We start from the raw sequence: 72,089 nt of genomic DNA, 5'->3' as shown, positions 1-72,089 counted from the left end.
CTCCCATTAACACTTCCACCATCATTGCCCTTACTGGAACAATAGTCCAGCTGAGAACAACAAACATGTAAATGTGATCCTCCAGGGTAGTCGGGCCATGGAAGGGATCATGGGAAAGGCTTCTACATGTGATTTCAGGCAAGATGTGTCACAGTCAGGGGTGCCCTGCCGTCACCATTTGACCCATTTAGACTCTGAGGTTCAGAGAAATTCAAAGATTTGGACAAAGTTACCTTCCAAAGCACAGGCAGAGGCAAGGCTCTTGATCTGATCCAGCTTTCCTCTCCTCGAATGGCACAGTCTCACACCCATGATGTGGAGGACTCACCGCCCCGTCCAGGAGAGGGTTAACCAGGAACGGCCCCCACCAGCTTCTCTCTACAGGACAGCTGGTGCCCAGCTTCCAAAGCAATCCTGCCCAGGGATTCATGAATAAGCCAACCCCTCTCCTTCCTTGTGGGTCAAGCAATTCAGGACATGTGACCTTCAGCCATATGAAAGTCTAGTCCACAGGGCAGTGTCCACAGCAGTGTCTGTACCCACTGCAGATGCTGAGTGATCCCCTCACCATCTTGACAGCAAGCTGGCAGTGTGGGAGTCGGAAGGCAGACAAGAAAACGGAGCACAGCAGGGAGAGATGAAAAGAGGATATTAACCGTTTCTATTTTTTACTATGAAAAGAGATTTTTTTTGACATATTAAGTAAAAGAATTTTAATACATCTGCACACACTGAAAGCCAGTTTTCCTAAGGCAACTCTTCCCTGCTCTAACACTCTTCCTGGCAAGATAAATGGCCCACGCTTTACCTTGCCTTTCTTTCCCCTGAGCATCTCAAAAGCAGATTTCTTCTTTTTCTTGTTGAAACCACCAGGCCGTGGCTCAGGGGGCTACAAACTACAGGATCAATGTATGTGCACACACACACACACACACCTCTCCAGAACACTCTGCTTTTGCCCACTTGGATTATGCTGAAAACAAACCCATCTTCTTTATGATCATGTAAGTGTACAAATTAAGATGTTTGACAGCCTTAAAAACCAGATCTAAACCCACAAGTCTGTTTTAAGAGCAGCAGAATTTCAATGGGAACAGATTGGATTAAGACAAACAGCTTTAGAAATTCATTAACTATCTAAATTCTTTCTCCCCATCTCATTCCAGCTGTGGATGTTTGTATCCACACACATAAGCCAATTTGACTGAGTAAAGTTAAAACTATCTGAATGTTAGTGGGACAGTGAATGCATTTCCAGCCATGGGTGTCATAGAACTTTAAAATCTATGTTCTCTTTGGTCTAGTAATTACACGTCTATAACTCTTTATCTTTTTTTTCTTTTAATATCTTTTTTATTTGTTCTAATTAGTTATACGTGACAGTATAATGCATTTTGGCACATCATACATAAATGGAGTATGACTTCTCATTCGTCTATGACTCTATCTTTAAGAAATAATCATGTGTGCATGCAAAAGTTATATACTCCACTGGAGAATTTATAACAGAAAAATAAAACAAACAAAAATCCTTAAATATCCAACACTAGATAACAATAGTTTTCTGAACAATGGCACATTTCTATAAAATGGAATAATATAAAGTTATTGAAAATGACCCTGTTTTTATTTTAACATAGAAAAATATTAAGCAAACCAACTGACAAATAGCATATGTAGAGTGTATATGTACATGCACATGTTGACACTGGAAAAATTTGGCAAGATATACATGAAAATATGCACACTGAATTACATTTGATCCATGGAAATTCAAATGATATTATTTTCTGATTTGCTTATCCATATTCTTTAATTGTTTTCATTGAACAAACATTATCATAGTACAAAGATTAATGAAAAATTAAAATAAATTAATAAAAACTAAATGCCACATCCCTAAGATATCTTTGATCACTATAATGCTGTATCTAAATTATTCACCAACATGTCAGCTGCAGCAGCATTAGGGAAAGAGTTGCTGGAATCGGAATACCAAGTTCAAGTGTACTGATACTGACATTCCAGACCCTTAGGCCCAGGACTGGACTTCCAAGGCCCTTGTCATGACATTTCTAGAAAAGTTTACAACATAAATATATTTTTTTAACACTGGACTAGTAATTGAAAGATAATACTATTCTACTCTTCCCTAGATAGACTGAGGACATAATCAGAGCCCTAGACAGAAGGGTCTCTAATTGATTTTGGCTTTTCATTTTGAGGATATTCTTGGGGTTTGTTTGCTTTTTTTTTTTTTTTAAGCAGGAAGAGCAGAGAGAACAAAGAAGAACCTTCAGTCGGCAAGTCACTTGATGGATGCCCTGGCCATTTGAGAGTGGCCTGGAGTGCCTGCCATCCTGGGAAGCCAGCGGGGAACTGGCCAGCTGAGGGGCTCCTGAGCCTAGAGGCTCTGGGCTCTGGGGGCTCCCCCCAGCACAGACTGAGTGGTGGCCTTAGAGAAAGGTTGCAAGATTCACCCGCTTAATCAGTGAGCTCCCGGATGATGCCTGGAGTTTGATATGGATCATTCCAGCCTCTCTCAAATCGATCAACAAGTATTGATTGAGTGCCTACTGTTTGCTGGGCTTGACGCTAGGCATTTTGGGAGATGCAGAATGAGTGTGGAACTGGGTCTCCGTCCTCTTCAATTAGCACTGCAAGCCCTTACGTATCCAAGTGGGAACTGCCTGAGTATGACAATACGAGCTACAGAAATGCAGACAAAGGGGGACCCTGAGGTCAGTGAGGTCAGGAAGACTTCAGGCAGGAAGACGTGAGCCGGAATCAGGGACAGAGAATATTACTGGTTGAGGAAATATGAATGTGTATAAGAGGAATGCTATCTCTGAAAATAAAGCACTCAAATGCCAGGGACTTAACATGGTAGGCTTATTTCTAGTTCATATGGCAGTCGGGCTGGGGGCTGAGCCTCCAACAGAAAGTCTAAGAATTCATGATTAGAGTTATAAGCCTGGGAAGCTAAATCAGGCAGAGGCCAGCTTTAACTAATCAGCACTACTGGGTTTGGGGACTTGAATGACTTCAGTGAGGGCCTGGGATTCCCCTACTACCACAATGACAACCATCACGTGCCTCCAACAGGTCCCAACCTCTCCCGGTTCCAAGCTTGGTCACAGTGGTCAAGGAATTTGCAACCCCTTCTTTCAACATAGAGCATCTTGGAGCATCTTCCCACTGTCCCTGCAAACCCAAGACATTAAGAGGAGCCCAGTTGGAACAAAGGCTCCTAGAGCATCCTTAGCTACCCTGTGGGAATTGGCTGAGCAGGTTTTCAGGAAAGCCCAGAGCTCCCTCCCTGAGGCTGTGGGAGCTGCCTGTGGATATTACCTCTGCAGACTCATCCTCCTATACCCCAAGGCAAGAGCAGTGATGAGGTGCTATCCTATAACTCTATGAATCCTGTAACTCTATGAATTCATGAGTTTGTGTTGTTTTTCAATGATGACTGGACAGTGGCTCTAGACATGTTGTTGGCCCTCCCCAGGGCAGGCCTCTGCCTGGATTGAGTTTCCCATGTTTATAATTCAGAAAATTGTAAGTGTTTTAGCCAGCTTTTTTTTTTTAAATCACTGTGACCAAAATGCCTGAGAAGGAAAACATAAAGGATAAAAAGTTAATTGGGGGCTCATAGTTTCAGAAGTCTCAGTCCATAGATGGTCGACTCCATAGCTCTGGGCCCTAGATGAAACAAAACTTTAAGGCAGAAAATCATTGAGTAGGAAAGCAACTCAGGTTATGGCAAGCAGGAATCAGAGAGAGAGAGAGAGAGAGAGAGAGAGAGAGAGAGAGAGAGAGAGAGAGAGCGCAAGCTGCTCAAAAGAGCCAAAATCTAAACCCCAAAGGCACACCCCCAGTGACCCCTCCTCCAGGCACTCCCCACCTGCCTACAATTATTGCCCAGTTAATCCGTGTCTGTGCTTTAATGCACTCATTAAAGTACTTCAACTAATTATTTCACTTCTAAACTTTCTACACTGTCTTACATATGAGCTTCTGGGGCTACCCCCTCTCTAAACCATAACAACAAGTTTTCTCTCTGCAGCCTTACATCCTGCCATGTGTGAAGGGTCTCACCTTGACTTTCTCCTACTTGGAGATCCTCAGGCCTCAGCTTTCTATAAAGCAAGTGAGTTTGACACCATGATCTCTGAGGCCCTTCCCTGCTATAACATCCCGTGAGGGTGAGTTCTTTCTACACAGGAAGCCCACATAGGCCTTCATAAGAGCCTAGCAATTTTAGAGTTCAAGAATAGGAAGCAAACTAGGGGCAGTGGAAAAGAAAAGGGCCTTAAACATTGTTAGATTGATACTTCCCACTGTGTGTTTCGGGAATATTCGCTCTATAGACTCATAATAGGCTCTGTGTGTGTGTGTGTGTGTGTGTGTATATATATATATATGCATGTTTTATATAGCTTTGTATCTTTATGTAATTTAAAGGTAGTATCTCTTTTTAATACATAAGATAAAGATATTTCTTATTTTTATATTTAATATAATATTATCTCTTTCTCTCCGTGTGCATATTTAAAAGCTGACATCTGTATCGTGGCATTATGTATGGATGCCATCCCTTATTTACTATATGTAGCAAAAGCTGTCATGCATACAAAATGCCAAGCACTACAAAGAGTTTTTCAAGCGTTGTATTTTTTTAAATTCTCCTAGCAACCCTACTATCATCACCCCCATTTTGTAGCTGAGAAAACTGATGTTTAAAGAGGTTGAGCTCCTGCCCAAGATCAGAGTGATTCTAAGTGGAGGGAAGAGAATAAGCCTAGCCATGTCTGCTGAGACTCTGTGTTTTGAGTCATCACACTCTGTTGCTTTCTGAGGGTTCCTGGGTCATCACAGCTTGGGAATTGCTGGGTCAAACAAAATTAGACTGGTTTGTTGGCTGCAAAAATCTCAGAGCCCTGCCTCATTAGCACCATGTACACAGAGTGGGACAGTGAGCAAGTTCAGACTCTGAGCAGCATTGCCTGGCCTTGAATTCTAGCTTTGCTGAGTGACACTGGGCACCTCACTTCATCCCTCCGTTTCTCATCTATAAAACAAGAAAAACAATAGTATGTGCTTCCTAGGACTGCCTGCAAGGCTTAAATAAGCTAACATGTTATGAGATCAAAACCAAGTGCTCTTTAAGTGCTGACTGTTGCTAGAGAGGGCAGTGCTGCCAACTAGATTGATCCTGGAGCCCTGTGTTCACAGTCCTTTTCTCAGGGGGGTGTGGCATGATCTGGACCATCCTTCTCACTTAATAATGAGGACAGAGAGGCGACAGGTCTGCTCAGTGCCACCCAGGCTGCTAGTGTGAAAGCCTGCCCAGCTAGCAGTGCAGTCCCCAGATGCCCAGCCCGTGTCAGCCCCACAAACCCACCTGCCTCCCTCTAGCCGATTTAGTCATTTCTGCAAATCTAGTTACAGAATTATAACTAAATGGAAAATCACACAGCTCTAGCTTTTTTCCCCCTTTAAGATCCAATGCTCCATGCAGGGACTTAGTTTTAATCAGAACAAGAGACCTGTAAAGAAGACCTCTGCAGAGGCCACAGCCTCCCCTGAGGTGTTCTCTCTGTCAGCCCTTTCAGCTGCCTTAGGCAAAATGACACTGTCCACCAGCATGCTGGGCACTTGCAGCCAGCAGCAGCTGACATCCCAGCAGCTGGGGCAGCCACCTCTGTCCTTGCACCAACCAGAGCTCACCCTAGGAGTTGGGGACATGAGGAAAGAGAAAAGCAATCCCTCTTGGGCTCTTGGAGTGAAGCGGTTCAGAAAATAGAAAGGATTAAATGTGACAAGGATGGTAAATTGAAGGTAAAATCAGACAAGGGTTAGGATGAAAATCATCCTAATACAATGATGTTTCTCCAATTTGTGTGATTTCTCTGTGATGCTCTGTGCATCTACAGCTCTGCAATAAGAATGTGTATGTGCGTGCAAGTATGTGTGTGTTTGTGTGTGTGTGTGTGCACGCGCGCACGCACATGTGCAAAGAGAAAGACATAAGAGTGAGGGAGCAGGAAGGAGCCCTCAAGGGACAGGTGGACTGAAACCTTTAAGCTTCAGGCCCCAGCCTGTGGCTCTTTCTCAGGCCAAGGCATCATCTCATCACTCCCAGTGGTCCAGTTATACCTATCTGTTTAAAGCTTCTGATAACAGCACCCTACCTGCTATCCATTTTTTATCCCAAATGTACAAGAAGCCGGATGCCCTGGTGCATGCCTCCCAGCAGCTGAGGAGGCTGAGACAGGAGGATCGTAAGTTTGAAATCAGCCTCAGCAAATTAGTGAAGCCATAAGCAACTCAATGAGACCCTGTCTCAAAATAAAAAGGGTAGTGGATAAGGCTCAGTGGTTAAGCACCCCCTGGGTTCAATCCCCAGTACCAAAAAAAAAAAAAGTACAAGACAGAGAGATCACAATTCCAAGTACAACATCTTCTTTCTTTCACTCAGGATATAATATGCCTTCAATGCTTGGTTATTGGTTACTATTTATTGCTTTTCAAGTGCTGAGCAGCTCCCTGGACCAAATGCTCCTGTGGAGACAATTCCTCTTAAAGCAGGGGATTTCATGGGTTCACCACCTACCCATGCCATGGGAATGGTTTGCAGACATTGGCTTGATGAAAGGGTTAGAGTCAGTGGACTTCACAAATGAAGTCTGCAAGGTCCCCTCAGCTGCTCTTGCCCACCCGGTGAGATACACACATGAGAGGGGTCTTGGAGCTTCTGGGAAAGAAATCCTCTCTCTCAGGTCTACCAAGCAAACAATCTCTGCCCATGTCAATCATTTAAATAGAATGTTCCATATGTACAAACCAAAGCAATTAGCTAAGCATTGACTGGGATCCATCTCTTGAATCCAAATAAGATAATTTTTTATGAAACAAACAAGCTGCTAAATATGTATGTTCTATTCGGTGTTTTTTCAATATACTCCCAGGTTTTGGCCTGAATTAAGCAGTTTTACTAGGATCCCTCTCTTTCTTGTTTTACCCCAGGTGTGGGGTCAGGCCAAGTCTCTACGTGGCACAGGAAGGAGAAAGATAGAAAAATGTCTAACCTTCAAGAACATCAGCTTTCCTAGTGAAACTCTATATGTCTGTTGGTCCCTTTATCACTCATCTCTCCCAAGAGATGGTTTAGGATCAGCAGCCTCTATCATGCAGATGGTCACAGCTGAAACAGCTGTGAATAAATCATTTATTCAACAAGGATTTATCAAGTACTTACTATATGCCAGATATTGTACAAGACACTGGGGACCCAGTTATAAATAAGAGGGTACAGCCCTAGCCTTCCAGAGTTCCCATTGAGGTCTCCAGAGCTGAGACCCTTGACTTAACTCTCTAGTTAGATGGGGATACTGAGATCCAGGGAAAAATAAGACTTCCCAAAGCCAGCTCACCCTGAGTGCCTGAGCTGGAACCGAAACCTGAGTCTGCCAGCTCTGGGCTGGGTCTGCCCCAGCATGTTCCCTTCCAGGTCTAATGGAAGAAAGTGTCCTCAGTCAGCTTCCCTGTGGAACATGCTGGTCACAGGATCCTAACAATAGAGAATGGAGGAAGGTCAGATTGGAAATCTATGCTGGTGAGGTGACTTTTGCTTTTTTGCTTGCTGCAAGCGCACGCAAAGTAGATCACCAGCTTCCAGAGGGCAAGCTTGTTAATTACACACAGATTTCAAAGGCAAATAAGTCCTCCAAATATTTTTAGAGATGACTTAAGGGAAATCTTTTTTATAGACCAAAGGAGACTATCTCTTTTCAGATCCCAAGGTGCGTACAGACACAATAAGGAATGAATTTGACCTGGGGTAGGTCAGCATGAACCCCAACATGCAAATGGCTCCCTTTTTATTCCTAGCTCCCTTGGTATCAATCTCCTGTGACTGAGATCTAGAAAACAGCCACAGACGTGAGCTACATGGAAAAAGTAAACACTAGCAATTACTATATTTACTATTTACCTTCTCTTGGTCTAAAGATTCATTGCATCAACATTAAACCCCAATACAGCCCTGTGAGGTGGTCCTTAGTTCTTCCTATGGTATAACTAGTTTCATACCCAAGTCCATTTGGCACTAATGACTACTCTTTGTCCATTACATAAATGGAGAAGTCATCCTGGGAAGAGGAGATGGAAACAAGGAAGTGGGCAGGATTAAAGCAAGAAGGGAGGGAGGAGGCCAGGTGGGGAATCAGCAATGTTTAATGAGCACAAGCTACCCAGAGGCACTCTGCCAGGCCTCTCTTCAGAGGATATACCCGTCCCTCCTGCACCCCCAACCAGGGCATGGGCTGAGTGTTCACCTGTTACTGGAGTAACACCTGTGTTTGTTTCTTGTCCCTCACCCCCCACCTGCAGTGACTTCTTCCTGAGTTATCCTTTTGCATGCCATCTGTCTATTCTGCTTATTTGTAAAGTGAGGAGAGTCAGATGCCTACTTCATTAATGCAATAATGTATATAAAGCAATTAACAAAGCCCACATGGCAAGTTCTCCATAGATGTTCATAATCTTTATGGTATTTTTGTTTTCAACACATTGAAATAACAGTGTGGAACTAACACCTGAGCCCTCAAAAAAATAAGATCAAATACAGAGAAGCCTAGAGGTGGATTTATGGCCAACTGGTCAACCTTTTTTTTTTTTTTTTTGCTAAAAAAGGTACTTGCATTTTTTCCATGCCAGATCCAATTCTCTTCTTTGTCTGTTCAGAGCTTATAACTGCTTCCAGACCTAAATGAAATACAAGCTTTCTAGGAATGGATCCCCAAACAAGGTATCTTTTAGAGCGCACTGTCCAGTAGAAATACAATGTGAGCCACATATGGCATTTTAAATTTCATGGTAGCCACTTAACTCTTTAAGAATGGTAATTATATTATTTTTTGAAATGTTCTTATTTTGTCCAATATGTCCAAAAGCATTATCATTTCAACATGTAACTAACATAAAAATTAATAATTGGGTATATAATATGTTCTGTTGTACCAAGTGTTCAATGTTTGGTGGTTATTTTATACTCAAAGCACATCTGAATTTGAACTAGCTACATTTTCAGTGCCAAGAGCCACATGTGGCTACTGTTTTAGACATTTCACTAACACTGTTCCTTTAAAGACCAAAAACATCTCCCTCATTAATCGTGGGGTGGGTGAACCATTAGAGTAGCAGGTGGTCCTTTTGGTCTCTCTATCCCCAGGGAATCTGTAAAGAAGGAGCCTGTTTCTGCCCAAAGCAAATCACACAAACCCATCTAAGGCCCTGCTGATAATACATTCATAGAGTTTCACACCCCAGCACACAAACAGGCTCTGGCTAACCGGGCTTTTAAAAATACCTTCAGGTCTTTAACTACCCTTCCCCAAAACCCACTTCATAGAGATGCTACCTCTGCATCCCAATAATACCTTTTAAATGAGCACCAGAAGCACCCACTTTCTTTAGCTCCCTCATGACACAGTTCTGAATGATTTATTCACTTTTTGCAAGTTTCTTAAGAATCCACTGCATCCTGGGCATCCTGCTAGATGAGTAATGTAATATATGGCTCCTGGCCTTAAAACTGTCAAGGGACAACACAAGCAATATTAGGACAAGGCTTTCCCTGGTTGTTTTTGGAATTCAAATGAGAATCAGAATGAATATGTCCTCGAATGAAAACTTGCTTGCCAGGAAGCTGGCATTAGCTCTTGATCTGGGTTGCATTTGATCATTTTCTACACACCACACCTCTAAGGTACCCAAGTTAGTTACCCTGCACTACCTCCACTGTAGGTTTCAGGGCTGCAGCTATATGTAGTTCCCCCATGTCTTGCCAGATAACCAGGGGAAGGGGATGCTCAGCAAGCTCCGCCTTTGGCCCAGGCCCCTTTGCTGTCTCCAGATAGCTATGGACTGGCACCATAAGACACGGAGGATGATCAAGATCTTGGCTTGCCTCGGCTTTCTCCTTCTACCCAGAAGGCCAACTCAGAAGTTTCCATAAATGATCAGTGAAATGAATGGCAGGTAGTAACCTAATGAAGACAGGCATTAGCCATATGCACCACAGTGTATGCTGACGCAAATCACTGACAGGCTCACATCTATAGGCTGATTGCTTAAATTTTTTCTTATCAATCAGTCCTCACAAATACATGTGGATGCAACCATCATGTTAGAGCTAAAATACCCAAGAGAAGGCATTTGGTTCTCATTTACCACTACCACCTTCAACAGTATTAGACCATATGAATATTTATGTTTCATAGTTTCAGAAATCAAGTTATAATCTGTAAAAAAAAAAAAAACTCCTTGAGCCAATCAAATAACTTTTCCTATTCCCCTTATCTGGCATTTAAATCCATTTATCCATATTGAGCAGAGGTAAGGAGCAATTGAGTATCATGCTCCAACAGAGAGGAGAGCAAAGTTAGGGAACACAGCTTGGCTTCTGACAAATCTTATTTCAAATCCCTGCCACCACTGTCATGTATTTATAATTTAAGCATGAGTAATTTTGATTTCACTTCTCATCAAAGTTTTCTTAAGCTTTAATAGATATTTTAGGTCTTGTCATTTCATAACTCCAAGTCCTCTAAATTCCTCTCCAAATGTAATTTTTAGCACTAATGACATAACTAACTTTTAACCTAACTCTTCATAAATGTAAACTTATAATGAGTACAGGGCATGATTACCATTATGGTTGATTTATTCATCTAAGATGGAGATTAATAATAATTACTACTCAATCATCTATCTGTGAGGGATTAATATCCAAATACATAAAGAACAGTCATAATGGTTACTATTTATTAAGTGTATGTGACAGTAACATTATATTACTGAATTAAACAAGTCAAAAACTCAAGAACCTCCATTTTGGAGATTCTTCATTTGTTCAACAGATTATTTTTGAATAACTACTGTATGTCAGGCATTGTTGTAGGTGCTGGAGATCAGCAGTGAACAAATCTGTAAGAATTGCTCTCTTCATGGAGTACACCCTAGTAGGAAAGAGAGAAAATAAAATAGATGAACAAAATATATAGAACATCAAATGATGATAGGTTCTATAGAGGAAAAAAGCAAGTTAGCAATCATAGCTAGAGCCATAATGGAAGTCCTCACTAAAATGGAGGTTTGAAGGCAAGCCCTTTTCTGAGGGAAAAGCATTCCAGGCAAGTAAGCAAGTTCTTTTCAAGTTTGGGCTAGAGAGAAGTGAAGAAGTAGAAAAGTTTTTAAAGAGAGAGAGAGAGAGATTAAGTCAGATGCATAATAGGAAGTGAGTGCAAACCATGGTGAGCCTTGAATATTTTTGAAACATTTTGGCTTTTTACACTTAGAAATCCATTAAAAGGATTTGAGAAGAGAAGTAACACAATCTGATTTGCATTTGGAAAGGGCCACTGTAGCTGCTATGCAGAGTAGAGCCACCAGGATTTGCTGATGAATTGGGCATGGAGTGTGAATCATGGAGAAAATCACAGTTGATCTGAAGGTTTTGACCTTGGTACCTGAACGGATGCAACCTCCAGGGGGATGAGAGGAGCAAGTTGGAAGGTGATGATCAGGAGTTTGGTTGTAAGACGGAGGCAGAGCTATGCAGGTAGCTACTGGCTATACAAATGTGGAGTTCAAGAACAAGAACCAGGCTAGAAATATAAATTTATGAGAAACCAGCATATAGATGATGTTTAAAGCCCAGATAAGATCGTCAAGGGAACTAGAGAAGAATAGAAAAGAGTAGAGGTCCAAGGACTGACTGAACCTTGGGGAATGCCCATGTTTGGAAACTGGGGAGCTGTGGAGAATGGCAAAGGATACTGAGGAAGTATGTATAGTCAGTGAAGTGAGATGGAAGCCAAAAGAGTGTAGCTAGTGCTCAAGATGCCAAGTCAACAAAATGTGTGAGAGGAAAGATGAAGAAGCTGAGTAAAACATAGGTACCGTGGCAAAACAAAATCAAGACTGAGAATTAATCATTGGTTTTCACAACACGAAAGTTATCAGTCACCTCGACAAGAGCAAAGCCTTTGGATTTTGGAGGCAAAAGCCCTATTATAGTGGATTCAAGAAAGAACGGAAGAAAGGCAATTGGGCTGCAAGTGCAGATCACATTGCAGTTTTTGCTGCAAAGGGGAGAAAAAGATGAAGCAATAAATAGAGATGAACAACAAAGTTTTTCATTTTATTAAGGATGTAAGAACTTCTAGCCTCTATATATGGTGATTGGAATGATCCAATAGGGAGGTGAGTTGGAAAGGGGAAGTCAAAGAACAGGTAAGGTGAGAAGGGACCATTTACTAAGAACTGGAAGGAATATTTTGGGAAAGAGTAACAGTGATGGAGAAGTCAAGTCTTCGGGGAACCAGGGGGTGATTCTGGGGTGATTCTGTAGTGAATGACTACAACATGGGAGGGGGAGTGGGTGGCAGTGTAGGAGGACATGAGACTTTAGCGAGGCAGCAAGGCACTAGAGCTGCAAGCACAGACTGCAGCCATCTGCCTGAGTGGCATCCCGGCTCTGACACATAACAGACGTGGAACTTACCATAGTCACGGAACCTACCTAAATTTCAGTTTCCTGGTTTGAAAATTGAGAACTGTAATAGCATTAACACACAGGATGCTGTGGGGGGACAGGACTGCCCCCTTCATGGGGAATGTCACCCAACCTCGGCTGTTGGTGGGGAACACTGAGGATGTGAAAACTGAGGCAACATTCAATAAGCTACACAAGGTTACCCAGCCAGTAAGTGTTTCCGGGACCTCAAACCCAATTCTGTCTAGATGTCAAGTCCATTACTCAGCATGGCCATGAAAGATAGAGTTACGGTTCGTCTGGCATGTCGGGTGTGACGCCTTCCCCTGACTGGGCCACCTGTGGGTGGGTGAGAAAGTCCTTTGCTTCCATCTCTCCTCCTAGTGGTCTGCTACCCTCTCCATTCTGCCCACCTTCCCTCGAGGCCCTGGTGGATGCCCTCCTCTCGGGGGAGCATCAGATGCATATTCACACCGAAATGGAGAAGACTTTGAGTAACATGCCTTATTGCAGCCCTTGGCTGTGAAACAAAATAAATCCAGTACAAATCCCGATGTCCCTGTTGGGGGTTATTATGATTTGGGTATGAAGTGTCCCCCAAAAGCTCATGTGTGACAATGCAAGAAAGTTTAGAGGTGAAATAATTGGGTTATGAGAGTCTTAACCTAATCAACATGTTAATCCCCGATAGAGATTAACTGGGTGGTCACTGAAGGCAGGCAGGGTGTGGCTGGAGGAGGTGGGTCCCTGGGGATTGCCTTTTGGGTTTATATTTTGTCCTGGTGAGTGGAGCTGTCTTTCTTTTCTCCCTCTCTTTCCCTCCATGTCCTGAACTGCTTTCCTCTGACACACTCTTCCTCCATGATATGCTCCTCCCCTTGGGTCCCTATCAACAGATCCGTGGTCTAAAGTCTTCTGATGCCAAGCTCTCCCCTACCTCTCTGAAGGGTGGTCCTGGGTCCTTCACTAGTCCCTCCTCCTGTCCACCTCCTAAACTAGCCTTCCCCAAAAGTCCCAAGAAGGCATCAACACAGACTCTGAAGTCCATACAGCATGTTGAAGTCCCCACTCCACCTCTAGTTATGGTGTGGTCCTGGTTAAAAAGACCAGGACCTTGTTAACCTGATAAACCTCCAGGTCTTTTTTTCTTTTCTCAAAGTAAAAACAGTATCATTTTGTAGGCAGGTTGAGTAGATTCAAGGAATGCAAGTTTGGTTTCAGATCAGAAGAAAAAAAAGTCAAGATAATTCTCCATTTGAACAGAATTTTTAAAAATGGGTATAGAACAGGGGTACAGGACAGCTCTTGTTCACCACGCACATGGGCTGGCCTTTACCTGTTCAATACTCATTTTTCCTCTTCTAAAATTGTTCTTGTCACGTCTTTTGGTTCCCACAGTGTAAAAGCTGACTGCAACAGGATGCAGCTGGTCTTCTGTGATCCCCTAAAAGCCTGCCCTGCCGTTTCTCAGCTGTTCCCTTTCCATGACTGACAGCATCCACCTTGCCCAACAACTGCTTATGGACAGATGCAGGCGGAGGCCCTCCACCCTCACAGGAAGACACCTAGACCCAGAGAGTCAAAGCCTCTTGCCTGAGATCACACAGCAGCTTGCTGGTGGAACAAGGGCGGGCTGTCTGGAACCTAGTGCTGATTTCTCTCAGCCTCACACTCAGGGACAGACACAGGAACCGGCAGCCAGACAAGGGAGGGGTGCTGATGCCTTCAGTCGAAACATAATTTTTTCATGAAAAAAACGTGGAGAGGAGACTTCCCCCGCACTCTGATACACAGAGTTTTGTCATTGCACCATATGCTGTGAGGACCAAGTATAGATTTTTGTGAAAAAAATAATATGGCTATTAGATACTGAGGAGAAATAACCAAAAACCCAAGCCAGAGGGAGAGCAGGGGAGCTGCCTTAACTTCCAACACCCTGCAGCTCTTCCAGACCACCCACCCAGGCTGGGGGGTGGTGCCACACCGAGTCCCCCCCATGATCCCACGCCATGCACCTAGGAGCACGTGGCCTGCTTGTTGGAGGGGGACAGAGATTGTGCCGATAGAAGAATGTGTGTGGTTGGTGATGATGATACCAGCCCTTGTGGCATCTACTACATTCCACAGCCCTCTCCACTGGCCACAGCCCTCGGAAGCAGCGCTTATTATTATCTCCATTTCACAGATACGGAAACTGAGGCACAGAGAAGTCAAAGGATAGAAAACAAGTGGACTCCTGGCCTGGGAAGAATGTGGAAGCCTCATCATTCACTCTGTCTCTCTGTCCTCCACTCTTGTGCTTGACCCCAGCACACCAGCGCTGTCTCCCTTTTCTTTTGCCACCAACTACCTTAAAAAACAGACATGTGTGCCCAACTCCTGATCCCTCCTCCCTTCAGGCAGCTTCCAGCCCCCACTGCACCCTTCAGATGGCTCTAGATGAACTCAGTGGATGAACCCAGCGTTCCCTCCTCCCAACTCTCCTCTCTCCTTGATACATCTCCAACCACCCCCTCCCAGTGTGACCTCCTCATCATCATTCCTAATGCCAAGCTCTCCCCTACCTCTCTGAAGGCTGGTCCTGGGTGCCTTCATTAGTCCCTCCTCCTGTCTACCTCCTAAACTAGTCTTTCCCCAAAGTCCCACGAAGGCACAAACAGGGACTTTGGAGTCTATAGAGTCTGCTTAAGTCCCCACTCTGCCTCCAGTGAGTTGTGTGGTCTGGTTAACCTCCTAACCTTGGACCTCCAGATCTTTCCATTCTTTCTTTTTTATAATGTAAAAACAATATAATTTCATAAGCAAGTTGAGTAGAATCAAGGAATGCAAGCTTGGTTTCAGATTAGGAAAAAAAAAGTCAATCATTCACCACCTTAACAGAAGAAAAGAGAACCATATCTTATAACAGTAGATACTCAGTAGATACAGGGAAAGGAGCTGATCAAATCCAATATCCATTCGTGATTTTTTAAAAAAGAAATTTTTAGCAAACTAAGAACAGAATGAAACTTATTCTGATACAGGGTCTTTGTTATATAGGAAAGGAAGAGGCAGAGGCTGTTTTGAGTAGTCTAAGTGAGATCTGCCCCATCCTCAGCAGCTAAACAAGGTCCTCCATCATCTCAGACCTCCAGGTTTCTTTCTTTCCTTCTTTTTTCTTCCTTCCTTCCCTCCTTCCTTCCTTCCTTCCTTCTTCTTCTTCTCTCTCTCTCTCTCTCTCTCTCTCTCTCTCTCTCTCTCTCTCTTTCTCTCTTTTAAATGTAAAAAGAATATCATTTTATAAGCTGATGTGCTGAGTAGCCACAGTCCAGATGGTGTGTTGTCTAGGTCTGGTTGGAGCCCGTAGAGGTCCACGGCTCTTCCTCAGAGGGGCCACACCAGAAGGGGCTGATGGTGGCTCTTTGGGGAGCCACTTGTGGGGGCATGACTCCCCTAGACACCCCACCTCACAGATGGTGAGGAGTTCCTAATATGTTGCAAGTGAGTCTGGTTGAGGCAAAGACTGGGAGTGGTCCTTCATTCCTTGAAGTTTAGAAGGCAAGGAGCAGGTTGGAATGGACCAAGAGTGCTATAAATATGCAAACACTCACCTACTAAACTATTACAACCTCTAAGGCCTTAGCTTAACCCAGCTTCTCATAGCAACTGACTACTCTCTAGCAAGTCCCCCCCAAAATGGGAGCCAGGACAGAGAGCAATGGCCAGGGCAGTGGTCCTCAGACCTGGTGAGACTGAAATTATCATGCAATGCCAAAGGCTCTGAATTAATTGGTCTTGGATAAGGACCTATCTCTGTATATTTTTTTAAAGTTTCCTCCCTGCAATTCTAACGTGCGGCAGGGTGGCAGTACTCTGATTCAGAGCACTCTGCACATATTGGGGGAGGGCCCCACGCTTAGGAAAGCAGGAAGGGCCTGGAGCCCTAGGGGAAGGGACGCCCCAGGAGGCTGGGAAACTTCCCCCGCCTGAAAGGTTTGCCAGTTTCCAACCTCCTTCTGGGTTTCGTGAGGCACCTCTAAATCTTTTTGCTTAGAATTCTTCTGTGGTTAAACTTATCTCCCTCCCAAGTTCAAAGCAGACTGCTAGAAAGGAAAAAGGAACAGACCAATTTTTCCTCATTAAGAGCACTCCATGAGAATCATTTTATTGCTTTATTTGGAGTTTGATTTTTTTTCCATAGACCAGGCAAAAATGAGCATTAGTATTCTGCACATCCTCAGAGCCCAGTCTTGGTATTCAAGGAAAATAACATCATGCAACAGAGCATGCACATTAGGATCATGCTCAGTGCCAATTTTTCCCTAACAGTGATTTCATAATTCAGATCATTACATAGGAGCATAAGAAGGGCCCTTCAAGGCTATCTGTCCAGCCCATCACCCCCTGAGGAATCAGCAAGGTTTCATTCAAAGAATGTGAATGTACCTTCACACCAACCCCAGCTCCCACCCCAGCAGGGTCACTTTCTAACAGTAAGGTCCCTCAGTTTACTTGTCCATAAAATGGCAATTGGGGTGCCCACCTCCACAATACAACAGAGTTGTGATGAATCAACGAATCCACAATAAATGTTAGTCCTCTTTCTTCATTAGAATCTTAAATCTCGAATGTAATATTGGATCCTCAAACCATGACCACACAAGCAAGTATCTAGACATATTGGTTTATGCCATTTGCACTGAGGTTTTTGGTGGCACTAATCTCACTTGGAGACAGACTTGGGGCCACCTGGGCAGAAGTCTCCAGGTGCCAAAATATCTTCCTCTCGCAGTTTCCCGCAGGGCAAAGAAATGCATCATTATTGATATACCTTAACTACAAAGCAGTATGATAAAATGGAAGGGGGCCCTGCTAGAGGTCAAAAGATTAGGCTCTGATCTCAGTTCTACAAGTTTCTAGCTGTGTGATCTTGGGCAAGCACTTAACCTTTCTGAGCTTCAGTGTTCTCATCTAACCGTGAGGATGATAATATTTGCTGTGCCTACCTAGATATGTCGGGGTCAAGTGGAATTGTGTCTGGCAGCAGTTTTCAATCAGTAGCAATTTTGCCCTGTAAGGGACATTTGACAATATCTGGAGATACTTCTGATTGTTACAACTGGTGGATAGAAGCAAGGTCTGCTAAACATCCTACAATGCACAGGATGCTCTCCCACAACAAAGAATGATCCCACCCACAATGTATGGTGCTCTGGTTGGGAAAGGGCCTTGCAATCATGAAGGGCTCAGGCATCGCTGCTAATCTACAGGTCCCTGAGAGATGGGTCTGTGTGGTGCTTTAGAGTCGCTGCCACCTTCTTTGGCTGGTGGCTCAGATCCCTTCCCCATGGGACAGATAACTATGGGGCTACACATACCTCTCAGAAGCCTCACTTGGGCAGGAGGTCAGGATAGGGAGGGCTGGCCTCTGTGGAAGGTCTCCCATACCCAGCAAGCACCTGGAGGACTCCCCAGAGAGCAAGTGCTGAGGAGCATATGAAAGTTAACCCCAAATCTCCACCCCAATGTGCCCGACACCAAATCCACCCTCATTCTGAATCTGCTGTTTTTCCATGGCTCTTCTCTTCATCAAACGGCACCATGATCCATTCCATGGTTGCTCAAACCAACAGCTGGGAGTCATTCCTAATGCTTTCCCAACATCCACCTTTCTCTTGAACCCATCACCAAACCGATTATTTTCCCTTAAAAATATACATGGGGGCTGGGGATGTGGCTCAAGCGGTAGGTAGTGCGCTCGCCTGGCATGCGTGCGGCCTGGGTTCGAACATCAGCACCACATACAAACAAAGATGTTGTGTCCGCCAAAAACGAAAAAATAAATATTAAATTCTCTCTCTCTCTAAAATATATATATATAGACTCCATCCACTCACTTCTCTCCACCTCAACACTAGTCCAGCCAAGACACACCTCTCTCTCTCTCTCTCTCTCTCTCACACACACACACACACACACACACACACACACACACACACATTAAAGCTGCTAAAAACAAATGCTTTTGAGATAAAGAACAAATTTAATGACAAAGTCTGACTCTCCAATTCTGGTCCTAGCCAACCGTGTGTGGCTTCTTGCATTCCTTGAAACCTCCCTGCCGAGGGGCCTCTGGATCACCTTGATTCTCCCCTATCCATTTGTGCTTTCCCTGCAGACTTCAGCTCCCCAGGCCCGCTCACTCCTTTGCAGGGCAATAATCCCTGACCTCCTTAAACAAGATGGCCTCTGGTTTTCTTGCCCTTGCCCCTTTACGTCTCTTCTCCATGGCACCCAGCACACTGTTGTTTTCCACTTATTTGTCAAAGTCTCGGATCAAAGTCCATCTCCTTCACTTAGGAAGACCTGATTTGCCACCTGATTTGTTGCCGACCGTTATATTCACAGCAGAAAGCACAGAGCCTGGTACATGGTAGGACCTTCATAAGGACTTGTTGAATGAGTGACTACGGTTCCCAAATGCCAATTTGGAGGCAACTCTAGGACAAACAGCAAAGACAAATTAAATGAATCAGTGCTAGAAAGGGAAGGATACCGGGATCCTTTTTATTTTGAACCTCCTCTGTTCCAAGACTAGCTTTGGTCTGGTGGAGCATCTTCCTTGCGGGAATGCTCTCCATTCCTCTGAGTACACTAGGCAAGCCTGTTTGGTACAAGGAGGGATTATCAGAAATCTGTGTCCCCCAGCACCAGACTTCCCTTGGGCACGGCCCAGCGGCTGCTGATAAATCCGCAGATACCACTTCCCTCTGATTTAGGAGTTCCCTCCCTTTTTTCTCAGGCCTTATCAAGTCAGCTTCAAGCTGAGAATAACCTCCACCTCTGCTATCAGACTTGCCCTACACAGGGACTCATTTCAGGGGACTCTTGAAAATTATCAGGCTGACCTCTGCTTCCCAGGTCTGTGAAACCCATAACTGGCAATGTGGTAGGGACCAGGCTCTGCCACTGTGGCCTCGTGGAGCTGCCCTGCAGGTGAGGTGGTGATCTCCCAGCCCCCTGTCTCCTGGACAGTGAGCCCCTGGGAGCCCCCGGGCCAGCCCAGGCCTTCTCAGTACCCTACTCCAGAGGCCTGTTCTCAGATATGGAACTACAAGTAATACATCCTGAGCTTCTGCTGAATGCGATTTAAGCCACTATGAAAGAGGGAATATGTTATTTTTTTCTTTCCTAAAGTCTTCAGTGTCATGGCCAGCAAAAACAGGTTTCTGACCATGTAGTACCTGTTGGGTTAAGTTCTTGTACTGAACAAAGGGAAATAAGTGTATGGGGTGTGTGTGTGTGTGTGTGTGTGTGTGTGTGTGCCTGTGTGCGTGCACGCGTGCGTGCGCCTGTGTGCGTGTGCACAGAGAGAGAGGGAGAGAGACTGGGAGAAGGATGGGAAGTTAGGAAGATAGGAAGGAAGCAGAAAGAAGAGGGAGAGAAAGAGGAGTGATAAAGGAAAAGAAAAGGGAGCTCATTCAGGAGAGATTTTTATTAAATTCCAACACTAGGAAGCTCTGTGTACATGGCTCCCCGTTTTCTCCTGCTGAAGCCCGAAGGCAAACCAAGATGCTGTGTCAATTACAGAAAAAATCAATGAAGATACTGTTCGGGAGTCCTTTTCACCATTCAGTGCGGATGGTATCCTTCACTTTCTAGCACTGATTCATTTACTTTCGGCCTCTCTGGGGGCTGCTGACATATTGCTACTCTGAAGAATGTGAAGCAGAATCACCTTTGTTTCTTCCTGCAACTTGTTCCTCCACACCATGTGTTAGAGGAGCTGCCCATGACCTCGCTGGCCTGTAGGACGGAAGGGCGAGAACTCGTGGGGCCAGCCATGGACCTGGATGCCTTCCTCCACCATCCTGGCCTCTCCCTGCAACCAGATGCCCAAGGCCCCACAAGGCCTCGGCCTGTCAGCTGAGAACCTTGTGAATTTCACACCCTGCTCCCTGCAGTGTGTCCGTTCCAACTCTAAAACTAATACCTGCTCCCATCCTAGTGTCCTCCCAGCCCACTAACGTTGATAAAGGAACCTTCTGGAGAAATAAAGGCTGATCCAAAGCAATGGTGCTGATGAGGGAGGTCCAAACATGTGGCACAGAAACACTCCTGGAGCAGGCCTTGGAGGTGAGGTGGCGGAAACCGCCCTGCTGCAGTCATTCACTTGAGTTAAGTAATGCTCTTCTCCTTTGGCCCCATCTTACCTTTCCAGCATTTCTGGAGAGGTTGAACTTCAGTCCCTGTACTCATTTCTTATTGCTGCTGTAACAAATGAACATAAACTTGTAGCTTAAGGCAATAAGAACTGATTCAGAGTTCTAGAGGTCAGAAGTCTAAATGGATCAAAAGGGCTGAGTTCTTTCTGACGGTTCTGGGAAAGAATTTGTTTCCTTGCTTTTTCTAGCTTCTAAAGGCTGCCTGCATTCCTTGGCCACCTTCGTCCTCCATTTTGCAATTCAGCAGCATAGCAACTTCCAACCCCCACCCCCAGCACGCACGCACACACACACACACACACACACACCACTCCCACTCATACTACATCACCTTTTCTGTTTCCTTTGCCTCGTATCACTTCTCTCCTGTGGACCCTCTTATGAGGACCCTTGTGATTGCAATGGACCCATTGGACCCTCAAGTAACCGAGGATAATCTGTCTCAAAGTCTTTAAATTAATCCTACCTGCAAAGTCATCCTTTTTTTTTGCATATAAGGCCACAAAGTCACAGGTTCTAGGGATTAAGACATGGACATTGGAGGAGGTATTTTTCTGTCCATCAACCCTCCCAGAGTTTGAGTAGGTGTGAATCATGTGTTCAGATTCTTCCCCCACTAAAGGATTGGAGTTAAGTGGGGAGACGCAGGAGAACTGGGTGAGAGGGAACAGTGGGTACTGAAAAGGGGTGAGGAGTGTAGAACTGAGAGAGAGGAGTGACACAGAAGTGGTTTCAGTGACTTATTTCTTGGCTTTATGAGCCACAGAAAGGTTTTTTGCTATGGCGGTGCTGTCAACTCGTGCTTTGCATCCTCCCCTCCACATGCAAACACAGTGATGATAAAAAAAAAGTGCAATATATGGAAGAAAATTTAAAAAGACACAGAAAAGGCAAATATCCTCCAGATCAGGAATAGAAAACGGCAGAAGCAGAGTTGAAGCACTGCACTCCAGAAGGATGTGCTCTGCAGCTGAAAACATGGTCCCTAGGAGGATAAAGGCACCCAAAATCCTGTGGAGCCAGGCTGACCCCTGAAGCCTGTGGGCTCCCTGCTGGTGAAACGTCTCCCCCTGACCACAGGCAAAAACCAGACCTCCACATGTCCAAAGTGATCAGTCACGACTTAAATCCATGCTAGAATTAATCAGAGGAGGATAACAGAATTCAGAGCCTCTATACTATAGTCATCATAGTGTCCAGTATATAGGGGGGGGGAGCAGTCAATAAAAGAGACTCCTTCGCCCCTCCCCAGATGATTCAGAAAAATATGTTGAACAAATTCTGATATTTTTTTTGCTATGAAATATTATTCATTTTTTAAAAAGGGAATGAGCTGCTATTGTACATGCAATAACATGGCTGAATCTCAAAAACAGTTTTGAGTCAAAGATTTCAGACACAAAAGCTGTAATCTACATAATTCCATTTATAGGAAGCATAAGAACAGGAAAATTCATCTGTGATCAAAAAAATCACAACAGCTGTCTCTGAGAAGTGGTAATGAACTGGATGAAGGCAGAAGGGAATGTTCATGATGATGGAAATGTTGGTTGGGATTGTGGATACACAGGTAGGTACATTTATTAAATTTTACATATAAGGTCTATGCATTCCCCTCTATATTCATTTTGTCTCAATTTAAGAAGAAACTTACTGTTAAGAAACAGAATATAGTTGAAAAACCTGACCATAAATCGAATCAGACTTCTAGACGATAGGAGGAACTGATGGCAAGGCAATATTGAAAGAGGAAATGGATAAAAATAAATGAGATATGATGAGTCCTCAGATTTAAAGTGTACACTAAGTACCAAATAGAAAAACAAAGATAAAATCCACACTTAGGCATAGTGTAGTGACACTGCAGAATATTATAGATAAAATCATAATAGCTATGAGAGAGACAGAGAAAAGATTGCCACCAAAAAGACATGTTCACTTGCCTTGCATGCACAAGGCCCTGGGTTCAATCCCCAGCACCAAAAAAAAAAAAGAAAAAAGACATGCATATTGAACTGACCTCAATCTTTTTATTAGCAGCATCAATGCCAGAAGACAATCAAACGATAGCTTCAAAGTGCTGAGGGAAAATAGAACAAAAACTATATATCCTGCTAAATGATCATTCAAAACTAAGAGCAAAAAAGCAGCATTTTAAATACATAAAAAATTATGTGTGTGCCCTTGAAGGGAATATTAGGGCTCCTTTCTGTCTCCCTTTTTGTCATAAGCTGCACAGCTTCCTCCCTTTTTGTGCCCTTGGCCATGATAGTCTGCCTCACTAGCAGCTGTAAGACCACAGAACCAAGCAACCATGAACTCAAAGCTCTGAAACCATGAGCCAAAATAAACCTTTCCTCTTTTTAACTTGATAGTCTCAGGAATTGTACCACAGCAACATAAAACTGACTAACATATATTATTCCAAAGAAGATTTTTAATGATATACATTAAATGATATATTACCTTGGTGATTGGTCCACAACAAATAAATTAATCTGTCTTTTGGTTTGTCCCTGCATTTGTTATTTTCCCTAATGTTGTTTTAAAGATCCTTGTGCATGGCTGGAGATACGTTGGTGCTTGCCTATCATATGCAAGGCCCTAGATTCAATCCCCAGCACGTTAAAAAAAAAAAAAGGAAAGAAAGAAAGAAAGAGATCCCTGTGTATACCTTTTTGTATGAGTTACTAAGGTTACTAAGACATATCCTTAGGAAAAGCTGTCCTAGGAAATTCTGACCATGTGTCAAGGCCTAGCCTTGTTGGAACAGATGGATCATTCAGTTCTTCTCTAATAAAAAGCATCTGGAGGGAACAAACCGCCTTGGATTAAAAAATCAACATGTTATTTTTAATCTGTCTCCGTCACTAACCAGGCCAGCCAATTAATTACTTCCCAGGGTTCCAGGATCCTCACGTGTAACCATTGATTTAGATGAGGCTTTGTGCAGTTCCTCCCTGCTCAGATTTTCAGTAATTTAACACCACATGGGCAGATATCTCTCTTCTCAGACCCCCAATAAGTGGTTTTGATTCAATCCAAAAAGATCCCTGTATCCCCCAAATATGCTTTGGCCCTGAGACTGTGGAAACTTCTCCTAGTCCCAGCTCCTAGGGCAAGTGACACTACAAGGCAAGGACTGGTTGCTCAGAGGGGTGAATCTGACACCACACCCCTAGGTGGGATCGGATTTCCCCAGTGAAGACTGACGGTGACACCCAGGACTTGCTCTGGCCTGGGGTCCTGTGCTGTAGGCCAAGTCAGCTTTTCTTACCTGCTCAGTGGGGCCAGAAATGACCTGTATCTTTGATCTGTGGCCCTTCATGCTTAACAGACCCACACACGGTGTTCTGGTATGAGCTTCCCACAAGCACAGAACACAAATCCCTGGTGTCTGGGAAGAAGGTGATAGTCAAAGATCTAAAATAAAAACAACAACAAAACAGTTTTCCACCTTTAAGATGCATGTGCTTTTTATAGCTAATTCCATAATATTTCTGAATTTATGTTACTGTAAAAATGTTCCCCTATTCTTCAAATAAAACTGATATCCTAGGAAGATGCACCACATTCATCTTATGATTGTAAATACCCCCCACAAGCCGATTGGAGGGTACATGCAGACAGTTAGAGAAACAGGGAGTCCCTCAGGACTCCTCCTCTGCTTCTAGTCCCCAGTCCAGTTGTCACTCCTAGAATTTATACTCATCCACCCAGGGACAGCAGCGTTAGCTACTTCTCCAGTTCAGCCCCCCACCTTTGTTGCAGAGGAGGGCTCCCTGTTGTGGAACTCGGGCCTTTGGGACACCACTTCCTACCACCAGTGAGGAGATGAGTGATGCCACCCTTCCAGGTTCAGTGCCCTGAGGGACAGAATGGGATCAGGCCATCCTGGCTAAACCCCTTTCCACAACATTTATACCTAGGCGTGTTGGCCAAAGAGTACATGGGGGTGACTACAGAGCAGAAGGGCAGTGTGTGGTAAGGAAGAGGGTTGAGCAGAGCAAAAAAAAAAAAAGAATGACATACAGAATAGAGGGCAGCCAGAAGAGCTGGGGGTAAAGGACAGGATTGCCAGGCAACCTGTCCATATGGATTGTCCCCAGAGGACACCAAGGCCTTCAGCTCCAGTGGGGAAAGGTTGGCGCCTCCTATCTACTATTGGTCCTCACCCAACTGAGAGTTCATTCGGCTCTCCAGATAGGAGCAATCCTAGCCATTTGGGCCTGTAGAATAGGCCAACAATTGGCAGATCTTGCAAAAATCAACAAAAACACCTGCTGAAATAATGGGTGCCTTAGAATAACTGTTTCCTTGCCCCTCTGCCTGGGTAATGGCAGCCTGAAATTTTCCATAAGAATCCATTGAGGATGTTGGACAGAAATTTTTAGAAATCAGTGGTCTTCAAAGATTTTTTAAGTTTTATTTTATTTTTAACTGATATGTAATAATTGTGCACACTTATTGGATACAGTGATGTTTTGATATATGCATACATTATGATCACTCACCTCTATTAATAAAAACCTTACATGCATTCCCAACATATATGCATTTAAATTGTATTCAACTGTGTCTATTAGTACAGTATAAAACATACCCCAAAATAAGCATTGTCAAAGGATGAGTTCAAAATTAAAGAGAAATGGAAGGTCTGACATTTTCTTCCCCTGCTCAGCCAGTCATCAGGTACAATCCACTTTGGAGGCCACGGCCCCAAGTAGCCCCCTCATCTGTTATCCTGTTATTTCTTAAATGTGGCTGGAGGTGCCAGCCCCGTTCAACCATTCATCTTAGATGTGCCAACTTCCTACATAGCAGGAGTGTCTTTGTTACCTATATGAATGTGTCTGAGGTGGGAAGAGGAGATGAGAAGATTAACCCTCACCTTCAAATTCAAAGTGCCCAGCCCATGCCTTCTACAACAATTCAGGGCACATGAGTGATGGCTGTGCCCTGGTACTGTGTTGGGCACCATGGGAGGCATGGTATCTGCTTTCCAGAGAACTTGATCTTCTGCTCAGGAGTGTATGCACGCAATTCAGACCCAAGGCAGCTCTGTGGGAAGAGGAACAATGGGCCATGGAAATAAGGCAGGAGAAATGGACAAGGGTGGTGCTTGAGCTGAGCTCTGAGGGTTAGGCAGAACATTGCCACACGGGAGATGGGAAAATTAATCTCCCAGCACAGGGGCTAGGTGTCTTCACATTTAAGGTGATTTAAGCCCTAAGAGACTGCCCTAATAAGTGTCCTGTCCCAAAGTTACCTTGAAACCATAGGAAAAGCATACATTCCCTTGGAATCAGGCAGAACTAGACTCTGTGTTGGTGCTTCCACTGACTGGCTGTAGACCCAGGGCAAGACTCCACCTCCCACAAATCATGGTTACCTTTTCTGAGGGCTGTTGTTAATTGCAAATGACATATTGGGTGCACAGTAAATATGGGTTTCCCATACAGAATGGTGCTTCAGGGATGCTGCAAGAATGAGGCCACCCCCCAGTGGCTTTTCCACCCTCAGGACCTTCACTGGCTTGATCACTCATGATGCACCACTCCTTCTTGGCCAATTTGTATCTTCATCCTGGCCCAGTGAGTGCTCACTTAAGTTATGGTGAAAAACACAAAGTCTGAAAGCAGATGCCCCGGTTCCAACATCTGCCATATGACTGGCAAGCCCTATGGCCCTATGCCTCTGCCTCTTTTTCCTCATCTATACTATGGAGATGCATGAATTCATTCAGGTTTTGTTTTGCACCTACTATGTACCAGGCACTAATCTGACACATAGAACAATGCCAAGAATACAGCAATGAACAAAACAGGTAAAGATTCCAGGTCTTGCCAGAATATGCACTAGATGGGCCTGGAACATCTTGTTGTGAGATATTGTTGGCTCTCAAGAGCCAACGTGAATCTCCCCTGCCCCAGCCAAAGAAGAGAATCAAAAAGATTATTAATAGTAAATTAATTAACCCATCACAGTTTTAAAATTCCATGGTATGTTTTTATATATTTTATGTTATAAATTTCACCAAATTTGTAAAATTCCATGATATATTTTTAATAGTCACATTTTAAGTATGCTAGATGCATTTTTCTGAAAACCCGTCTTTCATGAATGAACTGTATCTCAAAGTAACTTACTAACTCATGCAAGGATGCTTCACTTGATAGGAATGTTTCACATAATAAATGAGAAAGAAATGATACACTGTCACCATCTTGCAACCCTGGGATGAGCCAAGAGATCTGGGTTATGAGCATCAATGGCTGCTCACATCACAGAATGAGGTAGAACCAGATGCCAGAAGATTCCCAACACAGTACCACCTGTGTCATGCTCCTGGAAAACAATAAGAACCAAACCAAACCCAAAGAAGGCTTAAGATCCAACTACTAGTTTTCAGGAAATACAGAGATGTGCTCAATGACATCAAGGAGATGCACCCAGGGAGAAGCAGGACAAACCACCCAATGACTTCAATATTAAGTTACAAAAAGGAAGGGGAAACCTAGGAATACAAAAAAGAAAGCAATCAAATGCAGCCTATGAATCTGTGAATCTCACATGTTCTGATACAAACAGAACATTTTTTAAAAATTCATTTATGTGTTTAAAAGATCACTTATTGAAAAAATAAAAATCATTTGTGCATTTCATGAATACAGAGTTTCAAATTGGAATGGAAAAAGAAAACGTTCTAGAGCTAGATAGTTGTGAAGGGGGCACAACAATGTAAATTATACAGGGGCAATAATGCTCCTGGTCTGCACGCAGAAACATGGGCAAAATGAGAAATTTCATGTTACCTATGTTTTACCAGAATAAAAATGTGTTTATGAAACTATAAGAGAAATATGAATACTGATTACATATTGGATGATTTTAATGAATTACTGTGGTTGTATTTAAAGTATCCATATCTTTTACAGATACATATCAAGGTATTAACAGATTAAATGATAAGATAACTGTAATTTGCCACAAACTAATTCACAGTGGTGGTATCAAAAATACAAGATTAGCAAGGAATTTATTATTATAGTATGATGGTGGACGCAAGGTATTTATTATATGTTTGAAGTGCTCCATGAGACAGGTTTTTTTTTTTAAATGTGACCTCATGAAGTTTTTGTTTGATTGTGAGAAAATTAAAAAGGAAGTAAAATATATTTTGTCAGATGGAGAAAAACCGTTGTGGAGAAAAAAAAAATTTTTAGTCAGGAATACATGCGTTACCAGGTGAAAATAAAAATTTGGAAATATTCAGCATGTATAGATAGTTCCGACCACTGGAACTGGTTAAGTTCTTCTAGGGAATGAGTGTAGATGTAAAATAATACTGTGAATTCTGGGACTCTCTAAGATTGACAGGTGGGAGAGGGATAAGGAGAATCTAGAAAATCATTCTGAGAAGGAAAGGCCCGTGAGAAAGGAGGAAACCCATAGATGTCTGATGTCCCTGAATGCCAGACAAATATGGTACAAGCAGGAAAGGACCGCCGGGGACAAATGATGCTAAAAGCCTAGTAAACTTAGGATTGAAGCTGGACCTCCAATGGACCAACTCACTGAGTCCAATCTTGGCCAACATGGAAGTCACTGCAAATCTTGGCAGGAGTGTGTTCTGTGGAGTAGCATGGACAAGCGCCTCTATAGGGTCATCCAGGGGAGAACTGGAAGCATCAAGAACAGACAACCATCTTGAGGAGTTTTGCTGTACAGGGGACAGAAAGAAGGGTGGTAGCTGAAGGAATATATAAAGTCAAGAGAGGAATTTTTCTTAAGATGGGGAAAATCAAAGAATATCAGTAGGCTGTTGGGAATGTGATGATGAAGGGAAAGAATGGCCTGAGCAACACCCTAGACTGGGCAGGAGCAGGTGGGTCTGCTACACAAGTGCAGGACTGGCTGTCACCCACGGTCAGAGAAGAGCAGGCAAACTGTGTCGAGTTGAGGGACTCTCACTCAAGGTGGTAGAAGGGTGGGCAGCTGCAAAAGTTCCATTCTGGTTTCTTCTGTTTCTCAGTGGAGTTGCCAGGTGAAGGCAAGAACAAGGAAGGAGGTAGAGCAGCCTGAGGAGGGAGCAGGTGTGACAGGGTCATCTGCAGTGAGTGGAGCAGAGGAGCAACTAGACCTGGAAAATAGGTATATTGTCAGAGCAATACCTCCACCTCCCCTATAAACTGCTGCAAGGATTCAATCAGATAATACATAATGCCCTTGGAATAGTGCCTGATGTAATAAACACACAATAAATATTAGCTCATTTTTTATTACTTTTCCTAAATTCTCTTGATCTTCAAGAATTGCCACTATTCTAACATCTCAGGGTTGGCTGGAGTCCCAGGTTCTCTCCACTTTATGGTTCCCGCAATGAACCCCTGGAAAACAGTTCCTTCATCTCACAGCTCTTGGGGCCTTTGCCTGCCAAGAACATCTTGCACATGCCCTGAGAAGAGCCTCCCTGGACGCCAGCCTTTGCTGGCAGCAGACATGGCAACAGAACACTGTGTCCTGCTGAAAGGAGAGACCATTTGGATCAGGTGATTCTTGGTTGTTAGTTACAGTCTCGCCACTCAGAATTTCATCAGGACTGGGTGTGGCTCTTGGGCTCCCATTCCCAGAGGCTTTAGAATGGTGGCGCAGGTGGTACAAATACGAAATAATCACCAGCTGCAGGGTGTGCATGCTCGGGGATTCTGGGCAGGGGTCCTCTGTGGTGAGCTACCCATCATGAAGGTGGGTTAACTTATGAAGATGAAAATGAGTCACCCATATGGCAAGGAACAGGTGTGGCTAGGGAGATGTCAGGGATTGCTGGTGCAAAAATACTGAATCAGAGCCCAAAAGCTTGGGATGTGATCCTGGCTCTGCCAAGATGCATCCAATTATGCTGAACTATGTGGATTCCTTTTGTGTAAATAAGAATGAAGATGAAAATGATGATGATGATGATGATGATGATGGGCACGCTGATGACTTGACTCTGATTCTAATGAAACACAGTCCCTGTAATTCCTGAGTCTAACCTCCAAAAGGAAGAAATATTGGAAGAGGCGAGATTCCTGTGACATCTCTCTTATGTTTGCACTCCAAAGCCACTCTCCGCTCCCATCCACTTTGCTTTGTGCCCCAGGATGTGGGTCTGGGTCTGGACTTCTTTAAGGGAGTTCCTTGCCACCTGATTTTAATTTGGGTCAAGCCAATGCAAAACCCCAGCTGGAGATCAAAGGCTCAGAATAGTGTTTCTTTGCCATCCTCTACTGAAGGCCACACCTTCCACGGTTTGTCATCTTTATGGTATATTCTCTCTAGGTTCTTCTGCTCTTCATGTGACAAGTAATAGCTACCCCTTGTTAGCCCCTCAGTACTTTATCATTCCTTACAGGCTTCATGAACCCCGACATCTTTATTAAACTCTCTTCAAATGCCCAGTTTGGTTGTTTCAACTGTATCATCCCAAGATTCAGACTGAGTTACCTTTTCTTGCTAGAAAAGGAAACTAGACTCTCATCTCTGAGTTGAGTGTAGGAATTAATGATAGATACTGAATAATACCTATTAAGCAGTTAAGGTGTACCAGTGCCACATAGGTTATTAAAAGTAAAAAGCATCACTTTACTGCAAAGGATTAAATATCTCCCTTGATAGTCAAGGCATATGTATATCAAAAGCCAAATGAAGTATGAGGACAATGTAGGTCATGCCAACAAAGTAATATATAGACAAGAAGCATCATGAAAGCTCAGAGAAAGGAGACAAAAGGCGGTCAAGACATGGGGTGTGGGAAGAACCTGGTCTTTAGCAACACAGACCTCAGTTCAAACCTCTACCCCTTCCCTAGCAGGGTGATTATGGTCTTCCAGAGCCACTCTGGGCATCTTGATTGCATTGATGGAAGGTAAATGTCTGCACATGCTCAGTGAAGCAAGGATCTTTCCTTCCCACTAGATGGTTTTCAATGGCTGAGCCCTGGACCACTTGCCAAGTCAATGTCCTTATGAACTGCTCTCCCCACTGCACCAGGAGGTGTAATGGAAACCAGTAATGTACTGGGTTATAAGCTTTCCTATTAGAACACACACTTTCTCAGAATCTCCAGTTTATTCACCTAGCCCCCCAACCAAAAAAATACTTCAAGCCCCATGAGGGCATAGACTTTTTCACCTTGTTCAATCAAAAACTTCTTATCCATTATAGTGGGCTTCTAACCATTCTCCCTGATTCTTTTCTTGCCTTCCTCTCATCAGCCATCAATCTCTCCCGTGCCCAGCCAAAAACAATTCTTCACACAGTGGCTTCCAAAACTGTGACTCTAACCCTGCTGCTCTGCTACTTAAGATCATACAAGGGCTCCCACTGCAACTAGAATAAAGTCCAAATCTAGAATAATGGCCATCCCTCACTATACTCCAACCACCAACCTTTCTGTACCTCCAACGTACCAAGCTAAGACCCACCCCTGGGATCTCGCAATTCTTCCCTCTTCCTGGAAGTACCTGGCTGACCCTGTGCTCTTGTGTCCTCAGAGAGGCTTTCCCTGAATTTTCACTATCACATCTCCTCTGACATTTACTACGTGACAAGTGGCTCCCCATGAAATGACCTTGTTTACTCATCACTGTCACTTGAACAATATTAGCACCAGGAGAGTTGGGCCCTGTCTGTACCATTCATCACTAGATCCCCAGGGCACAGAGCACTACTTGGGCACATAATATGGTCCCATTAAGTATTTATTGGCTGAAGGGATAGGAATCAGGGGAGCTCAAAGATGGTTTGGAGAAATAAACTGGGAAGAGGAGGGCAGAATAAATATGGTTCTACAAACAGTTTGCTCTAAGAAAGAGTAAGCACAATAGTCCAATCAAGAAAAAAAAAATCCATGCATCCAAAGGCTGAAAGTTTTCTCTGATATACTGATGCTAATTCACAGTGGGGGATGGGGCTCTAGGGAAGAATAGAGTTATTTTAGATTAGGTAGAGAGAAGTGAAGGGAGGGGAGGGAGAGGGGGTAGGAAGGACAGTAGAATGAACCAGACATTATTACCCTATCTACATATATAACTATACGACCCTTGGGATTCCACATCATGTACAACCAGAAGAATGAGAAATTATACTCCATCTATGTATGATGTGTCAAAGTGCATTCTACTGTTATGTATAACTAATTAGAAGAAATAAAGAATTTAAAATATAAAAAATCCCATGCAAAGATGGACATTCACAGCATCCAAACCACACCCATAACTGATGAGTTCACCGGCCTACTGCAGATGGAAGTGTAGAGAAGACAGCCATGCACAGGTGTGCACTCTCCAGGGGAACTGCACCTGTCATGTGCATCCAGGCACTTCTCTTTAGTCATGACCAACGAGAAGAAAGAGAAAAAGAGAGGGAGAGAGGGAAGAAGGAGAGGAAAGCTGGGGTAGGTGGAACACCAGCTTCATGGCCAAAGGATGGACAGAGAGAGCAGCAAGGGGATGGGGGTGGGGAAGTGCTGGCCTCTAAGGAGTCAAGACAGGACCCAGCGGCCCCAGGAGCTGCCTTACTGTCTTAGATTCCCTCCCCAATTCTCTCCCTCCTCTTTTCCTTTATCTCCTCCCATGGGTCTTATTCTCACATTCTCCTCAACCCCTCTCCATTTCCTTTCCTTCCATCTTTTCTCTCACTGCCAACCATTACCCCCTCCCCGTCTTTGTCCCATCTTTGGGCTGTTGTGGAATATGGACAACAGGTGCAGACCTATAAGGGTTTGCCTTTGGCTCTGCCAGTTAGCAGCTGAGCAATGTATGTGAGTTATGTGGCTTTCAGGTTCCAGTTTGCAGATCCGTAGAAGGAGAAACCAACACCTCATAGCATTCTTCCGATGAGTCTAAAGGCCATGTCTGCTTCAGATGCAAAGCTCTGAATTTGTTGTCTTATTTAGAGTTTTCTACTCTGTGGCACTATGTGTATTCATTTTCTAAGACTACCATGACAAATTACCACAAACTGGGTGACTTGAAACAAGAGAAACGTGTTCTCTCACAATTTTGGAAGCTAGAAATGGAAAATCAGAGAACTGACAGGGTTAGTTTCCTCTGGAGTCAGAGAACGTTTGTTCTGGGCCTCTCTTCTGGCTTCTGCTGGTGGCTGGCAGTTCTTGGTGTTCTTTGGCTTGTAGCCACATGACTCCAATCTCTGTCTCTGTCATCACATGGCCTCCTTTCCTCTGTGTTTCTGTGTCCAAATTTTTATAAGGACACCAGTCATTGGATTCCTTAATTCTACATGACCTCATCCTAACTTCATTACATCTGCAAAAGACCTAATTTTCAAACAGGGTTGCATTTATATGTACTGGAGATTAGGACACGAACGTTTCATTTTGTGAAGGACAAAATTTAACCCACAACCCTGTCATTACATTTTGTACCCACTCAACAAAAGATACGGGAAGTACAAATAGATTAAGCAGAAGGAAACACCATAATAAGAGAAAATGCTATATTGGGAAGGAGATCTGACCCTTAAACCCTCAGCAGCCACACAGGTAGAAGCAAGAAACTGGGCTTCAGGAGTAAGATGGAAGGAGGTTGAACCTCAGCTCCATCATTTACTTATGTGAGCCTTAAACTTTCCAAGGAATCACAAACCCCTCCCAGAAAAATGCTCACACACATCACATGAGCTTATTATCATGGATCTCAAACACCTGAGACTCATAAGAAGAAACCCTAACCTCATGCTTTATGGCACAAACCACATTACTTAGCCTCCTTGAGCCTCAGTTTCTGCCCTGACATGACAGGAAGGTGGCACTTACCTTCAGGCTGTTGAGAAGGTCTGTAGGAACCAGAGCACTGAACTCCCTTGTGCATCTGCACGGGCTTGGCTTCCAGAGGCCTCAGTGATGCTCACAGAATTCTCTTATTCCTTCCTTTGCCCTCCACCCTGCTGGTCCTGCTCCCTTGACAGGGATTCCCATTTTCCTCTCCCTCTCTTGACAGGCTGGAGACCTTTCAACCTATTGAGCTTGAGTAGGATCAGGGGCAGAGAAGCAGATCAGGGTGGTGAGGGAATGAGTGCCTGTGCTCTGTTATCACTATTGGAAAAGTCTCTCGGTAAGAAGTTCCAGGCTATCAATCAGACCAGGGACCAGGTTCTAGAAAAAATAAATATCAGAACTTAAACTATGTTCCTGGACACTATGTCAGGATGGCTTTAGCCAAATTAAACCCAGACTTAACAAGATTAAACAGTAAGAATGAGTTTTTTCGGGATTAGTTAGTTCAATGATTCATGACATCCTCCAGGACTTACTATGAGAGGTGAGGCTATTGGAAGAGTGGGTGGGAAACATTTACTAGAGCTGTTTTGTAGGAGGAAGAAAAGTGATGTGATCAATTGTGAACAGTTTGGGTTTGAGAAGATGATGGTACAGCCAGGAGATGGCATCAGACAGGCAGGACTGGTGTTAGATTTGTCCTCTTTTATCTCTCTCTCTCGTGGTCACAAAATGCCACCATTCCAGACCTCACAGCAAGCACGACAATTCCCAGGTAAATAAGAAGCGTTGTTGGTCTTCCACAGGTCTTATTTTAAAACTGAGGACATCTTCTCAGAAATCCTTCCAGACACTTCCTTTTATGTCTCACTGGCCGGAAGGGGCTCATGTTGCCCCCTAGAGTGGGATGTGGGGAGAACATGGCCATCTTGGGGTTGGACTCATCAAGAATTGCTCTTCAAGAGATGCCTCTTGGGGAGTCCGATAGCAGCGCCTGCCCCAGAGCCAATCAGGAGTCTTTGTTGTGAGGAACCAGGAAAAGATGCAAAGCCTGTGGATCAGCCAAATTTGAATGTAATGGTCCAGTTGTGAAATTTAGTATGCAAAAGATTGCTTTGGTCTAAGATGCAAAATAATGGGAGAATATACAATCGATGACCACAGAGAAGTGCCGAACTGTTGGAGAGTAGAAATGAAGAACAGGAAGGTGTTTGCTTGGCGATGTCAATAATAAAGGAAATAATAAAGTGAACAAAGTAGTTTTTCCTACTTCACCATCATCGTGATAGTTTAGTGGTCCAGGGATTCAAGTCCAGGTGAGCTCACTCCTGAGCCATTCTGTTAACTTATCTCTGAACCATTCTTCTTTCCTAAGCTCATTTTTTAAAAAAGAAATATTTCCAAAAGGCAAACCAAGCTTTCCAGGTGGTCAAACTAGAGTTATAAAATCCAGGCAGAAAGGATGGCAAAAGGGATGTGTTGAAAGAGCTGATAATAATCAAATATATCTGCTAAGAAGTTATTAATTGGTTCAGATCTGGTGGTTAAGACATTGATTAGATGGTACAAAAAGAAAGAAATAGACAATTGGAAAAAAATATTATTTTCATAGGAAGAAATATTTATACTAATATTCATATAATTGATTATGGGTGGGAGTCACCAGGACAGTCTCATGTCAGGAACCTAGGAAAAATTAAGCTTCTCTAAATGATTCATAGGACCTGGAACTGAATCTAGAAAGCCATGTACTGCCAAAGTGAGTTGACTCACAAGGACATTTTTGCACTCCTGCCAGTCAACATGCTCTGTGTCCTCCCATCATGTTCTAGAGAAAACTGGGAGCCTTTCTCCCAGGTCACCATGCAGACAATTGGCCAATGGATGGGTGGGCTTACTGAACCCAGCCAGTGCCCAGGGCATAACCTAGCACTGCTTCCCCAGAGATCAGGGACAGGGAAGGGTCAGCTAAGTGGAGATGCAGGGAAGGAGAATGGAAAGGAAGAGTCTAAATTGATCCAAAAACCTAAAAGAATGAAGCTATTGGAAGCAGAGAGGTGGACAGGAATATTTAAAAGAGTTACTTTGTAGGAGGAGGGAAGGGGATGTGCTCAGTTTTGAACAGGTTGGGTTTGAGAAGATGGTGGCATAACCAGAGATGGTATTAGACAAGGAGACTGAAATGCAGCTCAGGAGTATGCAGTTATTGAGCATGCCTCTGGCACTGTGCTAGATCCTGAAGCTGCAGCAATGATTGGAATACAGGCCCTGTTCTCCCACAGCTTACATTCCAATGCCCAACTCCTTTGCACAATTCTCCACTAATTCCCTGCATTTTGTGTGACCTAGTGAAAAGAGGAAAGCTGAGTTAGGAAAACAAAACAAAGGTGGTAAGCAAGAATATGAAAGGGAAGACAGCATCAGAGAACAGGGAATCCAAAGGGTGTCATTTAATAGACACCCACACAGTAGTGAGTTTAAAGAAGAAATTAGTGTCAAATGGTCCCAGGTTTGTAGGGGGAAAAAAGTCATTTAATTTGACATGAGTGTTACCATTAGTAAGTTTCTAGCAATGTTTTTTTTTTTAAATATATTTTTAGTTGTCAATGGACTTTTATTTTATTTCTTTATATGTGGTGCTGAGGATCGAACCCAGCGCCTCACACATGCCAGGCAAACGCCTCACCACAGAGCCACAACCCCAGCCCCTAGCAATGGTTTTTATATATATATATATATATATATATATATATATATATATATATATATATTTTTTTTTTTTAATTTTTTTATTGTTGGTTGTTCAAAACATTACAAATTTCTTGATATATCATATTTCACACTTTGATTCAAGTGGGTTATGAACTCCCATTTTTACCCCATATACAGATTGCAGAATTACATGAGTTACACATCCATTGATTTACATATTGCCATACTAGTGTCTGTTGTGTTCTGCTGCTTTTCCTATCCTCTACTATCCCCCCTCCCCTCCCCTCCCCTCCCCTCTTATCTCTCTACCCCCTCTACTGTCATTCATTTCTCCCCCTTGTATTATTTTTCCCTTTCCCCTCAATTCCTCTTGTATGTACTTTTGTATAACCCTGAGGGTCTCCTTCCATTTCCATGCAATTTCCCCTTCTCTCTCCCTTTCCCTCCCACCTCTCATCCCTGTTTAATGTTAATCTTCTTCTCCTAGCAATGGTTTTTGATCCTCACTGTGCATCAGAATTCCTTGAAGATCATTAAAACACACAGATGCATGACAGCTACCCCCAAGATCCTGACTCCATTGGTCTGAGGTTGAACTTGACCATAGATATGATGAATTAAGTGGCTTAGATAAACCTACTGTGCAAGTAGAGTTGAGAAACATAGTTTTAAAGACAGTGATCACAGCATTTATTCATTAGCCCCATTTAGCCATCCTACAATGTCTGCAGACTTCAAGATATGCTGTACATGATAACAACATACAATTTTTATTTGTCATTCAAAATAAACTAATAAAAGGAAGTTAGACAAATTTTTTAAAGGTAGCAATTTCAGTAGAGTGGTAACAGTAGAAGCTAGTGGAAGAGAATAAAAAGAGAGGTGTGTGTTTCCATAGAAAGACTAGCAGCGTTAACATCAGATGTGGGATGTTTAGCCTCGGTCTCCTTCTGCCTTACTGTGTGATTTAACCTCTTTGTGTCTTATCTGTGAAATCAGGATAAAAATACTTGCTGTGCCCAACTCACAGTTTCCTTGGGAGGTCAAGATGGGATAACAGATGTGAGAGTACTTTGAAAAAAGACTGAAGTGCTATAAAAAATGTAAGAAAATATAAAATGTTTTTCCCCCCAAAAAAGATGGCCCTAAAGATAGTGATTATCAACTGTAAAGTCCTGCACGTGGAACCAGCATCCCTTTCCACACTGAGCTCACAAAGACAGCATCCTTTGATAAGTGCTCACAGCTACTATCTAAAGGTCTAATACTGTTTGCAACTCTTACTTTTTCACAGCCAGCCTTGCGCCAGATCTATAGTAGATGCAATTGCCAGAGTCTTGCAAATCCTGCTTAAAATTACTAACAGCCATGGAGCAAAATATAAAAAGAGTAGAAAGATGCCACTGTAAAGGTTAAAAGGCAATTTTAATATTATAAGGTCCCCCATTTAGCTGTCCATGGTGTGGTTATAGAGCTAGAGTGAGCCAGGACAGCTTGAGAGACATCTGTGAGAACAGGTAGTACTACAAATCAGAATAGCCTCCTTCTCTAGGCAGATGGGGAAGGATTGTCCAAGATCTGAGCCAAAACCACCAGTACAATCCAGTGACCCCCCTGAGGTCTACTTGGGTACCCAGATATGCCCACCTGCATAAGACATGTCATACAAGGTCTCTCCAAGAAATGACAACACTCCTCTCAATTACCCTTCCCCAGATGAGCAATAGTACCTGTTTGTAGTTGCTAAGTTCCAACAGAGAGGCTTTCTTTAATCATAGATGACCATAGATGTAAAGAGTAGTATTACAACATGCTTTTACTCACTTTTGGTTTGATATTTCCTGTAGGTAAAAACACAGGAAATACAATTTTCATCAAGGAAATAGTAGACTTCATGGCTGAGTGTCTTTTTTTTTTCTAATTATCAGCTTGAATTCAGAACAAAAATTAAAAAGTGGATAAACTCCTAACTAGGAGTTAAGTCAGGTGTCAGGTAACTAGCGTGAGCATCAGAGATATCCTGGGGAGGATCAGTTACTTCTCCCCTGTGGAGCCTGCCCTGGGGGCATTTGCTCTACTCTGGTTACTATCAGAGAGAAGGTGCTAATGACATTCTTGATCTGCCCACACCTCCTTCACTACTCTCCACCCAACCACTTCCACCAGTTGAAAAACTGCCCTACTCAAAGCCAAGGCACAGATACCCAAAAATCAGCCATGCCTCATCCTATACCACCTGCACCAGGATTTAGACCCTTTTGCATGTAAAACCACAGAACAGAAAAGGATTTTGAAACAAAGCTACACAGGATTCTTCACAAGTTTACAATGATATTCTCATCCATGGAGGAACCACTCTCCTTGTGTTTAAGCTTCCTTGTGTATGCAGGGAAAGGGGTACAGGGCTAACATCAGTGTGGCATCCCTGTCTCTTTGCTTAATGAGAACAATGCTCTTTGAAGAAGCATCTTCCATGCCCCAGTATACAGAGCCTAACCTTCTGACATGGGATGTCACTAGGTTTGGTGAAAAAGAAATAACTTTATGATCCTTCAGTCCTATGTATAAATTCTACCTTTCAAAAAGCTACCGTGACTATGGCCAAGTTATTTAACCTCCCTGGGTATCTTTTTCCCAGATTTAAAGAAAGGAATAAAAAATGTTATCAGACAGCATTTCTGTGAGCATGATTGGAGATGGAATGTGCAGGTGAACAAATAAAACAGCATATAGCTCTTTTTTTGCTCTTATTGAAAATGATTTTTTTCAATATTAGGAAGTCCAGTGACTTCTAACCTCTATGAATCCCCTATGAACAAAAGACAAAAAAATCTCAGCCACAGGTATGTGCTTATAATTGTGACAGGGGTCCAGAGCCCAGGGAAGAGGCTGTTTGGCAGTTCATCCTTCAACAATTCCTATCATTTCCTCTATGGAAACAGTATTCATCAATAAATCAGCAAGTGGCAGTGCATTTTTCAAAATTACATGAAAATTTTACCATTTTATGTGTTATAATAATATACAAACAAAACAGTGGTTCCTTTCTCCTACTTTCAAAGATATGCTGTTGACAATTATAGTTTCAGAGCATAAGGTACAAGAACTGCCCAAAAACTCAAGATGAGAGCTAAAAATACACCCCCCCCCCCCCCGCAATGGGACCTAGGTAATGCTATTTGGCTGCTCTAACTGTGGGTGATTTTCTATACCTGCAGTCAGTGCAATAAAGAGACACAATAGACATAAGAATAGCTTAAAAGTTAACTGTAAGATTATTTTTCAAGTAGCTTCTCCAAGTATAATACCTTAGCTTCTAGAAGAAGTAATCGCTGCAAACATTTGAAAAGTCGAAACTCTATGCAAGGGCCTGGGAGATTAACACAATTGAACATAATAGCTCCTTCCAAACCATTTCCTAGGGACTGGAGTGCAAAAACCTTGAAGCTTTAAAACAGCTTTCCAAATATATTTTATTTATTCAATGAAGAAAAAAAAAAGACTATTTGAAGTTCTTGTATTCCTTTCACATAGAGACACTTCACTGAGCTTTAAGAGAAGCATTCATCTGGAGGCGCAAAGTGAGTAATTCCTCAGCTTCTAGAAAATGTAATCGTTGCAAACATCTGAAATGTTAAAATGCTATGCAAAATGTCTTTTGGAGAGATGCAGACAAAATCCTTGAAGTAAATATTATTTCAAACTGGTCCCAGCATCCACATGTATAAAGCAAATACATACTTATATGCCTGGTACAGGATGCATTGAGCATCTCTGGACAGCAAGAGTGATGCCCCTAGGGAGGGTAACTGAGATCCTGAGAGAGGGTGGGGGGAGTTTTCCTGTTCACAGTGCATCCCTCCTATGTTTTATATATGTGCGTGTATTAATATCAACCTCACTTAATCTAATTACTTAATTTAATTAACCATGACCTCTTCAGCAGGCAAGGCAGCTCATGCATCCCAGTGGAGCAGATGTTCTTTCTCTGTAATCGGTTCTAGAGACCAGACTTCTTTTTCTCTGGTCTGAACTTCAGATTCACTGTAAAGCAGAGAGATTCCCAGCCTTCTTTTCATGCTGAGCACCCTCTGTTCTGGGTGCTTTGCCGGCATTGAAAGGATGCAATGAAAACAAAATGCTGTTTCCAGCTGTCCTCACCCTCCCTTCCCGGGCTCCAGCCCTACCCAACCTTCCTTTGGCCTCACAGCAAGCCAGGCTTACCAGAGGTACCACTCTGGTCTTTCCTTGGTTGCCCCTACCCCTCCACTCTAACTGGTGTGCACTCCTTTCCTTAGGATCCCTGAGACACAATGACTATGGGAGAAAGTTAAAGATCATCTTCTTCTGGTCCCTGGAATACCAGTGAAACATGGTGAAGACAATCTCTCCTTTGGAACACACCAGTTGTGTGACTCTAGCAAGTTACTTAACCTCTCTGAGCCTCAGATTCTTTATTCTTGAAATGGTAGTAGTCATTACAGATGCTCCCTCACTTAGAAAGAGAGTTACATTTCAATAAACACATTGTAAATTAAATTAATCATAGGTTAAAAATGCATCTGAAAAGTATAATACACCCAACCCACCGAACATCTTTATTTAGCTCAGTCTATATTAAACATGCTCAGAATACTTCCATTATTCTACACCTGGGTAAAATCATCTAACACAAAACTCATTTTAGAACAAAGTATTGAATATTGAATATCTGTACCCCAAAACAGTGATAACACTGCACATCATGATTTCTCAGTTGTTCACTCTTAATTGGCTGGAGATGCAGTTTGTTGCTTCTCAGCAGAGAGGGTCTTTCCAGGTGTTGCTAGCCAGAGACATGATCAAAAATCAAAATTTGAAGTATGGATTCTATAGAATATCTATTGTTTTAATACCATATCAAATTGAAAATCTGTAGGTCAAACCAACATTAAGTCAGGGACCCTCCATATGTCTTCAAAGGCACAAAACAGAGATCGAATGAGACCAGTTATGGAAATTGCCTAGGACAATACACAAACACAGCAAGTGAAAAACAAATGCTAGATGGCATCAGCATTGTTAGCATCACCAGTAGTAGCAGAAATAACTGGCTCCCACTGCAAAGGCTGGTGCTTCTACTCTTCCCCAGGCCTGCTTCTATGTCCAGCCACCATCCCAGGACTCACTCACAAGCAGTGTGGGCGAGTGGAAGGTGGCTTTAGAGCTAGAGGGACTTTACCTTGAGCAAATCCCTAATCTCTTTCAACATCAGTTTCTTCAACTGTAAAGCAAAAATATCATGCCTTCCTAACAGGACCACCACATAGTGTAGAAGAGTGCTGGCACAAGCATGCTCTGGGTGCCTGGGTGCCTGGGCTCCTTTCACTTTACTCCAAGGAAGTATATCTGCTCCTTGACCCCACCAAGCCTTCCCTCTTCTGCCTGCACACTGTCATCCTGCTAGAAGTCATGCTGCCCTGCCTGCCCTGTCCTCTCTGATTGTCTCCATCTCTGGAAACTTCAAGCATCTTTCTAGCCTCTGAGAGCTTTGGTGGCAATTTCTCTGGCCATAGTGACTTTTCTTACCACTGAACTCATAAAGTACTTACCTTTGGTAGGGAAATAGGAATTGGAAAACCAGAGGACCCCAAGATTCTTTCTTAGTGGCCATGGCTAGACTTATTAGAAACAGATATTAAGTCAATAATATGCAGAAAGACCTCCAGGAACATGGAGTTCCAAAAAGCGGCTTCCCGATAGACTCTCCCTGCCCTCTCTATTCTACAAGCCCCATATTGTCTGGCCAGGGTGACTTACCCTCCTGAAAGTTCCCTGATGCCTTATTCAGGAGTGTCCCATAATGGAAAATTCATTGATAAATTGAGGCATGCATGTGATCAGGCTGGAGGGCTAATGGACACAACAGCTGACTTCTGACATCCACATGGGTGACTCCTGCTGCTTCTCCTACTCAGGGCAAATCATGAACTCATTGCTCTCTACAAACTTTGGACAGTCCTGAGCAGTATTGCTAAAGATACCAGCTATTATGGTTTAGATATGAAGTGTCTCCCACAAGCTCCTGTGTTAATGCAGGAGGTGAAATGATTAGATTATGAGAGCTGGAAGCTGATCAGTCCATCCTAGTTTAAGTGGACTAGGTGGGTGGTAACTGTAGGCAGGTGGGATGTGGCTGGAGGGTGTGGGTCACTGGGGACATGCCCTAGAAGAGTGCATCTTCCCTGTGGCCCCTTCTGCTGTCTCTCTCTGCTTCCTGCCACCATGAGTCAAGCAGCTTCTCTCTACCATGCCCTTCCACCATGATGTTCTGTCCCACCTTGAACACAAAGTGATGAATTCAGTGATCATGGTCTAAATCTCTGAAACCATAAGACAAAGTAAACTTTCCCTCCTCTAAGTTAATCTTATCAGATGTTTTGAACACACGAATACAAAGCTGACCAACACACTGGCCATCTCCACCACTGGATATCTTCCTGTCCGACAGGCCTTTCTCAGTCTGACCCCAACTCCCTTTCTCTGCTCTTCTTTGGGGCATTCATCACAAACTTTCTGCTGTTCAGCAAACCTTCTCTGTCTCTACCTGGGATACCCTTTTCTAAAATCCTCTATCTAATAAGTCCTGTTTATGCTTTAAGACCTAACCCAAATGTTGCCCCCTGAAGAATTCCACTGATCTTGTGCTGACAGAGGTCATTGTTTAGTTCTTTCATCAGTCTTCTGTTGTTTATATTCTTCTCCCCCACAAGATCATGAGGTCAAAGTTGACTTTATAACCCCCCAGTATGCCTAATGTAGTTTTTGATAATCAGCACATTTTATTTAGTGGATTTATGAAAGAAAATAAAGACGAATGAATAAAAGAACGCACAATGTTGTTTCTAATAAAAGACACCAACTTTCCTGGCCTTCCGCCCCCAATGTACCTGGAAATTGTTCTTGGTAGGTATGGGTTGGTGAAGGGACACAGAATAACAGAGCATGTTGCAAAAAGTGGGCACTCATAGGGGTGGGCAAGGGAAAGTTAATACTGTGTCCAAAATAACAAATCCTCTAGAAAATATTAAAGCCAAGGGAATTTTCATTGCTGGTTTTTTTTTTTTTCCCTCCTATACTTACACACAGGGCTGATGCTAGTAAAATTTGATAAGTGGTATTTTGTAAAAAGATCCTAATTATTTTTTAGTTTATTAAATAGCTTTAATCCCAGGTCTGGAAAACCCCTTATCCAGCAGCTCCAGTTACTCTTTGAAGTACCACCATCAGGATTATCCCCCTGGTAATTACTGAGCAATCACAGATAAGCCTGGTACATGTAATAAGAATTCCTGCCTGCCTGTTTATTTTCTGGCTAATTTGGTTCCTTTATATCATGTGACCTTCAATGAACCATATGCAATATAGGAATCATCCTACTAGAACTTCCTTTAAAAGGTGCACAGAGGTGTGCTAAGTAGAAGTAGCATATCAATTTTTTAAAATCTAGGTACAGCGAATTCATATTTTAGGTCCCAGGGAAGCCCAGAACACTGTTTTTTAGAGGAAACTGATCTTGATCTTGATCTTCACCATTCTTTGTAGGAAAATACTTTACCCAAGTATGTTTTTCCTTGGTATGTTTTATAGAAGGGCATTTATGGGGTCACAGGCCAGGGTATTTAATCTCACTCCAAATTCTGAGATTTTTTTTATCCTGGTTCTATAAATGAAAAGCCAAAAACAGAGAAGTTGAAAGCTCACCCAAGGTCAGGTAGCTCATAGATGCCAGAGGCAGCATGTAGGTAAGGTCTGCCTAGCTCCAGAGCCTGAAAGTAGAGCCACCACCTTGGCTGAATCCCCGTGGCATGTTACCTTGACCTTTTTTTTCCTGCAACATTTTTAATTCTTAGATAACTCTTATACGATCTTACTCCTTTGGACATTTATACTCATGTGATCTTCTAACAAAAAACATGGTAGTTACTTTAAAAATTCCACTCAAGTACTCATCATATTGAGGCATGCACTTTTCAAAAATGTTTTAAATAATGAAAAAGCCCCACAGGGAAAAGAAGATTATCTGTGTCCTCCTGACCCACATTTTTATTTTGACATAAATATCTTTAATGGGTATTAAGTGACCCCCTTTGTCACCGGAAATAGAAGCAGTCTACTTGCCACTCACTGTCTACAACCAAGCAGAGATATGCTTCACAAGGAAGCTCATCTGGTCCTCAAACATGTAGGAAACATGCCCTCTATATGAGTCAGTACTGGCCAAGAAGACATGGTCCCTGCTCTGCAGGAGCTTACAATCTAGGAGATTACCCTTTTGGAGAATTTACAGTCCCCTGACAAAACATAGTAACGTAAGTCCACCCAAATCCATAAGGCAAGACTTTCAGGAGAGAAAGAAATACTAACTCCCTTGAAAATATCTCTTCTTGTTTAATGGGAAAAGGCTCTTGAAGGCCAACTTCTCACCTCCAGCTTCTTTCATTAGTGCTTATTGATGAAAATTTGAGGACCAACCAAGGGTAAATAGGGTGGAAGAAGCCATACTAGTTGCAAGGGGCAGAGCTAAAATACATGATGTGAGCTTCTCCTCAGCACCCAATGTGACTAAAAATGGATTAATCTGTATTTTCAATGAATATTAAAAAGATAACATATGAATTAATATGCTAAAATAAATTTAAGGTCAAGCAATACAAATTGTAAGTGAGTTTTCCTACCACCCTCAGAGGTAGCCTCTTTAACCTGTTTCTTGGGATCCTGAAAAAGAGATCTTGTGCATTTATAATGTCCTCAGCTTCTGGGCAACTCAGACCACCCAGCAAAGCCAGGAGACTGATCATAGGGGTGGGTATGAAAGGGGTGCAATGGATCCTTCAATAAGGGCTAATGCTCCAGATCTGGTCAACTCAGGCAAGCTTGTTCACCTTCTGGGTGCATGGGACAGAAGAGAGGGAGCCAGGCCTCCACTACACTCACCACTCACCTCACAACTTGCTAGGCAGTATCCACCTTTTAGAGATAAGCTATGTGGTGGGCATAGAAAGGGGATCAAGGAGACATTCTAGAAAATTTCAGGGTTTTAACTGCTACCAAAGCAGACCAGCCCAGCTGCTATTGGGACTTCCTGACTGAGGTGCCTTGGCAGGTGCTGGTCAATGGGGCTGAGGGTGGTAAGAAAAGCTTTTAAACATTTGTCATCCTAAAAAACACTCTTCCTGCATTTCTGAAAAGCAACCAGCTGGTGTTTATCCTCCGAACAGCAAATTCAGTTATTTACCCCCTTGTTCCATGATATATTTTATAAAGTAATGAATGGTCCATTACACTAACTTTGGGTGTCTGTCTCCTTACCACTACCTCCTCATGGATACCCTCAGCCAGGGAGGCCATAGGCGTGGGCTGAAGCCTTCTAGCCTCACATCCCTCCCTCCACCACCTCCCCTTCTTCCCTCCCTCTCCTGCACGCCCCCCCCCCCCCCGTTATTTGGGAGATTAGAGTTCATTAATTAAATCCTGTGCTTAGATCGAACTGTAACATTATTCCAATCACATTTATCTTGCAGGCGGCGGTGGAGATGGCAGCCTCGCTGGAAACGCGCGGGGGAGCTTGAGCCGGCGGCCAGAGACGCACAGCGCGGCGCGCTCCATCGCCACGCCGCCGCGCAGCCCCTCCATCTTCCTGCTCAGCTTGGGCCCCGCTGGCTCCGGCCCTGGGGGTCCCGCTACTCCAGCGACTCACGTCCGCCCCCACCCCCGGCGTTCCGCTGCTCTGCTGCCCGGGTTCCCCCTCCCCCGCCACACAAGCTCACACGCGCCCGAGAGCACACACACACATACACGCGCACGCACGCACACACACACATACACACACACTCACTGACACGCCAGCGAGCTGCTGGCAGCTCAATGGACCGATTTCCCTGGTTTCCCTGATCCCAGCCCTGCACGGGATGAGAAATTGCAAAATGGCCCGGGTCGCCAGTGTGCTGGGGCTGGTCATGCTCAGCGTCGCCCTCCTGATTTTATCGCTCATCAGCTACGTGTCCCTGAAAAAGGAGAACATCTTCACCACTCCCAAGTACGCCAGCCCGGGGGCGCCCCGAATGTACATGTTCCACGCGGGATTCCGGTGAGTGCGGGCCTCTACCTGAGCGCCCTGGGCTATGTGTCTAGTTTACGGTGTGTCGGGGTAAGGTCAGAGACGGGTGTTGGGGCTTATCTGAGACACTTTGGGCAAGCAAACTGAGTGGTCCTCCACTCCCCTCTCGGATTCTCTCTTCCTTCTCCCTTTTATTTTTTAAACCCAAAGCCCCTAAAACTCGTAATCCTGATCGATATTATTGCATTTCTTGTATTCTTCCTCGGCATCCCTTCCCCCATTTCAAAAATGGGGGGTGGGGTGTTAAGGAGAAAGATGGTGGAGGGAGGCAGCATCCGGGGGGCGGTGGGGGGAGTGATCCGCGAGATGGACAGGCGCGAGGTGAGCGCCCTCCCCGCTCGCGGTCCGCAGACTCCGCGGGCTGGGCTCCCGGCGGTGCGGGCGATTTAATGGCGCAGGCGCCGACTCTCCTCGCACTCGCCTCCTCTCCTCCCTCCTCCCCATCAAAGGATGCGCGGGTCTGTTCTGTTGAAGCCCCTAGGGCTTTCTCCCTCGGCCCTTTCCCCTCACTGCCGCCCTCCTCGCTCAGCGATTTCTGCAATTCTCCCGCCCCTGTGGGAAACTGGCCTCCCAAGGGCCGCCTACCCTCGCCTGGGTCGAAGTCGCCGCCAGGAGCGGCTCCCCACGATTCTCGGAGAGCCCCCGCCCCTACCTGTGCCCGAAGGAGCTCGCCAGCAGGGCCTCCTGACGGGCTGCTGCAACCTGTGGTCCGAGCCGGGCCAGAGGTGCGAGCCTAGAGAAGCCCCGCCTGGGCACAGGAGCAGAGCTGGCGGCGGCCTCCGGGGGTCCCCAGTCAAGGGTGGGCAGTGAAATCAGACACAGGCTCGGGAAGGAAGAGGTTAAGGCAGGAGCCCCTCCCGCACTCTTCCCCCGAGTCTCCAGTTCCTCTGCCCTTTCTCCAAAAATCAATTCCTTCGGGCCGCGGGGGCGTCGCGGGTCGCACTGGCAGCGGCGAGGCCGCTGTCCGCGGTGCTGACTCCCTGGTCCTGGCCACGCTGCCGGCTGCAGCCCTGCTCCCGGCTCCCGCCCCTGCTCACTGCGTGACGGCCATTTTATGGTCTCTCCCGCACCCGGAGGGATGGACAATGGAGAGGGGTTTCCCTAGTTTTCCTTCCTTCTACCCGGTGTGTCTAGTAGCAGAGGGTGGAACAAATGAGAGGGGCTCTGGGGTGAGAAGGATGCGCTGCGCGCGCCAGCTGCCCCCGGCCCCGGCTGGCTGGACTTTAATGGCTACTTCGGCTTCCCGAGCTGAGGCCAGCACGTTTGTCTGTACTCATGCTCCTCTCCAGGTCACAGTTTGCGCTGAAGTTTCTAGACCCGTCCTTTGTGCCCATTACGAATTCTCTCACCCAGGAACTCCAAGAGAAACCTTCTAAGTGGACCTTTAATCGGACAGCGTTTTTACATCAAAGGTAGGAGAGGAAGAACCGATCTAAAAGGTGCTTTTGAATTCCGAAGCTCCAAGAACAAAACAAAAACAAATCCAAATCCCAAACAAGAAAAACCTGCCTTCCACCCTCTGCCTCACCCCCAGTGTATTTGCCCTGTCTTCCTGGCCTAACTGCACAATCATTATTGGTAACCCTCTAAGTGAGTGTAGTGCCCTCTCTAAATAGGAAATACCAGAATGACCAATTCGAATGGGGAAAAAATAGATATTTCCAATATCCTCCCTCACCTGGGCTTGAAAGAACACCATGACTTGCAGTTAACAAGTCTGGCTAGGATTACCAAAGCTAGACAGCCATTTAAAAAATGAAGAAGAAACCCCCGTAGTTAATTTCAAGACTGCCCAGTGCATTTTCGTTCCCTCATTTGGGGGAAAAAAATGAAAAATAAAGTAAAATTGTATTATTTCATTGAGACACACGGGAAATAGCATGATCCATCTCCATCAAATTCCTGATGAAGAGGTGGGCCCAAATATATGCAGGTATTTAGGATTGTTGTGATTTTGCCTAGTTGTTTTCACTAAGATTTTACAGCTTTTAACTTACTATAAAGCTGTCTAAGATCATTCTTATTAATTGTTGCAGTCTCGTTTTATATATGAAAAAGTTTTTTGTTGTTATTTTACATGGGATGAGGGAATGAGATTTACTCAAATTTACTTATTCTCCTCAGGGATTCTGGTCTTCTCTTAGAAACTCACATAAGTCATTGCTTCTTCCTTTTGGTGGGATTATCATGCTGCTGGATGCAATGTGAGCCATCTAGTGTATTCATGAAGGGTGTGAATTCTTATTTTTACAGACTAGTCTGTTTAGGGAGTTGTTTTGATCATACCATTTTTAGTTCCTGCTCTTTTTAAAAATGTGTAATCTGGCAAAATTAAAACATATCCAGTAAATATCCATGGTGTCAGGAAAATGTTTATTCAAAAAAATTGACATATAATCATGACTATTGTTACATATTTTTAAATATTTATGTTTAATCAAAAATTAGTTCAGGAAATTTGAGTAATATTAAAACCCCTTAAGTGATTTTGTTAAACTTTTGGGGTGCTTTTTAAAAACTTTTGGGGTTTTAATCTAATATTCATTTTATAAATAACCCCCAAAATTTTCAAGGATAGAACACATTATATACCTTTTCCCAAAACACATATCTTACTCAATAAAAACATTCCTAACCCACTAGGTCATGTGACCCTAATGACCAATCAGAAGGGCATTTCTTTTTCAAAACTTCCCTCCTTTCAATCCACTTATTAGGTAACCTTTAATTTTTACCAGTATCATTTTAAACTTTCCTTGCCTTTATATCAGCTTTATAATCAGTAAAACAGTACTGATCACTTTGGAAGTTTTGGATTGGAGATGTCAGTTGATGTTGCTCTATACTTTGAATAATGAAGTAGTTTTTTAAAAATAAAAGTCCAAGCAAGTTTCAAAACATCTCATTTCATTCCTGATATTTTTAAGCAAAAAGACTGGATTTTCAGTGTGATTTCTTAGTACTGGAAAATCTAGCAGCAAAGTAAGGCATTAGTGGTCTCTTAAATATTTTAATGAGTTTGCATTTAAAAGGAAACAAGTTTACTTAAAGATTAATAGGAAAACAACCTGAAGTTCATTTTATGTCTCACTCCTGTCTTATGCTCCTTATTCTTCAAATATACACATATTTTCAGTGTTACATTAGACTCTGTTTCTAAGGATTTGATATATCCCACTAAATTCTGTTTTTACATAATCAAGCAGGAAAATATCCTGTTTCATTATTCAAGGGGTCTCAATGAGATTATCATCTCATTTCTATTAAATATTCAACTACATCCATTGCTACTCCCATTTTCATATTTTAATAATAGATAGTGTTGTACTGACTCATATCTCTTTGGCTTTTATTTGGACACCAGTGATATTTGATATTCTTAAACATTGCAGTCCAATAGCAAACAAGTAGTCCCTAGTTACAAACTCTTAAGTCACCAATGTTTGTGCACTAATGTAAGCTCTTTGGGGCCTGTGTAAATTGTCTCCCTGTATTTTCTGACACAGTTTGGCATATGCCTCCTTCCTGGTCAAATAACATTCCTCAAGTAGATCAGAAAACCAAGAACTTGCAGCTAAAACTGCAAGTTGCATTTACAAACCTCAAAGGATTACATTCCAAACCTGACTGAAAGATTGCAACATTCCTATATATTCTGAAGCAGCCCTCCCTTCAAAGACCACAATTATGAATGTGTAACCCTTGAATTCAATGTACTTGAGATTCTTGTCTGAATGAAATGGCAGCATAAGACATAAGATGGAAACTCGGTTCTTTTGAATGGAATGCATTTAATGAATTTCTTTTTATTTTAGGCAAGAAATTCTGCAGCATGTCGATGTAATAAAAAATTTTTCTTTGACCAAGAATAGTGTTCGGATTGGACAACTGATGCACTATGATTATTCCAGCCATAAATATGTTTTCTCTATTAGCAATAACTTCCGGTCACTGCTTCCAGATGTGTCACCCATTCTGAATAAGCATTATAATATTTGTGCTGTGGTTGGAAATAGTGGGATCCTGACAGGGAGCCAGTGTGGACAAGAAATAGATAAATCAGATTTTGTTTTTCGTTGCAATTTCGCCCCTACGGAGGCTTTCCAGAGAGATGTTGGAAGGAAAACCAACCTTACCACCTTCAACCCCAGCATCCTGGAAAAATATTACAACAATCTTTTGACCATACAGGACCGTAACAACTTTTTCCTCAGCTTAAAAAAGCTTGATGGGGCCATTCTTTGGATCCCTGCGTTTTTCTTCCACACTTCAGCAACTGTTACCAGAACGTTAGTTGACTTTTTTGTTGAACACAGAGGTCAGTTAAAGGTCCAATTGGCTTGGCCTGGAAATATAATGCAGCATGTCAACAGGTGTGTATATTTTATTGCATTTAACTCATACCCCACCAGATGGCAAATCAGTACTGTAACCTCTTGGGGGTGGGAGTCATCCTTAGTTGTTTTAGTACTTTATGGAAAACTCTTATCTTTCTTAATCAATGAATGAATCATTCTAGTTAAAAAATTCCGTCTACCCTCCAGCTGGTAGCCCAGTGTCAAATGGAGAGATTGGTGTTTCATCAGTCTCCCTCCTCTGTTCCCTTTTCCCCTCTTGGTGGGAAGCTTACTGAGAAGTCATGGAAAACACCAGGAATCAAGAATTTACCACTGGCTAAAGTACACAAAGCAAATGATTTTTAAAGAAGGTGTAGTTGGCTCAAAATTGCCCCTTTTGTTTGATGTTTAGATAGTTTAGATATTTTTGTAGATGTCCAAGGCCAGCAAACCACCTAAATAAATCACAAATTGTATTATCTGCCTTTGTAATTTGATATTGGAATATAAAAACCTGTGAAAAATATTTTATGAGCTCCTTGTTATCTCTTATGATTTGATGAACTGGCCAGAGCAGCTGTACTTTCCTCTAACCTGGTGGTTTTCAGTACTGGTTGTACATAAGAATTACTTGAAGAGCTTTTAAAAATACTGTTACCTGGGTTCTACCCCAAGAGCATCTAATACAATTTTTTTTTCTGGTGTAAAGGGAGGAAGGGACCAGGCAGTTGGGGTTTTGTAGTAATTCTCCAGATGATTCAAATATGCAGTTGGAATTGAGAGCCACTAATCCAGGGTATGTTAGAAAGCAAGATTAATTGTTGGATTTTTTTTCCTTTTAAATCATCTGAGCAAATTGCCTAATGCTGATTCCCCCTATATAAGAAGCCAAAGTGTCCCAACAGAGCACCAAATATTACTACAAATTAGAGTGGGTTCTGGAAAAATCTGGTAACCAGGGAATCTTAAGGATTTTCATTCTGTAACAGATTATTCTCATCCTATAGCCCCTAAAGTCTTCCAAATTTAAGATCTCTAGTTAACCTCTCATTGAAAGAGGAATCTAATAAGCTGATACATCTAATAAAAGGGTGCATCTCTGAAAGGTAGGGTGATTCCATAATTAATAGCCCAAACCAGAACTTTTCCTTGGAGAGAAAGGGGGTCCTATTAATAATTACAACAACTATAACAGGCATAGACTTGGGCAATCCCTATTTACCAGGATGTACGTTCAGAGATAATAGAGCCCAACTCTCAGGTTCAAAGATGAACCAACTGAAATATAAAGGGCAAGAACTATTTACCTAAAGTCACAATCACTTCCAAAATGGAGAACTAGAAGCCACGTCTTCTGCCAGACTATCTCTTTATAAACTCATCCTTTGGCTCCCCTCATGTTTAATTTTAATGAATTTTAAATTTCAGTTGGAAGGGGGAAGGCCAGGGTGACTGGGTTGGGAGGTGGATTTATCCATGTAACTTAAACTGTCTAAACAAATCCATCTCCCAGCCCAGTACGACTGACCCACCAGATTGAAGCCTTGACACTGGCCTCTGAATCCACTGTGTACTTATTGTTCTGCAGGTACTGGAAAAACAAACACTTGTCGCCCAAACGATTGAGCACAGGTATTCTTATGTACACCCTTGCGTCAGCCATATGTGAAGAGATCCACTTGTATGGATTTTGGCCTTTTGGATTTGATCCCAACACAAGGGAAGATCTTCCGTACCATTACTATGACAAAAAAGGAACCAAATTTACCACCAAGTGGCAGGAGTCCCACCAGCTGCCTGCTGAGTTTCAGCTGCTATATCGAATGCATGGGGAAGGGCTCACCAAGCTGACTCTGTCACACTGTGCCTAAGAACTCGGAATGGAAAGTGCCAAATGGCTGTTTAAAAAGTGCCCCAAATCAAATTGAATAGTCTTCAGAGTAGAACCCCAGAGACTTACAAGGCTCGGTCTGCCACTTAAAAGGAAAGATGTCTGCTCCCCCTTTTGCATTGCTCTTTGAATGGTCTTAGCAGACTTGGCAGGACAGATGCATTGAAGCCACATAATTTAAGCTCAGTTGATAAAGGGAATGTTGCATTTGGAAGTATGCTGCTAACAGAATGGTTTGAAGTATTTTCATGTTTGTATTTTAATAATAAACTGCCTCCCTTGTTGATGAGGACTAGAGCTATAGTTTCTGCAGCTCTGCTCAGATACAGTCCTTGTAATCAGAGGCCTCAGGCCAATTGGGGCAGAATCTGTTTTGCTGGTGGGATCAGACTCTTCAAAATGGAAACAAAAAATTGGTTTGCATATCTCCCTCTCTGGCTCCCTTCCCCTCCACCTCTCTCCCTGTTGCTCCCCCACCCCCTGTCATGTCTCTCCCTCTCCCTGAAACCATTCCCCTGCCCCACAACCACGGAGTTTAATAATTTGCTAGGAATCCTATTGAATTAGCTTTGCTTGTGTGTGTTGCATCTGTACTTGATGTGTTCAAGGTTCTGGGTAACTTTGATGTTTCATGACAAACCGAGAAAAATCATGATGAATCCCCTCATGACTATTTTTATAAGAAATGCATCTAATGAAGTCCTCACTCATCCATATGGTCCTTCTGCAGCAGGGTGGTCTCTCTGGGGTGAGTGGCATATAATGCAGGTCATCTTTCACTATCACAAAGAAAGCCTATGGTGTGGGTGGCATTGCATCTCTTGACATGGATGTGATTATGGCAGATAATAACAATGTTGCCACATCTGCAAGGGCATTGCAGCCTAGGCCTGGTGTTTCCCATAGTCCCAAACCATCTTCTCAGCCTACAGAGGCAATTGAGTCAGTTGAAGAGCCTGGGACACTGAAGGAAGAAAAAAACTGTTTAGATGTTGCTATGTTGTCCTGTCTACACTATGCTGGGGTGACCATGTTGTACATCTGGAGACTTTGAGAACCAGCAGGGCTAGAGAGGAAGGCTGAAGGTCAGCCAGGCCACCCCCTGTGGATAATGGTAAGGTGAGAGCATTTCAGGGTCCTGCTGTTTGTTTGTTTTGAGACACTTGTAGACACTGAATATTCCCTAGTTCCCCTGAAATCAGATCTATATGCCTATAAGTTAAGTATTTCAAAAGAGAAAGCCATTGTGCAGTGGCAAGTCTTAGTACTAAATAGTCCTTGGAATTTGAGATTATGTAGGCTTGCCATGGAGGAATTAGTTGGCCATTCTCCTTTTCATTATTTCAGCCTTAGGAGTAGAAATTGTATCACCCCCACCCCTGACTTCTTACTGAGCAGCACTTTGTTCTTCCAGTTCAGCCCAAAGTCTGGCCAAGTTGATGTTAAATTTTAATAAGTTTCTTTCCAAATGCCAGTCAAGCACATTTGTTATATGTTTGAGTGGGAGAGTTTATTCTTTTCCAGAAATCTCATCTAGATTGCTTGCAATATCACAAATACCATGAAAAATCATTGCTGTATTCAGTTGTCAGTTCACTGCCCCTCTTTGGGAAAGTAAGATCATGCCTAAAATTAAGCCAAATACAATAAGGAAAGACATGATCCTTATGTTCATGTTCTGCGTGGTCCTAAAGCTTCAGGGAGCTATTCAGAGCAGCTGGATAGATCCAGAGGTTAAAGAAAGAAAGTGAAAGAAAAACATTCAGGTTCAAACACGGTACCTACTGTGACATGACTTATCATGTATGGCCGTCATCTACATAAATGGGAAGAAGTAGGAATAGAAGTTTTGAAACAGGAAACTAAAACAATTCCATATATGAAGAAACTATGAGGGAAGATATTTAAAACATTCTGAAGTTCAGTGGTATGTTCCCTGTCACTTTAAAGAAGACAATCCTGCTGTTCTCAGGCTGCGCTGGGTTAGAATCACGGAGAGATTGATAACTGACAGAAATGCGTAGTTGGCTGTTCCTGAGCACTTAGTTCAGTTGGTTACAGCTGAGTGATTTAATGCCCATATTCCTCGCGCCAGGTTCTGACTCTGGAGTTTCAATCCCAATGTACCTATTAGTTTTTACTAAATATAAATACATAGACATTTTGAACCATGCAGATTGAAGGAACAAAAAAAACCCAGGATCCCTAAAAACAGTTCATTGTTCCAAGGCAGACTATTTAAATTTGATTTCATCTCAATTTAAAGCTTTGTTTGTTTTTTAAGTTCTGAGAGGTTTGTTGTTGTTGTTGTTTAATCTCACTGAATGCTTTTTCCATCTTAGGAGTGACAGGACCTTCTCCTTCCCCCACCATCATTTCAGCTGTATTTAACAGGAACTCAAAATAGTGGGGGAAATGGACTTATCTCCAGAACCAGAAGGACTTAGAGGTCATCCCTAATTCTAGACAGGATTTCTTGAAGGTGATACCTAAAGACCACATTCCCCTTTATTAAGACAAATCTGGTGAAGAAAATTCTAAGCCGTCCTGTTTGGTTAACCACAATACTCAGACTTGATAAATTTTTTCATTTGTAGTTCACATTCCCCTCCTATTCAAAAAAATTAGATGCAATATGTAGGTAAAGCATTTATCCCAATTTTCGGTGCATAGTAAGTGCTCAACATATAGTAGCCTTTACTATTGTTGTATTGTTGGTTATGCCCTTGACCTGCAGTTCCAACACTGAGAAAAGCAGCCTCTAGTGAATCGTACAAGATCTCTTTGTTTTTAAAGATTGTTTCAAAGATTAACCTATATAGCCACCATCTAAACCAAAAGACATGGTGGCTTCTGTGTGTCCTGATTAGAAAGGCAGCTGTCAGTAACCAGAGTTTGCTGGCTTTCCCATAGCTCCCAGGCTTGCGGAGTCAAGTGCACTGAGCTGGGAAGATTTACCACAGGGGCCTCTTACTTGACTCACTATAGGTCCACACCCCTTGGCTTTTGCATTGACCTTATTTTGTTGGTTCTAGGGTAAGGACATTCTTTTGTCAGCAAAGAATATTTATAGAATATTTAGAGCAGAGCCCACGTTCACCTACGGGAATAAATATCACCATAAGACTCCCAATTCTGTCCATGACACCAACACAAATAATCAATTAAGTTGCAGAAGATAAAAGAAAAACAACTAACATTTGGCAGCTTGCTTGATGCTAGACCCCCAGTGTACAGACATGTAGATCCCAGGAGACAGGGTTAAAGGTAATGTCAAGAATTTCTCCCACATCCAGAGTTTCTTTCCCATATTTGATGATTAACTTCTGTGGTTCCTCCATTGTTGTGTCCTTGATCATTGGGAAAGTGCTGTGTGCCTAGCAGTGCTTACTGTGAGCACTGTGCCATCTGTCTGACCCTGATGTCAGGCACCTGACTGTGGAGCTACAGCAAGGACATTCAAAGGACCAGTCTCCTTGTGCATAGGTCACCAGTTAGACATGAATATGAGTCCCCAGACAAACCTAATTTGGTGGGGAAGTCAAGGAATGGAAGAACATTTCTTAAATTTTAAGCAAGACACTAAATATTAGACACTCTCAGACAGCAGTGCACTGTTGCCCTGAGGTCAGCAGAATCAGGGATCAGACTGCAGAGTACTAAGACACTGGAAAGATAAGCGCCTATAAGCTTCCCCAGTCCTAATTCTCAACTTTTCAAATGAGAAAATGGAGATACAGAAAGGCTAAGTGACAGCCCAAGATTGTGTAATTTGGAGAAATTTATCTCATCTTGGACTTACCAGGATCAAATGAAGATAGACTCAAAGGGACCATGATTTTGGTCTGGAATCTTTAGGGCACAAAAAGTAAGTTGGAAGGGTTGTAAAGGGTAAAAAAAGAAAATTATTTCTCAATGCAGAGCAATAAAGGATACATTTGTTCACTGGTAACCACCCACTTTCTCCCCTGAAACGAAAGAAGAACCCCTTGGTGATCACTGTTTGGTAAATCACAATTCAGTTTTTGATAGTTCACAGTTGATAATGGAAATCCTATTCAATACTCAGTTCATCTTAATAAAACCTCGTTTTAGTAACAGGTATGCATAGTTTAGAAGCCAAAGGCTGAGAATGGCTGCCCATTTTTCTTTCTGTCTACTTTGCAGCAGGGGTCTCTTGAGCTCAGAAATGCTTTCCTTATTATAAGTAATTTCAACATCAGACTTTGAATTATTATATTTAGTTCAATATGCTAAGAAGTTGTACCAACAATAACAATTTTGGTGAATCTTCATTTCTTCAGAATGATAGAATGAGCAATTTTCTGGGTAATTCTGGATTCTTAGGTCCTTTTTTCTTGTAATTACTTGCATGTACCAGGCAAAAGTTTCTGTTTAGCTTCTGCTTCTTCCACAACATGTACAACTGACCTTTTATTTTCAAAGGGAATTGGGACTGTGTCCATGTGGCTGAAGAGCCCAGAGGGAACACCACAGGTGCTAGAGATCTAGGGCACTTTGGCTTGCTGAGTGACCTGTCTAGACTCTGTGGTCCAATTAATCAAGGCCACAGATGAATTGATATCAAGGACCAAAGTGACTATGCCTCTCACACTTAGGCTGCTTTGCCACGCAGATGTAACAGTTGAAATGGGAATGTCATTATTGTTTTAGAATGTCGTTATTGTATCATGTCAGTATTTCTGAAAATTTATTTTTACTGTGATGACTATTGAAGATATATGTGTTTTAATAGACATTTTTATCCTCAACAAAGCTCATTTTCTTGGTGTTGATTACAGTAGAAAAATAGTCAAAGACCTGTTGCAGAATAACTGACTCTAAGTTTATGGTAGAGTTCTGAAGTAAGAACCTGGTTTATACCACTGACCCATCAGCAAGCAAAGCTGTATGAAATAAGGAACTCTTGAAAATACTACTCTTAATTTCTCACCCCAAACCTTTGGCTCATATCTTAGAATAAGCCCAGCTTACAAAGTTCCCAGATGATTCTGATGTGGCCTGTGTTTGGAAACCAATAATATAAAGCACAGTCAAATATAGCATGCCAACCACGGTAGCTGAATCCTCATCAGTCCTCATACAGTTAGTATCAAATGTTGCTTAGAGTTGCCACAATACATGGCCACGTAGACACAGGACTCAACCAGTCAACTCTTCCAGCTAAATTGACCATTCACTGATCCATAAGCGAATGGTAATTGCTCATTCTAGTCAGAATGGATGGAAACCTGAGGACCAAGTGGGGAGCATTGCTTTAATATACTTTACCCCAAGGCTGGCTCTTTATATTCCACTCCATATTTCAAACTAAGGGGCAGATCTCAGGTGATTCATCTTTACAAATGAACAGACTGAGAAACAGGGAATTTACATAATTCAATCAGATTCAATTTGAGAGTCAATTCACAGGGCCTAAAATGTTTCTTGAAACATTTGGATGAAACCAATCCAAAAAGAAATTCAAGGGGCTAAAATTCTAAGACCAAACCAGTGTAAGAAAGAGGGTCATTTGTTCTAGCTGCCTTGTTCCAGCCTTTGTTGGAGAAGGTGCCACAGTTCTAATGAAGTTTTAGCCAGGCTTCTTTCTATCGATGTGCACATGCAAAGCCTCTGTCATCGGAGGTACTAAAGGGCTCCTCTGATTTCCCTTTTGTGTGATTCAGAAACAGTTTTAGCCCTTTGATGTGCTGCCACATGTTAAACAACTGGCTCTGGAGAACACGCATTTACCAATTTCTGCGGTGTAAATATTTTCAGCATAGCCGATTTTCGGCTACTAACTTAATGTCAACCAGCTCAAACTGCAAAAACGTTTTCAAGAGCCAGTAAGAGCTGGCTTCAGCATAACATGAGCAGGCTCCAGCACAGCACTGCCTGAACAATTTCCAAGTCAGTGAGTACCCAACAGAAGAGGTTGGCAGTGGCTTTGGAGGGAAGCATTTTCACCTAGGCCAGGGTCACTAATTTTTTGTAAAAGAGCATGTTGTGTCCTTTAGGCTGAATCCCTAAGTCATTCAAAAATTTTCCTAGCCACTTGCTATTTGGATCCCCTCAACAGACTCCTCAGCACTCAAGATTATCAGCCACACTTTTCTAATTTCAGAGAGTATTCCTCCAGGTAAACATTCTGTAATTTAACCGCCAGTTGAAACCACATTTGACTGATCTTCTGTTTATTTGCTTTTTAATCCTACAGTCCATTACCTGTTTTCCCAACTCTGTATTTTTCTATGTTCACTTGCTCATCCTCCTCCTGACACAGCACAAAATTCACAGGTATTCAAAAAAACAGGAAATGAAAGGAGCCAAGAAAGAACAAGACACCCATTCAGCTCACCTGGTCACGCATACCTGCAAAGGCTCTGTGGTTCAAGGTCTGTACCCCAACAGGGGACACTCCACTGAGCACCATGCCTGTAGCTTGCATGTATACACAGTGGGACTCTATTTACCCTTCAAACAGCCACTAACGGTCAAGAAACACCACTGACTCAAAACACCTCTGGCAACTCAGTGGGTGAATGGGCAAACTTTGTAGAGGAAGGGGTCATGTGATGCTTTGCCCTTAGCAAAGCTGGATTATGAAAAAAAACAAACACATAACCATAGCAGTCCTCTGGCGCTGGGCAGCACAGAGACTGTCCTTCCTTACCAATAGTTGTGCACATACTCCCTGCTGAGGATTTGGAAATCAGATACACTGGTCATCCACAGAAAGGCTTTGAAAATGGACAGCTTTTCTGGTAGAAGTCATTCTGAGGTGGTCTTAATTAAGCCCTTTGGAGGGCAATGCTGGAAAAAAAATATGTACTTAATTTTTCAACACAGTGAATGGCCACAGGTTTTTATTCATGTAATGAATCAAAATTAGATCACGAAGGACCAAATCTACTTTCTTGTTGCAGTAAAATATCCTACAAGTTCTGTAAGGGGTTTCCACATGTCAATGTTTGAAACTCAAATTAAACATTTGCCATATTATTTTTAAAAGGTTTTCTGTTCTTAACAATCATGGAAATGAGCTTGTTTCTCTATATTCAGCAACCTAGGTTTATTTTAAATGAGTCAGGTGTATGTTCTGGTGTTTTTCTATGTTCTCAACAAATTGTTGTAACTAACCACAAAATACACCTTCATCTTCTGGTTCTTTTCCTGACACCAAAGAATAAGTCCTCAGCTACATGCACATGAGACTTGACAGGTAGGCCCCATTATATTATGAATAAATTTACAGAAAAGCCAGTTTTGTGGAACTAGCCACTTCTATAACCTTTTTGGATAAGAAGGTAGAAAAGAAAAATTGGTAGACCATGGGAGACAATGAGTTTGGACAATAAGTATAGAAGTGAAATAAAATCATTCGCTCACTTGCAAAAAGGAGGGGAGGTTTCCCTTAGACCATTTTGCAAGACTTAGAATAACTGCACTCCATGCTAGTAATGCTGTTTAACCACATTGCAAGATCCAGATCTGGACCCACACCGTGCAGAAAAGCAGCCTTACAGCCAAGAGCCCTGGGAGGGGTTTATGACAGACTGAGATGCAGTCAGCAAGCATCAGCAATTAGCACTGAAAATAGCACACAGGACAACACTCTGACACATCACAATGCAGGATCATTTAGTTATATGGGATAGTAATCTAAGTCTGCAGTGGAACCCGACAGAGCTAGACATCATCTCAGGTCTAGATGGCAGATCCTCATCCTCTATGCAGAGGTGAGGTTCAGAAGGTCAGAGTGACTTGTCTGTCCACCTGGAATTCCAGTGTGGGTCTCCCAGTTGGTGGTTTTACACCACACCATGCCACTTTTATTCCTTGGGTGGGAAGCTGACAATCGATTGTGGAAGCATAAACCAGAAGTCAAGACAAAAGAATGTTTGTGATGTTTTCTCTCACTTAACCTACTTTGGTTTCAGCATTTTACTTTAGCATCATCTTAAGGAAATGATATGTCAGTGCAGAATGATGAACAAAGCTCTTTACAGAGTAATGATGAAACCAAAAGGGAAAAGGCAGGAGAACACCGAATGTAAATTAAAGAATTGAAGAAGCATGTATCAGGAAACAGAAATGCCTCATATTGCTATTACCTTGGCGCCCTCCCCCACACACTGGATGCATTTGTTTTGGAAAATGCAATTTTATGCTGAGAGACTTAGAAGGAAGGCTTTGCTCCTTCCCAACTGCACCATTTATCTTGCTGTTTGGAAGAAGCCGTGGCCCCTACAAGTCATACTCACCTGCTTTGGGAGAGGCAGCCTCTCCTGCCCTTGGAAACAGCTGCCATCTGGTGAGGGCCACAGAGACCTGAAAGAAGCCAGCACTGCTGGACTGAGGACTATGTAAATATCTTCTGCCTTCCTGGTGAATACGGACGATCATCTTTCATAGAGGTAATTGCGTGTACATTGTGACTGTAGTCTGTGAAGAAAATGCAATGGTTTGCTTTGACAGCTCTCCAAATGTATCTAAGTGTGAATGTGCCTGCCCCATTGCCTCATGTGCCAAACACAGTACTGAATGCATTGTTTTTAAATAAACTTTTATTGTGCATTGGAAAACACTGCTGGTTGACTCTGTTCCACTTGGAGGATACCCCACCGGCTCCCTGCCTGCACCCACTAACACCCTCACGCTTCATACAGTGAAGAACTTGTTTTCTCATTCTCAGTGTTGTGAGGGCTTCTCCCAGAGGTTTGTGGGACTCCACACAGGGCCTGAGCTTAGTTGTCTGCAGCCAGGAACCAGATGCAGATACCAAAAGTGCCCCATGCAAACTTTATCCGTTGGTCTTTAAATGCAAAAGGGCTTCACATTATCAATAATGATACATTACTCTTCACTGTTATGATTAAACATCATTTTATTGAACCAAGAGTTCTGTGAGGGAGAGAAACTGAGGGACTTGATCCATGCTGCACATACAGTTGCTGAGGAGCCAAACGAGCAGCTGCGCCCTCCTGAGTCTCTTGTTAGGTCATCTCCTCATAGAGCCTTTCCTGGCTGCCACACAGCCTCTGTCCCCTTTCTCAAATGTTTGATTGTTCTCATTTGCTATTATGGTATGGAAATTAGATGCCCCCAAAAGCTCCTGTGTTAATGGAGGGATATTCAGAGGTGACATGATGAGATTGTGAGAGCTATCTGTGGGGTAACTGTAGGCAGGTGGGGCACGGCTGGAGGGCTGGGTCACTGGGGTGTGCCCTGGAAGGGTGCATTTTTCCTGCAGCTCCTTCCCCTTTCTCTCCCTGCTTCCTGGCCGCCTTGAGGTGAGTAACCCTCCTCCACCAAACCATTCTGCCATGATGTTTTGCCTCACCTTGGGCCCAAAGTGATGAAATTGACCCCGTGGGCCAAAATAAAATTTTCCTCCTCTATCTTGTTCTTATCAGGTATTTTTTATCACAGAGATGAAAAGCTGCACATCTGTACAGTGTCCCTCATCACTAGAAACGATGTTATTAAGTCATTGTCTGTGTTTCCACTGTGTTACAAGCTCCATCTTATACAAAGCAGGTAACTAGGCCCTTCTCAGTCATGTTTTGCCTGTAGTCCCTGGATGTGAAGTGTTTCATAGACTTGCAATCACTATTTATAGGATGGATGGATGTAATCTATACATCACTTCAACTTTTTCCTTCTCTCTCTCCCCATTTTGTACCAACAACACAGACACCAAAAGTCCTGGATCTTCTCTAACCATATTCAATAGTCAATAAGCATGAACGATACTCAACAAACATTTGTTGATTGAATGAACAAATGAACCATTATAGGAATTAATTTTCTCAATATCCATGCTCCAACATCAACAATATCCCAGCATATGAGTGCACCATAACACATCCAGTTTGTATCCCTGGCTGACTACAATTTACATTGAAAGGACAAACCCAAGTAGGGTAAAAAAAGAAAAAATACAGATTGAAAGGACCCTTCCCTCAGGAGGCATGGTTGCATCTGAGAGGATTGCTGTGTTTCGGATCTAGCACTCTTGTCAATCACTATGTTTAACACCAGGCAGACAGGAACAGGATTCGAAACTAACAAAATCATAATGCCTCTGCTGGAGAAATAAAGTCTTATTGAGGAAACGGTTGAACACATTACAAGATAATACCTTTGATCCTGGACAGCTTGAGGTGTTGGTGATATAGGGGAAGAACAGAGAAGGAAAGGGGGGGGGGGGGCACCATTAAATTCTAGTACAAATTAAAATTTTAGAGGCCAAATGAAGTATGCAGGGGTTACATTTTCTGAAAAGTATCTGTCAGACTGAATATTCCTCTCTAGCCCCCACCCCCATGTCAGAGAGAGAGAAAGTGGGGCTGGCACACTGTTCTAAAACAAACTTCAGCAAGACATAAAATTGACGCCAAGTTTATTGCAGGCTTTCTGCCTGGGGCTGATTAGTACAAATTAAATTTTAAAATAGAATTCTTTTCCTAAGAAAATGTATTACCACTGCTTGATCAAGACAAAGAGGATTAAAAAAGAGAAACCCCCTTCATAAAAAGGCCAACATGACCCCAGAGTTCCCAGATCAGTAAAGAAGCATGGTTTTCTGCTTCGGTTTAAGCAAGAATGTGAACACCTATTCCACAGGGCTTCCACAAGACCCCAGGGGCCAGAGGTAGCTGAAAACCAGGCTCAATCCCAAAGGTAGCCCCCATCCAAGATATGCGATTCCTGTTAAGTGAATTAGCTCAAGGAAGAGGTTACTCTCAACACTGTGTATACCATGCAGAGTGTCCTGGGTGATCAGGAGCTTAGAGAAGGAGTTCAACCTTCCTTTCCAGATGAAGAAACTAAGCCAGGGAGAGAGAGTGATTTGTACAAATGTCCTCTCCTAATGAGCAACAATTGTACTTTACCAATTTTTACAGGAAGAAAAAGGCAAGAAGGTTATTTTTATGTCATCTAATAATCCTCAATTCTAAATAATTTAAAAAGACATTTTGCTCATTTTATTTCCTTTGTCATTTATTACTTTATTTTACTTATTATTACAAAAAAGTTATTGAGATCATATTAACAGAGATAAGCAAAAAAAACTTAAAAAACCACTTAAACCTTTCACCTGTTTACCTGAGTGTGTTTTCTCTGCTCCAGATATTCTGTTGTATTTTCTGCTTCTTCTCCTGAAGAATATATCAAGAGCATCTTTTCATGTCATTAAATATTCTATGATAAATTCACAGAATGAATATAAATGTACCATAGCTTATTTAACTAATTGTCCATTATCTTTTCCAATTTAGTTCTTTTTTTCTCAAATTTAGGTTATTTGCGATTTTTAATTGTTATTTTTGTAATTAAATGTCCAATTATTTCCTTGGATAAGTTATTTGAAGTGTATTTTCAATTAATTTTTGTAATACAAATCACTTCCTCTCCCTAAGCCTCAATTTCTTCACCCGAAAATGAAAGCCCTGGATTCACAGAATCTCCAAGCCCCTATTTACCTGTGACATTCTGAGTATATGTATAGTGTTCAGAGTAGCCACTTTTCAAAGCCAAATAGAGATGTTCATATAGAAGTTCAATGATCAAATTCCTAAATCTTTATTTCCCTAGCAAACTTGTAAAAATTCAGAGAAAAACATGCATCATCATTGAGGATGACTTGTTCAACAGAGAAATAACACTTTTTTATATACTAAAGTAAACAAATAAGCTATTGTTGCATGCTACTTAAATTCAGCTACCACATCTCATTTAGGAACCAGGAGAACCTCATGCACCCCAGAAAGCCCATCCAATCACACTCTCATTACTAATCAAATAAGAGGCACCCAGGACCATCTCAGAGACGGGCCTTCAATACCATGATAGATAGCTCTTTTCTTTATTCTAAGAGTATGTTTATTGCTTACTCAATCCTGCCAACCTAATAATGCTTCCAATTCACATTAAGTCCAGGAAGTCAAAATAAGGAGGTTGAACCAAACAATCTACCCTGAGGCTACACAAATCCTATGGATCTGCTGTTTTTGTCAAACCCCTTTTAATCAATATCTCTACTTCTACAGAAAAGATGTAACTTTAAGCAAATTCAAAATACTAACATATAGATTGTCAAGGTAAATATTGTAAAGGGTGACCAAAGCAATCGCCAAAAAATTCTCTACCATTGTCCCTTTCTTAGGTAAATCTGTGTTTCACCAAAAAAAAAAAAAAAAAAAAAAAATTAGCAAATATACTCATCTCTGTGGGTTTTACAGTTTCTGCCACAAACACTCAATTCCCCTGTTGTAGCACAAAAGCAGCCATACAAAAATGAGTAAGCACAGTGTGTTCCAATAAAACTTTATTTATAAAAACAGGCAGCAGCCAGATTTAGCCCATGAGGCCACAGTTTGACACAGCTACCTGCTTTAGGTAACAAGCTCCTTACTAGTATGGAAAAATACTTCTCATTTGACCTTCATCATATCAGTTTCTTACAGTGGTCATAATTAATTGCCACAGACTTGATGGTTTAAAACAACAGAAATTTACTCTCATAGTTCTGGAGGCCAGACGTCTGAAATCAAGGTATCAGCAAGGCTGACTTATTCTGGAGGCTTTGAGAAAATCTGTCTGGTGCTTCTCTCCTTCTGATAGCTACCAGAACCCTTAGCATTCCTTGACTTGTAGGTGCAAAACTCCGATCTCCACCACTGTCTTCTCTTCTTGTTAGGACTCACCACTGAACTTACAGGCCACCCAAGTCCATCATCTCAAGCTGCCTACTGTCATCACTCTGCACAGAGATCCTTATTATAAATAAGATCACTTCCTGGGCTTTTAGGGGGGACATGCTTTGGAGGGCCACAATTTATCCTCCTACATTCATTTACATCAGTATCCAGACACAAAGAAACTCAAGGGCCCACAGAGGAGAGTCCACAAACACCATTCAATAATGCACAGACTCAGATGCACCCCAAGTGTAATCATTCTTCTTCTAAAGTGACAAATCCATTCTACGAAAGCCCAACAGCATTATTGGGTGATGGGAGTTAGGTCCTCAAATTAATTAGATTTTATAAAACTCTCCATTGGTCTGTGGATAGGAAATGGATGTTCTTCTAACAACAGATTTAGAAGCAAATCAAACATTCCCCTCCGAAATCAACAAATTCTAAACACATTCCTGATACATAAGAACTCATTTCCCACACCAAGGAGATGTTCAGTGCCAGGGATATTGATCTTGTGTAAGTGAGTTTTCTAGCTGGGGTGCATGCACCACATCGAAATAAAAAGCAAAAATAGAGAAAATATGAAGGTTGACCAACCTATGACATGAAATGATAAGTTCAGAAGAAATGTCTAAAGTGTTTCCATGGACCCCATTGTTCAACACCTTGAAGATCAATTTAAAACTCATTCTCATCTTTGCAGCAGTTATCACAGATATATAGATATAGATCTAAACAACTTTAGTCACAAACACTAATATGTCTGATTTAGCTTCCAGAAACCTTGTGACCTAATCAGCAAGCAGAGTCTATTGGGAATGAAAGTGGAAATTTAGTCTGAGATATTTTTCTCAGACATGGGACACATTGAAACCATCTTTAACAACGTGTAGAAGATAGTAAAGGAGGATGATTGAGTGACTTAAAAGAGAGAAAAGTGAGAGTTCAATAGGAAATCAGAAACTACAATAGCCAGAGGTCTTGCTGCCTCCTATTGGAAGCACCATGTCCCCCAGCATGGGCCATGTATGGGAAAGTTGTTCAAAACCAGAATGAAAGGTTGGAGGCTCGTTCCTAGGAGTGATGTGAAGGTCTTTATGAGAAAGGGCCTGCCTGGTTTTCCATGCAGGTAGCCAAGGGTAACCCAGACACATATCAACCACATCATACACCCACCTGCTCTGGATGTCTACACTAGGAATTGATCTTATGCCAGGAAGCACTATGTGGCTTATCTGTTCTCACTCCAATCCAGTTCTAACTAAGAGAGGAGATTTTCTACATGACATATCCAGCAAACACTGTGGGAAAGGGGGATTGTGGAAGATGGAAGTTCAGTGAGTCTTAGGTATGGAAGGAGGAGGGGCAATTTGATCTGGATACTATCTGGATACTCATTAATCTTTGTCATTCCCCATGTTCCTTATTGCTGAAAACCTCGACTGTCCCTATTTGTTGGTAGGGTTGACTCTCTGACAGTCCCTTTAAATGGTCTGCTAAGGCCCAAGTGTCTGTGTCTCCCCCAAATTTGTATGTTGAACCCTAATCTCCAAAGCAATGGTATTAGGAGGTAGGACCTTTGGGAGGAGATTAGGTTATAAAAGCAGAATCTTCATGAATGGCATTAGTGTCCTCATCAGAGCACCCCAGAGAGCTGCCTTCCTCCTTTCCATCACAAGAGGACATAGCTAAAATGCACCATCTATGAAGCAGGAGGTGGGCCCTCACCAGACACCATGTCTGACAACACCTTGATCTTAGACTTCCCAACTTTCAGAATTGTGAGAAATTTTTGTTGTTTATAAGCTACCTAGTCTAGGTTATTTTGTTATAGCACCCTAAATGGACTGCCATTTTTCTACGAGGCTGTCAAGATGTGATCCCACCATCGTTTGGGGGAAGTTCATTCATTTGTTTTCCTCTGCCTGCACTGGACGTCCTCACATATTGACCCCAAAGTTACCCCCCATTCAGCTCTCCTCTTGGTGCCCTCTTCTCTGCCCTTATATAAATTAATTCATTACAACTCCAAACCTCACATTACTTTGTAACTAGAGATCACCACTGAGATGCACAAGCCACAATCCCAGGCTCGCAGTGGTACCCACCAAGCCTAAGCCAAGTCCCTGGGAACGACTGAGCCAGCCCATCCAAAGAGGATCATCTGGGTTGGGGATGTGTTCCAGGACAATGGTGCACTATCAATATCCACAGTGCTCCTGGTGAGAAGTCTGCCAAGCAGGAACCCTCAGCTCCAAGACAAGTAACAGACACCTTGACACCCAGTTCAAATCGGGGACTGAGAGGGAAATGTTTCAGTCAAAGCAATCCCAGTGTGCTTCCTTTCCTCTAGAAACAAGATGCCAAGGAATGATGCTCGGTAGGTGAATGGGCGCTAAAAATCTGTACATCTCAGATTGAAAAACCAGAGAATATTAATAATGTAACTAATTTCAAAAAGGTCAGAGGAGAGACCTGACTTCTAATTCACACAGCTTGTAAGTGACAGAGGGAAAACTGGAATCTGAGTTCCTCAACTATTGCTCCTGCCCCATTTTCCGATGAGAAACATTTAAAAAAAAGCACAGAGGCATCAGAAACAGTGTGTGCCTTCACCTCCCTGCCTTGCTGGGAGCATCTTTTCCTCCACCTCTAGCTGCACTGTCCTGCCAGGTATGCCTAGGTCTACCCTGTGCTGTACTCAGAGTTCAGATCCCTCTGACTCCCTGGTTCCTGATCAAAAGGCAGAAGCGGCTTAGATTTGAAATAACCGCTGTTGTGCTATAATTAGTAATTAACTCGTCAGCATTCCAACAACAACAACAGAAACACAGTGAGGTCCACTGAACACTGAAGACCACAAGGGAAAAAAAAATAAAGCAAAGTGGATTTCAAAGAACTATATCACTTGATAAGTTGGTAATTGGAGCTAATTCTAATTCCTTCTGGTCTAATTTATATCTGACTACAGAGCTTCCAGATCAAGGGGGCTTAGCCTGGGGATCACTTGTGACCAACTATTGGCTAAAAGTCCTGATTCCTGGGAAAATCCTTATTCCCAGGCAAACTGCGACAGCTGATCACCCTAGAAAGAATACAAGCAGCTCAGGAATCTGGATGGGAAAAAAATTATATCTTTATTTTGACTCATTCCTAAATAAATGGACAAATTTTCTTTAATGGTGAAAGTAAACAGCAAACCACAATGACACTAGCGATGTCTGTGACTTGGCCACCAAAAGAAACCCCAGATATTTTCATACCACATTAAACTGCCAAAGAGATCTTTAAGTATAATATATGCATCACTATTTACGTAGATATTAAAACCACCACTAGATCTTCTTTAATGCACTGAAGAAGCACAAAGACTACATCAAAATTTGATTTTTAATGTTTTGATAGTTATATTCAACATAATTGCATTTTTAAAGTTTTGAGAGATAGTTTACAGGCTTCATCAGACTATCAAAGAGCTTCAACAGCACAGAGAAGATTAAGGACTATAGAAGCACCGGGCAAACCGGGGACTAATTTTTTAGTAGTGGAATTTATGGAACTGTGTAGCTGGGATTATGCTACAAGATTTAAACACACTTTATCTACCTTATCATCGGTGGTGAGGCGATTACTAATATCTCAAGGTCATGCTGACAAAGTCCATGCCCTTAACCCACAGGCAACCCAGCTTTCCCAGGACAGACCTGGGGCCAGATTTGCCCCTCATGATTATTATCCCATGATAGATCTCCTGGGGGCATGTTTGGAGACAAAGAGATCCTATTTAGAAACACAAAAATTAGAAAGCTGCCCTGGCTGATTATCTAAGAGGTGGATTTATTTATAAATAAATGTGCTATATTTATAAGAGTCTCTGTTCCCCTAATTCTGAGCAGGGTACCTGCTTCTTCATTTAAATCCAATCCCCCTCCCACCATGACCATGACCCTAGGGAGGTTTACAACTTTTTGAAGTATTTTCCAGTAGCCTCTTAAATACTCTTAAGTTGTTTCTACTTTCTATGGTCTTTATATACAAATGCATATTATTCATTGAATGTTTTCTAGGACTTGAATTCTAGTCATATGTCTATTTTAGTAAGTTGGATTCCATCAACTTGATGTTCTAACATTTCAGAACAGCTGGAACCTAGTCACTTAGGACATCCTCTTCAGTCCAATCAAATCATTTGGCAGCACAGAGATGACTTTAATAGCTTATAATCTCCTTTACTTTTGCAAATACAGAATCATCAGTTGCCTCCAAAGATGGGGAAAACAGGGGTGACCCCTGTAAAGGAAACTCGTTATTTTCATATTATCAGAGCAGGAGAAAGCAGGAGTCATTTTTCATCCTATTGAGAAAGTAACTTCATCTCAACAATCATTTTTAACCTAGAAATGTCAATGCCTTCCTATTGGAAAGTCTTTCCTGTTCTCCAAGTGTGGAAGGTAGCAGGGCCTTGACGGGAAAGCTGCAGGCCTTTCTAAAATCCCTCTCGCTGCCTTGCAAACAGCTGAGCTAACTGAGTCCCACGGCGCATCAGAAGACAGACCTGTGAGATCACCTGACAATCCAATCCCAGATCCAGACCACCACCCATACCACCCCTGCCACCTGGTATGATGCTGGATGTTATAGAGACCCTTTTGATAGGACTGTTCATCTCTACTTGCCCAAGACAGGAACACTTCATGACTCTTGTCCTAGCCTAATTATCACTAGGACTTCATTATTTGGACACTATGTCATTATGATCATCCTATTTTTTGACCATCTTACCCAGCCACTTCTTTTAATAAGAGGAAACTAAACCTAGACAATGAATGACAGATGTTAGCTCACGAAGGGGATGGCACCAACTTCCCTCTCCCCAGCTAGTCACCTGGGCTGTAGACTGACTCCGTTCATTGATATCATAAGAAATCATACAGCTTGTGGGTCTGGAAGGAGACGGAGGGTGATGGTTGTAAAATACACCCAGTCAGAGGCTACCTGCACACAGGCCCCCTCTCCAGGGGAAAGACTTTGCCAGGGTCTTACATCAGCTGCAGGGAGGTGGTTCCTTTCATTTTAGCTCCCTGCAGCTTTCCTGTCTCACCTAAGAGGGAATAATACAATTGACACAAGTAGGGACTACCAAAAATAAAAAATAAAAATAGAGTAAGGTTCCTGCTGCCAGAGAAGAAAAGAAATCCCACTGAAGAAGCATTTGTGAAGGTCATATCCCTGAGACACAGGCCCACGGGTGACTGAGGTTAAGGTTAGAAAGTTCTAGGCCTTGTCACCCCACCAGGATGCCACCAGCATGAAAACAGGGCCTACAGCTGAAAGGGCTGTGAGGAGTGGACTTAGGGAAGCCCAAAGTCAGAAGGACACAGAGACAGGACACCATGAAAAGCTGAAGCCTCAGGCACTGTAACGTCAGCAAATGTTGAACACAGCCCAAGTCCCAGTCTCATTAACATAAATCCCCACATTAGGGCCTACAGACCTCAGTTCCTGTTACCCAGCACAACCTGCCTGACTTCCAGAAAAGTCTACAAGGCAAGGCGAGATGAAAGAGGAAAGGTCGGAAGAGAGAAGCCGTCATCAGAACGAGGCTCAGATAAGACACAGATGTTGGTGTCCAGGCAGGGAATTCTAGTGATGATGATTATACTAAAGAAAACATGCCAGGAGAAGTGGGTAATGGAGAGAGATAGAAACTGAGAGAATCAAAAGGAAAGGCTAGAGGAGAATGGTGGTTACCAGGGGCTGGACGTGGGGTTGTGGAAATGTTGGCCAGAGTACATAACATTTCAGTTAGACAGTAGGAATAAGTTCAAGAGACCCAGCATATAACATAGTTGATTATACAGCAATGTATTCTTTTTTTTTTTTTTTGAGAATCCGATTTATTTATTTAATTTTAGAAAAGAAACCTAAGTGATTTTAGTCTACAAATGTTGTTGAGAACTACAGTCTAGGGTTGGACAATTGAGATTGGGATTAGAGAGGGTGTCAGAGAATTGTAAAATTGTGCATGGTCAGTACGGTTGTTATCCCTAGAAATTAAAGTAAGATTTATAGTAGAAAGATATATAGTCATCCATCACAGTGATAGGGATGTCCTCTGGAGGTAGATTTTGGCAAATTTGTTGTGCAATCATATATTGTACTTCCATAATTCTACATTGTGGAGCTTACTACACACCTAGGATGTGTGTTATGGCCTACTACTTCTACAGCATGTTACTAAATGTAACACTATGGGTGTTTTCCCTCATATGTGTATTATGGCCTAGGATGTGTGTTATGGCCTACTACTTCTACAGCATGTTACTAAATGTAACACTATGGTAACTATTGGGTGTTTTCCCTCATATGTGGAATATAAGGGTGGGGAGAGGGCAGCAATGTATTCTTAAAAATCACTAAGAAAGTAGATTTTAAGTGTTTTTACCACAAAAAAATATGGGAGGTAATGCATATTTTAATTAGCATTAATTAGCCATTCCACAATTTATACCTGTTTCAAAACAGCATATTGTGCATGATAAATACATACAACTTTTATTCATTGATTTTAAAAAAATTAATTTGATTTATATTGCTGTTGTTGGTGGTGGGTTTTGTTTTTGTTTTTGTTTTTCTGTGCTGGGGAGAGAACCCAGAGCCGCCACACATGGTAGGGCAATGCTCTGCCACTGAGGTACACCCCCAGCCTGATTAATTATTTTTGAAAAGG

The 72,089-nt window shown here is 42.7% G+C and overlaps 1 protein-coding gene across 1 annotated transcript; it reads left to right on the top strand.

Annotated features, from left to right (window-relative positions):
- Window positions 1-46,209: 46,209 nt before the first annotated feature.
- On the top strand, window positions 46,210-52,626 carry St8sia3 (ST8 alpha-N-acetyl-neuraminide alpha-2,8-sialyltransferase 3). Its single transcript, XM_071602690.1, has 4 exons — window positions 46,210-46,388; window positions 47,708-47,830; window positions 50,234-50,791; window positions 52,344-52,626. The coding sequence occupies exons 1-4, from the start codon at window positions 46,210-46,212 to the stop codon at window positions 52,624-52,626; spliced, it is 1,143 nt and encodes a 380-aa protein (XP_071458791.1).
- Window positions 52,627-72,089: the final 19,463 nt, after the last annotated feature.

Source organism: Marmota flaviventris, chromosome 16 (assembly GCF_047511675.1).
Source record: "Marmota flaviventris isolate mMarFla1 chromosome 16, mMarFla1.hap1, whole genome shotgun sequence".
Classification (NCBI taxonomy): Eukaryota; Metazoa; Chordata; class Mammalia; order Rodentia; family Sciuridae; genus Marmota; species Marmota flaviventris.
The sequence above is the reverse complement of the archived record's forward strand: the minus strand, read 5'-3'. Positions and strand labels throughout refer to the sequence as shown.

Bases quoted from the DNA above. Each gene is read 5' to 3' on its own strand.
- St8sia3 (XM_071602690.1), top strand. From the start codon at position 46,210: ATGAGAAATTGCAAAATGGCCCGGGTCGCCAGTGTGCTGGGGCTGGTC. The intron at 47,831-50,233 runs GTAGGAGAGGAA...TTTTTATTTTAG, and splicing joins ACAGCGTTTTTACATCAAAG to GCAAGAAATTCTGCAGCATG. The intron at 50,792-52,343 runs GTGTGTATATTT...ATTGTTCTGCAG, and splicing joins ATAATGCAGCATGTCAACAG to GTACTGGAAAAACAAACACT.